The sequence below is a fragment of the Antennarius striatus genome, chromosome 5, assembly GCF_040054535.1.
Source record: "Antennarius striatus isolate MH-2024 chromosome 5, ASM4005453v1, whole genome shotgun sequence".
Taxonomy (NCBI): Eukaryota; Metazoa; Chordata; class Actinopteri; order Lophiiformes; family Antennariidae; genus Antennarius; species Antennarius striatus.
In genome coordinates this window covers 11,720,690-11,791,826 of record NC_090780.1, presented here as the reverse complement: position 1 = coordinate 11,791,826, position 71,137 = coordinate 11,720,690, and the positions used below count along the sequence as shown (strand labels likewise).

At 39.0% G+C, this 71,137-nt stretch overlaps 6 protein-coding genes across 6 annotated transcripts in view; 4 read left to right on the top strand and 2 right to left on the bottom strand.

The window, feature by feature from the left end:
• Positions 1 to 8,111, top strand: part of slc6a22.2 (solute carrier family 6 member 22, tandem duplicate 2) — an 11,758-nt gene extending 3,647 nt beyond the window's left edge. The window contains exons 4-15 of the mRNA XM_068314429.1: positions 730 to 870; positions 961 to 1,039; positions 1,131 to 1,263; positions 1,366 to 1,500; positions 1,992 to 2,095; positions 2,185 to 2,309; positions 2,400 to 2,512; positions 2,613 to 2,750; positions 2,995 to 3,097; positions 3,467 to 3,567; positions 3,940 to 4,110; positions 5,221 to 8,111. Coding sequence (XP_068170530.1) covers positions 730 to 870; positions 961 to 1,039; positions 1,131 to 1,263; positions 1,366 to 1,500; positions 1,992 to 2,095; positions 2,185 to 2,309; positions 2,400 to 2,512; positions 2,613 to 2,750; positions 2,995 to 3,097; positions 3,467 to 3,567; positions 3,940 to 4,110; positions 5,221 to 5,379 — 1,502 coding nt within the window. The 3' untranslated portion in view covers positions 5,380 to 8,111. The remainder of the gene's footprint in view (positions 1 to 729; positions 871 to 960; positions 1,040 to 1,130; positions 1,264 to 1,365; positions 1,501 to 1,991; positions 2,096 to 2,184; positions 2,310 to 2,399; positions 2,513 to 2,612; positions 2,751 to 2,994; positions 3,098 to 3,466; positions 3,568 to 3,939; positions 4,111 to 5,220) is intronic.
• A 14,544-nt stretch (positions 8,112 to 22,655) lies between these two features.
• LOC137596000 (green-sensitive opsin) lies at positions 22,656 to 25,171 on the top strand. Its single transcript, XM_068316391.1, has 5 exons — positions 22,656 to 23,019; positions 23,241 to 23,409; positions 23,879 to 24,044; positions 24,282 to 24,521; positions 25,073 to 25,171. The coding sequence occupies exons 1-5, from the start codon at positions 22,656 to 22,658 to the stop codon at positions 25,169 to 25,171; spliced, it is 1,038 nt and encodes a 345-aa protein (XP_068172492.1).
• Positions 25,172 to 27,425: 2,254 nt separating this feature from the next.
• LOC137595874 (green-sensitive opsin-like) lies at positions 27,426 to 32,784 on the top strand. The gene is made up of 5 exons (XM_068316231.1): positions 27,426 to 27,847; positions 27,998 to 28,166; positions 30,895 to 31,060; positions 31,688 to 31,927; positions 32,291 to 32,784. The coding sequence occupies exons 1-5, from the start codon at positions 27,463 to 27,465 to the stop codon at positions 32,387 to 32,389; spliced, it is 1,059 nt and encodes a 352-aa protein (XP_068172332.1). The 5' UTR covers positions 27,426 to 27,462; the 3' UTR covers positions 32,390 to 32,784.
• An 11,211-nt stretch (positions 32,785 to 43,995) lies between these two features.
• On the bottom strand, positions 43,996 to 46,101 carry LOC137595793 (green-sensitive opsin-like). Its single transcript, XM_068316105.1, has 5 exons — positions 45,675 to 46,101; positions 45,412 to 45,580; positions 45,036 to 45,201; positions 44,687 to 44,926; positions 43,996 to 44,591 (listed from the first exon to the last, which is right to left on the bottom strand). The coding sequence occupies exons 1-5, from the start codon at positions 46,057 to 46,059 to the stop codon at positions 44,493 to 44,495; spliced, it is 1,059 nt and encodes a 352-aa protein (XP_068172206.1). The 5' UTR covers positions 46,060 to 46,101; the 3' UTR covers positions 43,996 to 44,492.
• A 3,339-nt stretch (positions 46,102 to 49,440) lies between these two features.
• Positions 49,441 to 51,371, top strand: LOC137595835 (green-sensitive opsin-like). Its single transcript, XM_068316164.1, has 5 exons — positions 49,441 to 49,839; positions 49,934 to 50,102; positions 50,313 to 50,478; positions 50,588 to 50,827; positions 50,923 to 51,371. The coding sequence occupies exons 1-5, from the start codon at positions 49,455 to 49,457 to the stop codon at positions 51,019 to 51,021; spliced, it is 1,059 nt and encodes a 352-aa protein (XP_068172265.1). The 5' UTR covers positions 49,441 to 49,454; the 3' UTR covers positions 51,022 to 51,371.
• A 7,158-nt stretch (positions 51,372 to 58,529) lies between these two features.
• Positions 58,530 to 63,662, bottom strand: synprb (synaptoporin b). Its single transcript, XM_068316092.1, has 5 exons — positions 63,639 to 63,662; positions 63,061 to 63,185; positions 59,324 to 59,522; positions 58,993 to 59,184; positions 58,530 to 58,907 (listed from the first exon to the last, which is right to left on the bottom strand). The coding sequence occupies exons 1-5, from the start codon at positions 63,660 to 63,662 to the stop codon at positions 58,530 to 58,532; spliced, it is 918 nt and encodes a 305-aa protein (XP_068172193.1).
• Between the last annotated feature and the right edge of the window lie 7,475 nt (positions 63,663 to 71,137).

The following is a 71,137-nucleotide window of genomic DNA, read 5'->3' as shown; positions in this document are numbered from 1 at the left end:
ATAGAATAGAATAGCATTTATTGTCATCGTATCAAATACGATGTATTATATTACAGAGAAATTAGAGTAAATGCTCCTTTGGTGCATTTACCAAAAAATGATATTAAAAAAAAGACAGAAACTCACACACAATAGAATCTGCAAAACCAGCGGTAACAAGATTTTTTTTCAGATACATAACAGATATCAAAGCTCCCGCCTTTGCCTCATTGCGGATTTTAGTAGGAAGTCACGTGATAACGTACGCGCATTCTATTGGCTGATGGCATCAGGAAGTGCCCTCGGTTTTGTGAGTCTCGGACTTACGTGAGGCACAAAAGTGCTTTAAACATTCAATAAGAGTGTGGGAAAATGTAATACAGATAGAAGGTGGTTTAATATCAGTATGGGGAGGGTCACAAATGTTTAAATTTCCGTAAATAATATGTATCGTGGAATTCATGAATTGCATGTGGTTCCCGGAACGCATTAACAAAGAACAAAGCCGCACTGTATTGGGATGGTATTACACACGCACAAACACACACACACACACACACACACACACACACACACACACACACACACACACACACACACACACACACACACACACACACACACACACACGCACGCACACACACACACAGACAGACAGAGGGACAGGCAGGTAGATGATTGGATGGAGTGTAAATCTCTATACTGTATACATATATTTATTATATTAATGTATTACATGTTTATCTGCAGGCTTAGGTTATGGAAGCCAAGTGATTGTTTTGTACACGGGTGTGTATTACATCATAATACTGGCATGGACATTTCTCTATTTGATTTCATCATTTACGTCCGAGCTTCCATGGGCAAACTGTCACAACAGCTGGAATACAGGTGCCACGACTTAATTATGATTCAAAGAATGCACAATGTGGTCTAAATGGTAATCAATGTTCATATTCTGTCTTTTTCCTCTCTTAAAAGATGGCTGTGTTGATCACAATCACACATCTGCTCTGCTCTTGTATGGAAACAGCACATCATCAGTTGTAGAATTTTGGGAGTAAGTAGTGTAAATTAAGACCACACATTAGAGCTGGCTTTTTTGTTGCTGCACTTTTTTTTAACTGTCTCATAACAAACTTAATAAACAGGAGGAGAATCTTGGGCTTGTCTAGTGGAATTGAGGACCTTGGCAATATTCGTTGGGACCTGGCCCTTTGTCTATTTTTTGCCTGGGTGTTATGTTACTTCTGTGTTTGGAATGGAGTGAAGTCAACTGGAAAGGTTCAATCTAATCTTAAAATTAACTGGTCATTTTGTTTATGTTCTCAACTCATGAAAATCTTAGCATATTAATTAGAAATCTCCAATGTGGTTTTATCTTAGGTGGTCTACTTCACTGCCACATTTCCATATGTGATGCTGGTGGTGCTGCTTGTTCGTGGTCTTACATTACCAGGTGCCAAAGATGGAATTATTTTCTACCTCTACCCAGACGCATCCCGTCTCTTAGATCCAGAGGTATGATATTTCTCAAACTTTGAGTCAAGTGTATGTCTACATATAACCATGAACAAGATTTAATCTAATCAACAGCAAGGCTACTGGCTCGTTCAGTCTGGAATTAAGCACAGTGGAGCTAAATGCTAAAATTAGCATACTAACAATGAGAATTTTATTGTGCTGATGATTGTAAAATTCTCTCTGTTAGTTGCCACTGGAAAGAATAGTTTTGGAAGTATTTGGTTGTAAACTATATTAGCCATATTTATATCTACATCAATGGCATGTCTGAAATGTCATGCTGTGCTTCAGTGACCAAGAGAAATTTTCTGTTGATATACAATGATAATTGCATTGCAAAGGTAACAAATGAAATGATTTATTCATGATTATGCACATGTCTGTATTATCATTTTGTGACTTGGCAGTTACCTTCTTTCAGTAAGCAGATTCATTTCTATGAGCCAGACACACTACGTATTCAAAAAAGAAACCCATCTATCCCTCAGGTATGGATGGATGCTGGCAGCCAAGTTTTATTTTCCTATGGTGTTTGCACAGGCGTTCTTACATCTCTGGGGAGTTACAATAAGTATAACAACAACTGCTACAGGTTTGTCTTTTTTTCATTCTCACTTACAGAGCTCAGTTTGGTTCAAACCCATTGCTTTCAACCTAAATCTATCTATGTTTCCCCCACAGAGATTGTGTTTGCCTGTGCCTGTTGAACAGTTTAACCAGCTTTGTAGCAGGTTTTGCCATCTTTTCTGTACTGGGATTTATGGCAAAGGAGCAAGGTGTGGACATATCATTGGTGGCTGAATCAGGTAAGGAAGATAAATTATATACTCTATGTAACAGAATCCTAATTTCATATGGTTTGAGTGTTTACATTTGACCTACACTTACCTTTCCAGGTCCAGGGTTGGCATTCATTGCTTATCCTCGTGCTGTGGCTATGATGCCACTTCCACAGCTCTGGGCTATTTTCTTCTTCCTCATGATTATCTTCTTAGGATTAGACAGTGAGGTAGGACTACAAATAAAATCTGGTAAGAATATAATGAATACATTCAAATTAATGAAACAAAATGAATACTAATATAGGACAATCTCTTCTATTTCCATAGTTTGTGTATCAGGAGGCACTGGTTACAACTATCTGTGACATGTATCCAGCCTTCTTTCAAAAACGCAGTTACCGTAAACTCCTTCTTCTTGCAATTTCTGTTGTAAGTTTCTTGGTAGGTCTTCTGATGGTCACAGAGGTGAGTTTCAGTATGTTGTGTGACATTGTGCGCTTTGAAGTTTAAGTTTATTGTTTCAAAAACAACCTAGAAATTTTGCAGTTGTCAGTAAAGACTATACTACACCTCCTCCAAGACTGGAAAGAGGGGAATCTGTTAACGTATTCCATTTCTAGTAGTGTATTTATGATTTTATAGTGTTCAATTGTGAGTAAAAATGGCTTTTGCTTCAACATTCTCAATGGAAGTTTATTTGTATTTGCAGGGAGGCCTTTATATTTTCCAGCTTTTTGATTACTATGCCTGCACTGGGATGACACTCCTTCTTTTTGCTATTGTTCAGTCTGTCTGCATTGGATGGATCTATGGTAAACAAACAAACAAACAAACAAAAAGACAGACAAATAAACAAACAAACAAACATAAGTATCTTGCTCTTGTACAATGTTGTCTGACTCTGTTTAGTAATGTGCAATTTTCAAAGCACTGGCTCCCACGTTGAGAGAGCAAAAGACAGTAAGAAGAATGGGAAAGCAGAAATTATTCATGTATTATGGGAAATGGGAATCCTTGCTTCTTTTTAAGGGGTTACAGGTAAATACGACTGGGATCTCTCACATACCAGTAATGTGAGAATAAATTTCTTAGGAGTTTTATCTGAAATGATGCTACACTGGGTATATTTTAACAGATAAGTTCAACATAATGCTTACTTACCTCCTGCTTACTTCATGTAGGTGCAGACCATCATTATGATAATATACAAGACATGATTGGATATCGACCATGGCCGATTATGAAATATTGTTGGAAGTACTTCACACCAGCTGTATGTACTGTAAGTATTAGAAGTGTGAGCGAATGTCTATTGTAACTGTGTTTATGCTGTACGTGCGGGTGACAGATTCATCTGACATATGATAGAAGCCCCTGTGTTAATGATAGTCAATGTCATAACCAATTGGAGACCAGTACCGTTGATGTGGTACTGAGTCGTAAGTAAGAGTTGTTGAACACTATCTTGTCTCCAGAGTATTAACTCGTCATTGGCTATTATAATGTATTTACATGGTTACTTGGATATTTCCTTACAAACTCTATATTGTAAGGAAATACAACAGAGTTATGCAATTATGTAAAATTGCATAATTTACAGTATGTTTTATCTTTCTTTTTCTTTCTTCTTGTCACCCTGCATTCTCTTTTTTAGTGCACATTTCTTTTCTCCTTAGTCAAGTATACTCCACTCAAATTCAACAACGTCTATGAATACCCCTGGTGGGGTTATGCCATTGGAGGATTCTTTACTCTCTCGTCAACATTAATTGTTCCTCTATGGATGCTATATGCTGTGAGCAACTCTCCAGGAACACTCAGACAGGTACAATCACATGTTGTTAGTCTGTTTCTTAACACCTCAATTTGCAGAATACCCATGTGAATGAAAATACATTATCCTATAATGACAATTGTATTTCACCAGTTCAACCTGAATTTATGGTTCATCCATTCAACATGCACAAGCTATATCAGAAAAGAAATTATTGTTTTCCAACTGTCTAAAATCATTGAGTGATTGTGTATCACAGAGACAGAATACTTTGCAGTTTATACAGATCTCATTGGCCATTTTGTGCGATAGAGTTTATAAAATAAGCTAGAAATAATACATCTGACTTGTAAACGTAAGGTGTCAGATACAAGAGATGCCCATGAAGAAGAGTTCTAACTCTTGTAATAAAGTAGGTTTTCTGCATTTGAGTGATACTAGATCCATGTCCTTATTCACCTTACCTACTCCTTCTACTGCGCAGCCTTCCTTTTATTCAGTAGTCATAAATGTTTAGAGTGCCACGTATCCAAATTGCACCCAAGTTCACACTATACTCATCTCGGCCCAAAGCAACTCTTCTGCCAAGTTTAAAGTAGATCTGATCAAAGGTACTCTCTAGAGGCAATATACAGACAGATAAAGAGATAGAGACAATATAGTTGGATGTAATAATGCAATTGTAAAATGTATAAACTTGTTGCAATTCATACATGTTACATTATTCTAAAGGGTCAAAACACATCAGCAGCTAATCATCACTAAAGTTTGGTTTTGTTTGAAAGTTATTTTTATTTTTATGTTTGCAGAGTCATGTAGTCTGAATTATCAATAGTCATATATTTACAGAGCTAGATTATGAGCTTTAATAGAACAATGTATAACACATCATCTGAAAAAACAATACAATGGTTGTTAAATATATGACAAATTAGTTTGAATCTACAGTATATTTCTGAGCATTTGCCCTGAATAAATGTATGCTAGCATAAAGTATGAGGAGAGTAACTTGGGCTTTAAAAAAACAAAGCAAAACAAACGAAACAACAGAGGTTCATTGAATTTTTTTATTCACGGTTTAAGTGAATGGAAACATTACTGCAGTTTAGAAAGTTTAGTATTTTGAAACTCAAATTTCTCTCTCCCTCTCTCTCTGTACAGAGATTGAAGTTTCTTTGCTCTCCAGCCAAGGACTTTTGCACTGCATCGATGAAGAAGACAGCATTAAATGGAGATGCATTTCAAAATTTTACAGGGTTGTATACACTACGCACATTAGAAGTTCCTGAAGACAACGCCAATAGTACATTGGTTACTTAATCTTCAAGGAACAATCCAACAAAGTGCCTTAACCACAAGGATCGTGAATTTTAAGTATTTTTTTAAATGTCTCATGTTGTATTTTACATTTTTAATATCTAACATCAATTAGATTACCTGATCTGGTGAGGTTGTAAGTGTACATACATATACAGTATTTTCCGCACTATAAGGCACACTGAACTATAAGGCACACCCTCAATAATTAGTTTGTTTTATAATTTATTTCATATATAAAGCGCACCGGATTATAAGGCGCACACAATAAAAAATAAATAAAAGTGCGAACAGAGCGGATTATTTCCTGATCTGAAGTTCGAAGCAGATATTTAAGCTCCGATGTTCGTCTTTGTTTATTAATGAAATATTGTTTCGATTGATCTGTAGTCTAGTCGGAGGTGAGGTGCAGCTATTTGTTGCTGTGTGTCCTAAACAATTTTTAAACTAGTTTTTAATGTCAGACTGCTAATTTACTGGAAAATGAGACGCTGTTTTACTCCTAGAACTGACTTTAACGTCGGTGTCTCACCGCCGTGAATCTCACAGCACGTCACAAGCCTGAATGCGCCGGGGTATGGACCCAAATGCAGGACACCAAAGGCAAAACTGTCATCCATGATTTAATCAGAAACTCAAAATTTAACCAGACAGACAAGAATTAGAAAAAAACAAGACAGATTACCAGGAACCAAACATGAGCAATGAACCAGCTCTGAGCTCTCATTGAGCTAGGCTTAAAATGCCTTAGAGCAGCGGTTCCCAAACTTTTCAGTCCGCGCACCCACTTCTACCTCCCGACTTAGCTGACGCACACCCAATGCCCAAAACATGAAAAAAAAAGAAAGAAAAGGCATAGTCTTTATAGCCATATAGGTATCAAGTTTAATAATATAGGCTCCTGTTAACACAGAATAGATTGTGCAATAATGGGCCGAATGATCTCTCTCTTTAGAAACGGTGGAGAGAATAAAAGTAACAATATAAAAATGACAATAATAATATTTTAAGTCAAAATGGTCGCCGAGTGAGCCGACTACAGATGAGTGATGAACAGCAGTTATTACTATGCAGGGCTCGTAATTAACTTTTTTTCTTGGTAGCACTGGTGCTCCCAAATGTAGAAGTTAGTAGCACCAGCAAAGACTTTAGGAGCACCTACCCAAAAGCAAGGCAGTGACTGAGTGATAGAGACGCTCCGTCCTTCTCCGTTCCTCCTCTTTCCCTCACCCAGGAGAGCAGCCGCAGCTGCGCTGTCATTGTTTCCTGGCAGGAGCGCGGTCTCACAAAAAAAGGCGCACCAGATTTTTTTCCCAAGTCGTACCGGTGCTCCCAAATATATTTAATAGTCACACTGATAAAAATATGGGCGCATATGCAACCAAAGTGGCCGCAATTTCAGGCCCTGCTATGTAACAAATAGGCCTATTTAACAAACTAACATTTCTTAAATGCTAACAAATATACTACTTCACCACAAAGAATCAAAATAACATAGGCCCAAGTTCAACATCATATTTTCTCTTTCGAATACGAGTCTCATTGTGTTCTTTACCCCCTTCTCCCGATGAAGTGTCCGGGTGAGTTTTCTGTGTTCTGTGCTCCTCATTTTCAGTTTCCCCTGTCTCGTCATCATCACTCTCTTTTTCCTGCTGGATTTCTTCAGCCTGGTAGACTGCACAGCTCTCAGTTATGGCCAAAGTATCCTGTCCTCTTTCATTTCTCCCAGATTTAATACCGGACAGACTGCCCGTTTTCAACCAGTTATTCATTTCGGCATATTATTGTTGTTGCTATCACAACAAGCTAGCACGTAGCTAGGAGAAAGCCAAGTGCATTTTGGGTATTTTTTTTTTTATTTAAAATTTTCCCAAAACCTTTTTTAATTGACAATTACAAATGATTTCCGTGAATGAATTTAAATATTAAACTGTTAATCATCCATAAAAAAGTGTTTAAATTATTTATTTAATTATGTATTTCAAGGTGCTCAGTTGCCACTCCAGCACCCCCTAGCGGCAGCTCGCACACCACAGGGGTGTGTGCACCACACTTTGGGAATCCCTGCCTTAGAGTCATTAGCTCAAAACAAGTTCAGGTGAGATGATCACCACAGTGTGTGGATGGGCTTCAGGTGTGGAGCCGTGGCTCCACCCACCAGCTTGGCCTCTCCCTGCCACGCACCAGCACTGCCACGCCGAACCGTGACAGACTGAGGCATAATATACTGTTTAGGCCTACACAGACTTACAGTATGGGCCTTCAAATACTGTGAGAATCTTTTTAATGCAGATTGTGCTACATTTATGTGTACATCATATTACCTATTCAGATCTCTGGTAATTTTAATAATAGAGTTATCTAATGTGTTCTACAAACCTTATAGTATTACTAGACCCATAAGTTCTAGTAGGCAATTAAAGCTCTCAGTGTCCACAAGATCAATTTAGTGTACAAAAAGAACCTTCCAACCACAATGCTTCCAGAGTTTTAGAGGGTTAAGGTACTTACATAGTAGAGAATTGCTGCATTCTGTTTTACTTACTTGCTTTACCTTTACTTTTCCATGTTCGTAAAAAAATAAAAGAAAAAAAAGAAAACATACAGAAAGTATTAATGATAGTCTCAAGAATCAGAAAACAGCACTCAATACGTTTCGTACAAGATACATGCGCTTGGCACCAGTAGGACTAAAAGTTAGTTTTCCTGCAAAATGAATTGGAGTTGATTTGCCCAGACAAGTGTTAAAAAGGGCTGATATTTGTATGAACAGTAATTGCCATATTATTCAGGTCTATTAAGGAAGAAATTTATTTTTTATATATTAAACTTGATTTGCTGATTGTATACCAGTCTGTCTGTGTGTCAGGGCTAGAACACAACTAAATAAAACTAAATAAGTAAATAATACAGGCAGGGGTCAGGAACCAGGTAATTAGTCCAACAAACCGAACGACAGATGAACAGGCAGAGTCCAAAAAAACAGACGAGGTCATAAACAGGAAGGCAATCCAAAACCAGCCAGACAAATCCAAAGAGGGGTTGACGAAAGGCAGGGTCCGGGAAACAGGCTGGGTCAATAACAGGCTGGAGAGTCAGGACGAACACTAAACAATCTGGCAGAGAGCAGAGGGCTGAGCTGGCTTTTGAAAGGTGGCGACAGATTGGGGAATGGCTGCAGGTGTGTGGAGGAAGGCAGGTGCAGGGAATGAACTGATTGTATATCAGGCAGGATCTGGAATGATATGACATGTTAGAAAAAGAAAAAAGAAAAGGAAAGCTTAATTGTCTGGAGACATGACAGAACTCTCCACCCTCTATGGACGTCCCTTGACGTTCCTTCCAGGCTGGTCACGATGATCCAGATGGAACTCCCTGTAGAGTTCCGGGTCCACGATGCTCCGAGCCGGGACCCAAGAACGTTCCTCTGGACCGTGCCCCTCCCAGTAGACCAGGTACTGGACACCTCTGCCAAGGCGCCGAGATGTGAGGACGCGATGGACTGTGTGGGCAGGGGCACCATCGAGGAGTCGGGGGGAGTGGTGGGGGTCTGGAGGCTGGCTACAACAAACTCTAATTCACCGGCTTAATCTTGGAGACATGAAAGGTGGGATGGATCCTCATAGAACGGGGCAAATGGAGACACACGGCCACAGGGTTGATCACTTTTGAGATGGGAAACGGCCCACAAACTCAGGAGCCAACTTCCTTGATTCCACCCGGAGGGGAAGGTCCCGCGTAGATAGCCAGACCTGTTGACCCGGGACATACTGTGGGGCTGGTGTGTGCTTACGGTTGGCCGAGCGTTTGTAACGATCCGATAAATGCAGAAGGGTGTTCCGGGCCTGCATCCTTGGCCTGGACTGAGGGGACACCAACTTCTCGCTCCTGCTCAGGAAAGAGTGGTGGTTGAAAACCTTGGGCACACTGGAAGGGCGAGAGGCCGGTGGCAGAGGTGGACAAGGTGTTGTGGGCGTATTCCACCCACAGGAGTTGTTTAGACCAAGAAGATGGGTTCTGGGAAGCTAAACAACGCAGTGGTGTCTCCATCTCGATTAATCCTCTCGGCTTGGCCATTGGACTGTGGGTGGAAACCAGAAGAGACACTGACCTTTGCCCCGAGCAGACCGCAGAATTCGTGCCAGAAACAAGAAGTGAATTGCGGTCCCCGGTCGGAAACCATATCGGTGGGAATGCCGTACAGACGGAAGATATTGAAAAGTAAAATCTCTGCGGTCTCTTTGGCAGAAGGCAATTTAGAAAGTGGTACAAGGTGGGCAGACTTAGAAAACTTATCAATTATGGTGAGAATAACAGTATTACCCTCTGAGGCTGGTAGTCCTGTGACAAAGTCCAGAGAGATGTGTGACCAAGGGCGATGGGGTAGAGGCAGAGGTTGGAGAAGTCCGGGGAGTGGACGATTAGAGTTCTTGTGCTGAGCACATGTGGGTCAAGCGGCAATAAACTCCTTGGCATCCTTCTCCATGGACGCCCACCAGTATTGCTGTCACAACAAGGCCAATGTGCATCTCACCCCTGCGTGGCAAGCCAGTCATGAACAATGACCACCCTACAGAACCTGGAAGCGAAGTCTAGCAGGGACAAATAAACGATTATCAGGACAAACAATTGGTGTAGGCTGTTCCCTTAGGGAACGCTTTACCTGGTCTTCCACTTCCCAGGTAACGGCACCCACGACACAGGTCTCTGGGAGAATGTTTATAGTGGAAACTGGATAGTCACCTGACTGGAACTGCCAGGAGAAAGCGTCAGGCTTGGTCTTCTTTGATCCTGGTTGATATGAAAGGCAAAAGTTAAACCGATTGGAAAACAACGCCCACCTGGCTTGGCGAGAGTGTAACCGTTTGGAAGACTGACTGTATTCTAAGTTTTTGTGGTCTGTCCAAACTATAAAAGGCTGCTCCCCTCCCTCCAGCCAATGTCTCCACTTCTCGAGAGCCAACTTCACGGCCAAATGTTCCCGATTCCCAATGTCATAGTTTCTTTCAGCGGTCGACAACTTCTGGGAGAAGAAGGCACAGGGATGGACCTTCTGATCCTCAGCAAACCGTTGTGACAGAACTGCTCCCACTCCAGAGCCTGAAGCGTCCACTTCCACAATAAATTGCCTGACAGGGTCTGGAAAGATCAGAATTGGAGCGGAAGCAAACCTGGCCTTTACCTCCCTGAAAGCCTCCTCCGCGGCTTGAGATTACTTGAAAGAGACCTTCTGAGAGGTGAGTGTCGTGAGAGGGGCTGCAACAGAGCTATAATTGCGAATAAATCTCCTATAGAAATTTGCAAAGCCCAAGAACCGCTGTAACTCCTTTCTGGAAGAAGGCGCGGGCCAGGCTGTTACAGCTGCAATTTTGGCTGGGTCCATCGAAATCCTACAGACACTGATGATGAATCCTAGAAAAGAGACCTCAGAGACATGAAACTCACATTTTTCCACTTTAACGAAAAGCTGGTTCTCCAAGAGACTCTGCAGGACCTGACGTACATGTATCACATGTTCCTGTTTGGACTTGGAAAAAATCAGAATATCCTCGAGGTACACAAAAACACAAACATTGAGCATATCACAAAGCACATCATTAACTAAACTTTGAAACAGTGCAGGGGCATTAGTCAGTCCGAGGGGCATTACCAGGTATTCGTAACATCCACGAGGAGTATTAAAGGCAGTCTTCCACTCATCACCCTCCCTGATATGAACCAAATGGTAGGCATTCCTTAAATCTAACTTAGTAAAAATAGCAGCCTCCTACAACAACTCGTAGGCCAATGAGATGAGTGGAAGAGGATACCTGTTCCTGACTGATCTCATTGAGACCCTTATAGTCAATGCAAGGTCGTAATGTCTCGTCCTTCTCTACAAAGAAAAACCCAGCACCCGCAGGAGAAGAGGAAGGACGAGTAAGGCCGGCTGCTAATGAGTCCTGAATTTACTTTTCCATGGCCTTCATCCCTGGAACAGATAAGGAATAAAGTCTACCCCTAGGAGGTGATCTTCCCGGATGAAGGTCTATAGCAAAGTCATATGGCCTATGGGGAGGTAGAGACGTAGCCAGCGCTTTACTGAATACGTCCTTCAAATCAATATATTCCTCAGGAATCCCGGTTGTGTCTGACACTTCGGCTGGAACACAAGGACTGAGCGGTGACAGGGCAGACTTGAGGCAAACGTTATGACAATGCGATCCCGACTGGAGAATCATCCCTGATGCCCAGTCTATGTGTGGGTTGTGTTTTAGCAGCCAAGGATACCCCAAAATCACCGGTTGTTCAGGCGAGTGAATGAGGTGAAAAGAGAGTCTCTCTGTGGTTTCCTGACAAACACATGAACAGAGGACTTGTTTGGTGAGTCACCCGACAGAAGACGACCATCTAACGTGTTGGCATGGATGGGCTTGGCCAAAAGTTCCTTACCGACACCCAATTGAGTAGCCAAAGTCATGTCAAGAGTAGTGTCGGCGCCAGAGTCAATAAACACATGTACCTGGATTTCCTGACCAGTGCAGCGAAGTAAGGCATGCAGCAAAGGTCGAGAGGGCACACTAAAGTTTCTTGACCGGCTCACCAGTGCCGTCCTTTTAACTGGTGAGCCCTGCCCTTTTACTGGACATGAAGAAACGAAATGGCCAGGCTGGCCACGGTAAAGGCAAATATTTCCCCGCAGATGATGTTCTCTCTCCGCTGGGGACAGACATGCCCTACCCAATTGCATTGGTTCCACCTGTCCTCTAGAGACGTCCTCCTCCGACTGCAGCGGTGGTGGTGGAGAAGCAGATGCAGAGTGGAACATCTGGTCTGTATCGGGATGGTGAGCTCTCTCCCTCCTGCGCTCCTAGAGCTGGACATCAATTCGAGTAGCCATGGCTTCAAGAGAGTCGAGATCCACTGGAGGGTCTCGCGTCGCCAATTCATCCTTTATACAATCTGCCAACCCACTATAAAAGGCGTCGAACATGGAAGCAGGGTTCCAGTCGCTCTCCGCTGCCATGGTGCGGAAGTCTATGGAATAGTCAGCCATCGATCTTGCCCCTTGGGAGAAGTTCAACAGACCCCTGGTTGCCTCTCCCAGGACTCACCTGATCGAAGATCTTCCTCAACTCGACGGAGAAGGACTGGATGGACACACAGACAGACGACTGCCGCTCCCACTTGGCGGTCCCCCAGTCACTGGCTCTCCCTGTGAGCAGGGAGACGATGTCCACCACACAAGACCGCTCTGTTGGAAAAGCTGAGGGTTGCTCCTCGAAAATGAGGGAGCATTGGACCAGGAAGGGACGGCAGGTACCAGGGGCACCGGAACAGCGCTCAGGTGGCGGAATCTTAGCCTCGGAACCTATTGTCGATCGAGCAGGAGATTCAAGAACAGCAGTGGGAACTGGACGACCTGGTAATGCCACTGTAAATGTATCAAGCTGTTCTTGAAGAATGTCCATGCTGCGCTCCTGGCGGGCGTTCGTGGACCGAATGACCTCGACAAAAAACTGGAGGTGACAGTCATAACGCTGGGTCAAGCTGGGTTCATTTGATGAGTTCTGCTGAGCTGGACTGCTGTTGGCTGGGTTCATTTTGGCCAGATTGTTCTGTCAGGGCTAGAACACGACTGGCAAGGGGAACCCAGAAGCACAACAGAGTAGCGGGCAAGTTAAGTATTAGAACAGGTTTAATAATACAGGCAGGGGTCAGGTACCGGGTAATCAGTCCAACAAACCAAACGACAGACGAACAGGCAATCCAAAACCAGGCAGACAAATCCAAAGAGGGGTCGACGAAAGGCAGGGTCCGGGAAACAGGCTGGGTCAATAACAGGAATCAGAATAATAGGCAGGAATCAAGGCTGGAGAGTCAGGGCGAACACTAAACAATCTGGCAGAGAGCAGAAGGCTGAGCTGGCTTTTGAAGGGTGGCGACAGATTGGGGAGTGGCTGCAGGTGTGTGGAGGAAAGCAGGTGCAGGGAATGAACTGACTGTAGATGAGGTAGGATCTGGAATGATATGAGATGTTAGGAAAAGAAAACAAAGAAATGGAAAGCTTAATTGTCTGGAGACATGACACTGTGTACATATACTTATGCTAATGGTGCACTACTGTAGTATGTTTGAGGAATACTTCAGTCCACACTAAAAATGAGAATAGACATAAACTTAGATAGGCCTGATGAAAAAAAAAAATCAGTTAAATTAAGAAGAAATCTTTATTATGTCACTGACCATGCAGCACAGAGTACATACACACAAAACAACATTTTCACCCTACTACAGGCTCCCCTGAGCCTGTAGTAGCCTATCCGTATTTACATGCATACAGTAAATACGGACCCTGTAACATGCAGGGAGATTGCATACGATAAGGGCACTATCATAGCTGGAGCGCCCTGAGCATTTTGGGGGGAGGCCGTAGCCTTGTTCATGATCCCCTCTGCGATGTCCTAGAGGTAGATGAGCCCTCTCCAGCAGTCCACATTTAGTATTATTGTCAGGAATGGAAGACCCACTGAGTCATTGCTGCCCTTGAACAGAAACAAAATCAGAAACAGAATGCTCAAAAAAATTAACATAATGTTAAATACTGTTATGTCTGCATTATGCCATATTGTTTTTGTTTGACAAACACCCCTGGGTTTCATTTCCACCCATTACATTCTGGTCTATACCTCATCTATTTAATTTCAATTGCTGGCAGGAATTAGAGATTGGCCATTGGCCATAGGTCCATCCATTCCTCTATCCTTTCATTTTCTTGAAGACAAAGCTGTAATGGTCTCGTCTTCAACTGCTTTTCCACCTCAAGGGTCAAGGTTGACTACGGGTGACAGACGAGGTACAGGGTTGAGCATGTCATCAATTCAAATTTACATTTTTTCATCAATGAATAAACTCTACACCTCTGTATATATTTTGTGTAAAGTGTAAATCTGAGGATTGGGCGTGCAGCTCTTCAAGTACATTTTTGGATTTAATAATAAAAACATGTATTCCTACTTCCGGTGATGTTTATTTTGTTAACACACAAATACCAGGTACTGATAAAAGTTTTGTTTTACTTTAGAAAAGTGTATTGTTTGTTTTCCCATAAAATTTGTGCATCATTAATCTTATTATTTGAATGAATAAATGTCTCATCAGTCAATGGAAAACCGTTTCATTCTCACAAATGCCGACTCTCTCATTCACCCACCAGATGGCAGTGTTCTTTACTATTGTCTAAAACCAAGACTCGGTTCCTCACTAGGCTATTTACGTAAACCACTGTGCTCTGCAATATTTATTCACTATTTGACACAACTTCAACGTGGTAGTCTTGAGCTAATCAGCTACTGTCTCTGTACGTCACTTCCTGTTACACTTTCAACACTTAACCTCCACAGGAGTATGTTAAGTACACGCATAGCTGTATATCAGCGGGTTAATGCCAATTAACTGTGGTTTTAGGCACACGGCAGTCTTCTCTAAACTTCTCACCTGCCTCAGGCTTATGAGCGTCTCCAGGCAATTATATTAATCTCATTTAAAGCTCAGCTCTGTTGAACTAGGTTGCTCATCTTATCTATCTATCTATCTATCTATCTGTCTATCTATCTACCTATCTATCTATCTATCTATCTATCTATCTATCTATCTATCTATCTATCTATCTATCTATCTATCTATCTATCTATCTATCTATCTATCTATCTATATCTATCTATCTATCTATCTATCTATCTATCTATCTATCTATCTATCTATCTTTCTATCTATCTATCTATCTATCTATCTATCTATCTATCTATCTATCTATCTATCTATCTATCTATCTATCTATCTATCTATCTATCTATCTATCTATCTATCTATCTATCTATCTATCTATCTATCCATCATCCATCCATCCATCCATTTATCTATCCGTCTGTCTGTCCGTTCGTCCGTCCGCGCATGCGTGTGTGCCTTATGTCTTCAGAATCTGTCTCAAGTATTAAATATTTTGTTTTGTTTTCAGTTGAAAGGTTATTCCAAGGCCAATAATGTGTCCAGCTACTGCCAGGATGAACTCCATTTTATTCAGAGGTTTTGACTGAGCATGTATTGGTATATTCACCTGATTCATCATATTTATTTCGACCTTTGCATTTAATTTGTGGTCCATATCAACCTTTAGTGAAATTTTATAATGTTCATCATAAATTTGTTGCCATCAAAATGTTGTTTGGGAATGCATGATGGATTGCATTCAGTATTTCTAAGACACTGTAAACATGCTCTCAAGTTTGTGTGTGTGTGTGTGTGTGTGTGTGTGTGTGTGTGTGTGTGTGTGTGTGTGTGTGTGTGTGTGTGTGTGTGTGTGTGTGTGTGTGTGTGTGTGTGTGTCATTCAGGAAATAATATTTCACCTAATTATTTCCTGAATGACACTACATACGTCATACTAGGTAGTAGACCTAAACACTGACAAAGAAATTCCTCTGTAGGCAATACATAAGAAGTGATTGATAAGAAGAGGTCTAAGATCAATTTATTTATTTATTATTAACATAATGACATTAAACAAAAAGGTACAATACAAAATTGATATTTTGTAAGATATGTCCGTGAACATTCAATTTGATTGAATTATATTGTATTATGGATTCTACAGCCGTCATATAAATATGTAAAGTAGGGGTAGAACATTATAAAATATATTTAACCTTTGGTCTCTGCTCCCTGAATGTGACTGCTGTAATCACCTGTGAAGGATATGTAAATTAAGGTAGACAGGTGTCACCTCTACTGTGTGCCCTGACACCCAGACAAACTACTGAACTCTTCTGACTTGACGTACAAGGTGTGAATCCAATTTATGAGGATGAGGATTACATGGGGCCAAACGCCTCCGGTTTAACAGCTTGCAAGTGGCAATTTTTGGATACTAAGCAGATGAACACAAGCCTCTTGGTCTGGAAATCCCACTTGTGGGAATTGGCATACTTCTGAAAGCTGTGTGACAGATGGTTTCCTGTTCTTACAACCAGGACATTACCATACATGGTGCTAGTATCACAATACACGTCAAATCACTTTCTCATTTAAAGGCAATTTTCAATTGAACTGTGTTCACTCCAATTATATTAAACTTTTCTTAACATGTTTCTTTCATTGTCGGTATGATTAATAGGGTTTTCTTATGTGTATTTTTATCTTATTTTTCAAATGAATCATTCTACTAATATTGAGTTGTAAATTCATTAGTATCACTATATACCTGATTGCAAAGTTACCAAAATGAATGTTTAAAATGTACTAAAAACAAAATTTGATTGATTTAGTCTTTCTCGATTGCTTACACACATTTCTGAAAACATGCTTCATACTCTCAGAACTCTACACACAAATCTAAAAACACACACACAATGGTAAAAACCTCTCACTTCTGCAAAATGAAGCTTTTCTTTCAGAACAATGTTATTTCTTCTCAAAATGGTGTTTTGTTGTCAAATGACAAACACAAACCATCAAATAAGTAGACATTTATAAGAACCATTTGAACACTGATGTGCTCAATGTGAAACACTGTGATGAATGGAAAACACTTCTCCTCCTTTCATCATAAGGACTTGGGCCTTTTTTGTTCAGTGTTACACTTACTACAGACAGTACAGAAAAAAGTTTATTTTAGAATATTGTTTTTATACTCAGAACAGACAAATACACTGTAACAATTACACTTTATTTTTCCCAACAGAAACAATGTACACAGTGTACATCCAAACCAACACAAAGTTACAAATACAAAATAGAAAAATGCAGTTACAGTAAGAAAAAAAAGGAAAATAAATTATGCTGCATCCGGTCTTCAGTTTGGATTAGGCCACAACACTTCATCCACATCACAGACAATGTTTTCCCCTGGCTCCGCCTTTTTGGCACCCATTGTTCCAAAACAGACAAGCTCACCTGTTGCCCTTTTATGCTAAAGCTGTGATTGCTAATTGTAAAACTGTGTGGCAAGTGTTTGCTGATGTGGTGAGTCAGTGCACATAGTAGGGCAATTAAGTTTAGAATTTTGAATGACAGTGTGTTCCTTGTGAAAACAAGAGATTTTCTTCATGAAAATTGTGTCTAATGCAGAGAATTGTGTGTAGTGTTTTGAAAAAAAGTGTGTTTTACAACTGAAATTTGAATGTAAAATAAGTGTTGCATATCAAAAGTGATACACATTTTTATCATGTTAATCCTGTCTTATTATTTCTGACATTGTTACAACAGACTGTTTCAAAGTAATGCTGCAAAGCTCCTCTCAAATTACATGTGATGTTCTTGTATACCATAATTGCCATGTTTTAATGGTGAAAAACAATAAACTTTGAACTTTATTTAATTTTTTTCAAATTGACCTATATGCTTCTCACCTGCTCTAAAAAGGTATTCATTTAGCATGTTTCAAGGCACCAGTGGATTAAGTTCTAAAAATGTACCTATAATTTTGAGCATCCGCTGTCATGGGTCGTGGAGTGCTGAAGCCTATCCCAGCTGACTGGGTGCGTGAGGCAGGGTACACTCGGAGCACAACACACAAACGCACACACTTGACGCAAGTTCACCGTGGAGCCACACATAGACACAGAAAAAGACTCGCGCACACACTCACACCTATGGGCAATTTGGGACCAGCCAATTAATCTGAAGCGCATGTTTTTGGAGTTGGGGGGGAGGCCGGAGAACTGGGAGAGAACCCACGCAAACACAGATAGAACATGCAAACTCCGCACAGAGCGGGAGTCGAATCTGGAACCGCTTGGCGAAAGCATCTTAAAAATAAGACAAAAAATCATTGAGAAGAAATTGGTCTTTGGCAGCAATATTAATCTTGTCAATACCAGGGTTTGTGCAAAACATGCTCTGAACTTGTAAACTCTTTCACAGATTTAGGAGCTTGGCACATTCAAGAACTGCTGGTGGTAGGTCTCAGTGCTCTAACTGGAGTATGAAGGTGTAAGAGATCTGTAAACTAACCCTATTTAATACCTTGAAAACACGTGATTAAATCAGTATCCCTTCTCACTCAAAACAAAGAAGGACATTTGAGGTCAAGCAATATTTGAAGTCAACAGGTCAAGTGCATGCTTCCTCAAATGTTATTATATCTGTGGGATTGTGTTGAGTTATAAAGGGTCTATTTTATTTTTAATTTGGAAAGGCCAAGGCACACCTATGCAGTGTTGTTTGATAAGGCTCTGGGTTTGTTAGCAAGATCAAAGAGATTAATAGATTAATTATTATAGAAGATGGGCTAAATCTCATTAATATTAATATGTCAGATTTTATTCAGGCAATATAATCACTTTCCTCATTAACAACAGCATCATCCTGTAAAGATATTAAATTGTGTGCTGTCGTGGACTTTAAACTTTGGCCAAATTATAATATCAGAAGGTTATGTTGAAGTCTATCCCTGCTTGCTGCAGGTGAAAGGCTGGGAACACTCTGGATGAGTCACCAGCTCATCTATTAGTTATGCTAGTTTATGAGTGATCTCTGCCAGGTACTGCTTTGCCAACATTGGTGAGTCTTTATAGGTTTGTATTGCACATATAAAGTCAGGTTAATGTACCTAGTCAAACTGTGCAAAAACCTCCATGAACAGATAGTGATTAAATCTTTTGTCAAGACTTTGAAGGCATTATGCTGATAGTAGCACTCAAAATTGTTAAAACATCAAACTAGATTTCCTCATGATTATAAACCCCTTATTTAACCAATGCTGTTTGTCTCTATCTTGGCCCCTATAATATAAAGAGGACCAGTCCAGCATGTATCCAACTCTTTTACTGGTGCCTGTTAGGATAAAGCCCTAGCTCCACCTGGAAACCTTCAAAGTAATTACAAAAATGGATGGGTAGATTTAAACAGTAGCCATGTCCTAGGTTGATGTTGTACCAACCATGATGCTTAAGCAGCCCTCTTGTGTAAATCTGTTTAAGCAATTGTTATCTGCAAGTCTCTTCTTCTTTTCTTTTCGGTTTTTCCCTTCAGGGGTCGCCACAGCGAATCAGTTGCCTCCATCTAACCCTGTCTTCTGCATCCTCCTCTCTCTCACCAACTACCTTCATGTCCTCTTTCACTACATCCATAAACCTCTTTGGTCTTCCTCTAGGCCTCCTGCCTGGCAGTTCAAAACTCAGCATCATTCTACCAATATATTCACTATCTCTCCTCTGGACATGTCCAAACCATCTCAGTCTGGCCTCTCTGACTTTATCTCCAAAACCTTTAACATTTGCTGTCCCTCTGAAGTCCTCATTCCTGATCCTATCCATCCTGGTCACTCCCAAAAAGAACCTCAGTATCTTCATCTCTGCTGCCTCCATCTCTGTCTCCTGTCTTTTCCTCAGTGACACTGTCTCTAGACCAAACAACATCGCTGGTCTCACCACAGTTTTGTACACCTTTCCTTTCATTTTAGCTGAAACTCTTCTATCACACATCACACCTGACACTTTACTCCACCCGTACCATCATACCTGTACACGCTTCTTCACCTCTTCACCTCTTTTCCACACTCTCCATTGCTCTGGAAGTCCCATTGCTCTATCTACAAGTAAAGAAGAAAATTAAGCAGACCTTACAAACAGGATGAGTAAAATCCCAGTGAAAGGTAATGATAGTCCAAAATAAAACAGTGACTGTGATTGTTTTCCTGAGTGTGAACATAAATTTAGTAAAATATTTATATTTTTATTGAAGTAATGAAAAATTATTTCTTAATTCAAACAACATTGTTGTCAGTTGTTCACTTATTTAATTTTTCAACTTTGGCCGTAATTTAAAAGACAAAGTTTGGTGACTGTCATTACAATACGTACGCATAGATGTATAACATACAGTATGGCCATGGTTTTGGCTATAATTTGTGGATTGCCAAGTGTTTTTGATTAACTTGTTTACACATGTATTCATTTATTCTTCAGATATATTATCGGACACCTGTTATTGTCTGTAATGATATTGTGCTGGGTTTTCAGAAGGTTATGTAGCATCCAGTCAGTCTAATAACTAATGAGTCATGAATAGCACGACATTGATCACAAATAGGAATAATTCCTTGTGGTACATCAGTTGTATTTTCTACTGAACATATTTGCAAGCTGGTGGAAAAACAAGGTATCTTGTGCTTGTTGCTCCATAACTGGCTGGAGTTCTTCGAGCACATACCCACCCATGCGACCAAGCTCCCACTTTTGTCAGTGTTGTTGGACAGGATGATTCCAACCTGTCTTTCTTTCAAAGTATCTCCATGTAGAGGAAAAAGTGCCAGCTGATGCCTGCGTATGTTACACTTGTAACTCATTGCTCCTCTTCAAGGTCAGATGTGGAGCTAGGGCAGAAAAAGCCTTGTAGGTACGTGAAATTGCAAAAACTCTAACTAAATGCTGTCAATATGCTTGAACAAATACCCCCAGTTGGAGATGTTTGTTTAATGTTTTGGCCACATACAACACCACTCCACATGGATTGGTTGGAGTCCATTTAATAATTTTTGTATGATTTGGGAAAACAGTGAAAGGCAACGTAGAAAAAATCTTTGTTTCATAACCTTAACCCCAATGCAAAAAAATAATGAGGATATATCAGCGCTGAAATAAAAATATATCAATGTTGTAGGAAAACTATTTTGCTCATGTATTGCTAGCATTCTGTCACTGAATACTGTTTGATCAATGGTTTACAATGGAACAGCCTTCCTCCACATTTCCCAGAGTCTAAAGATGTTTTTGGATTACAAGACCAGCAGAACAATTTCTATCAGCCAAATGTAGACGTTGCTAATGTAAGAGCAGAACATTTCTACAGACTTCTAATGCTGTAATGTATTGTATAGTGCTATAATGTTTCATGCTTTGTGCAATATTACAGCTACTTAAATACAGATGTTTCACAAAAGTCAATACATCAAAAATTAAACATAATTAATGTTGACTAACTTTTCTTTGGAAAACTCAGCCAATAACCAGCATTCTAGGTTTAGTAAATCATGGGAAAATCTGGTGCTGTAACAGTAATAGGCTCTCAAAGTCTCAGATTAACACAAAGGCACCTGCTACTTCCTCATACTCCTACAAACAGGTAGTATTCACATGGTAAATGCAAACATTTCCATAAATTCAATTTATTCATTCTTACAACTGAAAACATATCACATTGTTTCATCAGAGCAAGCCTAGTTTGATGTTATAGTGAAATCCACCAGAACCATAATAGTGGCAAGAGACATAAACGTGTAATTTAATAAAATTACAATACAGTATGGAAATTGCAAACTGTATGGTTTGTTCTACTGGTGAGCCGCTAATTGAAACTATCATTGCTGCAATAATCTGCCTTGAAAAACACCACATTATTTTCTTCTTATTTATAATGCATTTATGGTTTTAATATTTATCATTATTATTTACTCGCAGTGCACCTTTATTTTATTACTTTTTATTCTACACAGTAACATGATATTTTCAGCCCTTTTTCAATTAAATGTGGCCTTCAAATTTGTTTGTAGCCTTCGTCAAGATGTAATAATTTAATTAAGTTTCAGAAAGTAATTAAAATAAAAAATTAAAACAAATTGACAATGACAAAACAATCAAAATCTTTGGAGCTTGAAAAACTCTCTGTGTCTATTACTTACAGTATGTCTTTACTTAACTGGGTTTAGTCAGTGTGCTGACCTGCCCTCTTAAATCCCTTTAACAATTTGTTAGTTCAAGTTAAACTAAATGGATTGTGAGGTAATCAAATTATAAGTTTCAGTCAAACGATTCTTTTAATGGTGTTTGTGTCATGAACAAATTTTGTTCAATTAAATGTGCTTAATTTAATTTGTTGAGTGTCAAGTGTGTAGGACTGTCATTGCGAAGTCTAGGAAGACAGGGAAAGAAAAAAGAAAGAAGGATTTTTACGTGCACATTTATCCTCAAAGAATGAAAGAAAGAAATAAGAAAGGAAAAAGAAAAAAGAAATAAAGAAAAAGACAGAAAGAAAGAAAGAACTGTGACATTTGTGCTTCTTGAAATTCACCGTTCCACTTATGGAAACAAGTGAGTGTGGTCTAACAGATTATTCACTGATTATTCACTGAATTCCATGCAGATCCTCTTTGCTACATCTTTATCCATTGTGAGTCAACCCCCAGGGGGCTATATAACCCTAGCTGCACCACGACATGTGACAAGTTACAGAGGAGAATCTTGGCTGCATCGTCATTGATCCAAGCTTATTCTACTCTGCCAATCCAAATTCTGACTTGCAAAAATGGAGAACGGCACAGAGGGGAAGAATTTCTACATCCCAATGAACAACAGGACAGGGCTTGTTAGAAGCCCTTTTGAATACACACAGTATTATTTAGCTGATTCCTGGTTTTTCAAGCTGCTGGCTCTCTACATGTTTTTTTTGATCTGCACTGGCTTCCCCATCAACTTTTTGACGCTCCTGGTCACAGCTCAGAACAAGAAGCTCCGACAGCCTCTCAACTTCATCCTGGTTAATCTGGCAGTTGCTGGACTAGTGATGGTCTGCTTTGGGTTCACAGTTTGCTTTTATTCTTCCTTGAATGGCTATTTTGCCCTGGGACCAATGAGTTGTACCATTGAAGGATTCATGGCTACTCTTGGAGGTAAACTTCAGAACAATGGATTTACTTCTTATTATCTCAAAAATAGATTGTACTTGTGTGAATTGGTTGTCTAGTATGATTCCCATGACTGGACACATGAGTATAATTCTGTCAGATCTGAGACTAAGACTGAGACTGAGGTCAAAGCTTGCATAACAGATGGCAGGACTTAATGTTGACTAATTACATTTAATTACAACTTCTTGGTTTTTTTTTTACAGGTCAAGTGTCACTGTGGTCTCTTGTGGTTCTGGCTGTTGAGAGATATATTGTGGTCTGCAAACCAATGGGTAGTTTCAAATTTACAGCCACTCACGCTTCAGCAGGATGTGCATTCACTTGGATCATGGCTGCCTCCTGTGCAGTCCCTCCTCTTGTTGGCTGGTCAAGGTAGTCCATAAGGAATCACATGACCCAATCTTGTCTATAGTGTTGGCAGAAGAGAGTAGCTACGCTGGCCTTTCAATTAACATATAGCCAGAGTACGGACCAACATCATCTTTGTTCGTGGGACACATCTAGCTAAATAAAGGCTAAATACCTGACTAAATAAAACACCAGTGACATTTCCTGCCACTACTCAAGCATTTTAGCATATCAGAAAAATTAATGAAATTAAAACATAATGACATATTATTGACCTAACCATTTTTATCTTCACACATCATGAAATCCTAATCATTTCCACAATTTCTTACATTTTCATGTGATGACTTTTGCAATTACAGTCCTATTTGGAATTAATGCCCATGATGTGAACAGTGCCTGTTTTCTCTCAAAGATTACACACATACAGCTGTAATGAATAGCAGCAACAATTTATAATATTAAGATCACATTTTATGTTTCATATTTCAAGGTACATTCCTGAAGGGATTCAGGTTTCCTGCGGACCAGACTACTACACTCTGGCTCCAGGCTACAACAATGAGTCATTTGTCATGTACATGTTCAGCTGCCACTTTTGTGTGCCTGTCTTCACCATTTTCTTCACTTATGGAAACCTAGTGTGCACCGTGAAGGCGGTAAGAAACTTATAAGATTGCTTTTATATGCACAAAAAACTATTTCCACAATACAGCACACATCTAAGATTGGAGTTCATCAGTTGTCTCTCTGTACAGAAGGTGTAGTAATGCTAGCATTTCACAAATACATTTAAGCTTTTACTGTTAAGCAGCAGTGGTTTTAATTTGAAATGGCAAAGAGGGTCATGTTGTGGAATATCAGATATCAATGACATGACACTCTTTTTATCTAAGGCCGCAGCCCAGCAGCAGGACTCTGTGTCAACCCAAAAGGCTGAGAAAGAAGTGACACGTATGTGCATCCTGATGGTGCTGGGGTTCTTGGTGGCATGGACTCCATATGCTAGCTTTGCTGCTTGGATCTTTTTCAACAGAGGAGCTGCATTCTCAGCTACAGCCATGGCTATCCCTGCCTTCTTCTCAAAGAGCTCAGCATTGTTCAATCCTATTATATATGTACTGATGAATAAACAGGTATGATCAGGTGTATAATATGAGATCTAATCTATTTCTCAGCAATAACCACTTCTCCTTGTATATAGTGTCCTGTAGTATTAATACACACAGTATAGCATCTGTGCAATTCTATTTATTACTATACAGAACATGTCTTTGTGCTTTACATACATTTACAGTACATATTTATTTCCTTAAACGGTTTTGAAAATGTACTCAAAACACAAGAAATCAAAATTCCTGACTCAAGGTCAGCTCAGGCTTTTCTGTTGGCCTCATTGTGACTGACTTTGGATTTTTTTCAGATTATATGGAGATTGTAGATGTGTCTGTCAATAAGTATAGGAAATATACTATTATAAAGTAATTGTAATAATTTATTAATTCAATATGATGGATACACACATATAACACTCATAGCTGTTAACAAACATACATACAGCACAACGAACAATATGCATATAATTTAAAAAACTTATGGTACAGATATGGTACACATTTTGCGTTATTCTTACATAGGGCTGCTGCTATTCTCAAATTTTTAACCGAGACATTTCTTGTGTTTTCAGTTCCGTAACTGCATGCTGAGCACTATTGGAATGGGTGGTATGGTGGAAGATGAGACTTCAGTATCAACCAGCAAGACAGAAGTTTCCTCTGTTTCCTAAACAAAATCTGATTTCAACATCTCTTAAGGATTTTTCCACCAGGACTAATGAGAAGTACGGTACATGCAGACTGTGGAATAATTTGGTTGCAATCAGTGGAGTCTCAAAAAACATACCAAATACAAAATACTACAGTTTCCATTTCACCTGACAAAATCCTTCACATACAATCCTGTAAATAAACTGTACAATCTGACACTAAGCTTGGATCATAAGCAAAGCACAAAAACTGTCTTGTTTTGTGGAAATATGTCTTTCATCAGTGTGTTCATATAATTACTGTTTGTTCTGTTATCATGAATTTTTGTGCGCCTGAATTTATTTTCAGTTGCATAGTTGTATATATTTTATAATGTTTATGATATTGTAAATGTAGAAAAATAAATGCATGCATTCAAACGTGTCTGCTTACTTATACTTTTGATGAATCATATTGGCATTATTTGCACAAGTGAAAGTGGTGACTCAATATCCAACAATAGGCATGAATGCAAGTGTAAATGGTTGTCTTTTTGATGAAATGACAACCTGTTCAGGGTGTAGCCCACCTCCCACACAAAGTTAGTCTGTACAGGTTGCAACCCTCCCATGGCTAGAATCGTCAGTCCATTTTCAGAACTCTGTAAGGTGCCACATGAATAAAAACAAAGTAAAAAACACAGGACACACAGCTATGCAAACAATAGCACAAGTAATAATACAGAAAGATATTACTCATTTTCATTCATTCGTTCATCGTCACAACTGATTCATTTGCTGTCGCAGGTCGTGCGGAGCTAAAGTCTAAAGCTAAAGGCTTTGGGCGTGAGGCGGGGGTATATTATGTCAAGTTTCTTTTTTTTTTTTTCTCTGGCTATCAACACAAGAAGCACCCAAGGATGATTGCCAGATCATTGTCTTTGTTTTTTTGTGCAGTGGTGGACATGCAGTACATTTGTATATAAGAAAATAAATCATTGTAATTCAGAGCAGAGCTCACTGTCCAGCAATGTGCAGTACATGTCAGGTGAATATGTGACTCTTAGCTGCATGTGCTGCGATTGTGAGCATGTCTCCTGTTGTCAAGAAGGATTAACAGCAGGCGGCAGCCTGATTCTCTAAACGGGATAAGTAGGCCATTGTTAATAGGAGGCACTTATATTGTGCCAATATTTATAAACTGTACCTCAAAGGTTCGGATTAAAATGAATAAAGAAGATAGCTAAAATGTAGCCAAGGCTCAATTTACTAGATTTGTGCTAAAAATAGATCATGGTCAATGTCAAAGTTTCCTTTCAATATCTAAATAAGTCACTGTTGCAAAAGTCACTTAGCTCAGACTTTAAACTAAGAATGCATTGCTGAATGCCCTATATCTTTCAAAGCTCAGGAGAGTATGTATTTCCAACAGGCCACCAAATATCCAGTCCCCATAAAATATGACTTTACAGCCAAATGATTGACACATTTATAACAAAAAGACATATGGCTTATATAAGGTAACGTTTGCTTAACCACTATTTGCGGCTCCGTATAAGTACTGTAAAGGATTGTTCTCTGCTGGTGGTGATTAAGGTGGGAATGCTAAGCAGGTGAAAGCAAGTGGGACAACTAAGTTTGTCCAGCATTTCTCTCATTGCATGTGTACTGCTGTCACCACTGTTTGCAGTGACAGTATTACACACAAACTGGTTGCAACATCTCCAGACAAGGAGATTAAAACAATACCGTATGAACAAAATTCAACAAAAGTTTAAACATAATAGATTTTAAAAGAGAGAACATGGACATGAATTAAATTGTCTAATTTAAACAGTAATATTATCTGTATAGTTCAAATGATGTGGAACATCATCCTAGTTAATAACAATAATACTTCTACTCATATTATTATTATTATTATTATTATTATTATTATTAATAATAATAATAATAATAATAATAGTGTTATAATAATAATAAATATAAACTTGTATTCTCTCTACAAATACAGTCGTAAATTGATGAATGAATAGTGACGGTGGAGGAGAAAATTACAATGCATTAAAGCAATGGAATGAAAAATAAAATCAAGTTTTACAGATTGAAGTTTTAATGAACCATGAAGTGTTGATTACTATCCGGTATTAAGATGATTTACTGAGATTACAAGACAGATTTATTTCTAATCCTCCTGATATTGTAATCCACTGTAATCCATTCTGTTGTAATCCCCCTTATAGCCAGTATAAAGGGAACGCCTGGAGCACACATTGTCTCAGGCATTCAAGTACAAACCTGAAGAAGCTCCACAAAACAACAGACCAGTGAAGATGGTTTGGGAAGGAGGCAGTGAGCCAAATGGCACGGAAGGCAAGAACTTCTACATCCCTATGTCCAACAGGACAGGGCTTGTTAGGAGTCCATATGAATATCCACAGTACTATCTGGGAGATCCAATTCAATTTAAATTGCTGGCTGCCTACATGTTCTTCCTGATCTGCACTGGTTTCCCAATCAACTTTCTGACACTCTTGGTCACAGCTCAGAACAAGAAACTTCGGCAACCTCTCAACTTCATCCTGGTCAATTTGGCAGTTGCTGGACTGATCATGGTTTGCTTTGGGTTCACCATAACCTTCATAACTGCTATTAATGGCTATTTTATTTTTGGTCCAATGGGTTGTGCCATTGAGGGATTCATGGCTACACTGGGAGGTAAGAAAAAAAAATATTCCTGACAATATGAAAATGTTTTGCTTAATGTTTCAATATTTAAAGCACAGATAAATCAACTCTAAGCATGTGTTAATGGTCAATCACTACAATATCATAACCAAATGTTTTTGTCCCCTTTTTCTCTTAAAGGTCAGATCTCCCTCTGGTCACTAGTTGTTCTGGCTGTTGAAAGGTACATTGTCGTCTGCAAACCCATGGGAAGCTTCAAGTTTACTGGAACTCATGCAGGAGCTGGAGTTGTTTTCACCTGGATCATGGCTCTCGCTTGTGCTGCCCCTCCACTGGGTGGTTGGTCCAGGTAATTCTAGTATAAAACATATGTGCCTCCACTAAATTACATACTGTATCTATTCTATATTATATTACTGCCAGTAACCCAACATCCTGTCCTTGAGCAACCTTTTGGAAACAATAGCAAAGAAAATATCCCATTATTTGTAAAAGTAATTGGAATGCTAATGTAATACTTGGATGAAATAAAATGAAGATAAGAAAGATGAGAAGGCATATATCTAAGAGAAGCTGTAGATGTTACCATGTATTAATGAGAAATGTTCAGGTGGACAGGGAGAGGAGCATAGAGCATCATGGGAAATCTTCTAGCACAGCAGACCGATTAAATAGCATGGCTACAAAAGCAAGGGGTATCCTGGGCTTGTTTAAGCAAGCCATGACTGTAATCTTTATCAGAGTGTAAACTTTAAACCCACTTTGCCTCCTGAAGATGCATCTATATTTTTTGCAACATCCACTAGATCAGAAACACAGTTATAAATTAACTTACCAGGGACAATGCCAACTTCAGCAAGGATGGATGGATGGATGGATGGATAGATGGATGGATGGATGGATGGATGGATGGAAAGGTGGTTGGGTGGGTTGGCCGATCAATCGATCAATGATTTATTTACTCATAAATTATATTCAACAGGTACAGACTGAGATTAATTGAATAAATAGGACTTTAAAACGCTTGGTGTAGTTAGTGACAATTAAATGCCCAACAGCTCTAATAGGATTACATGGATGTTGGTACTTAATACACAACTAAGAACTAACAAGACATTTACTGAGACAATTCCGTCTTATTCCATTAGGTAAACCAATAACTAGATAAAGTTTACTCAAACTATTATGTAGATGGAATAATGACAGATAGCTGCTTAATTACAGCTAAGTTAACCCATATAAACCCACACCCATTTCTCCTTAAAGGAAAATTATCTGGGTTATAACACAGGCGCAGTGGACCACAAGGAATAGGGACATTCAATGTTTATGTCACACTGGTATCACCGTGGGTTCTCTCAGGTTCTTAGAGAGACTCCAAGAATTTAGTGAAATACAGAATGTAGAGAAGAGTTAGAGACACTAAAGATAACACTTCTCTGAGCAGCCGAGCTGTGAAGTGTCTAAAATTGAGAGTTCAGAGGAAGAAGGTGTTTATTTTATTGGTGTGTTAGATGGAAGTAAACGAAGTAAAGTTTGTGGGAAATAATATCCTCTGCTAATCTGAGATATGGTATAGACTTCTTTTATGCGGTGTGAGCCTCTTTTAGTCATACAAAAACCCATGCAACTAAAACTGTAATTTATAAAAATATGGGCAGACTTTTTAATGAAAATTATATGCAGTAAGAGTAGCTGGTGAAAAAGCTATTTGGTCAATGAACAGCTTCTGAGAGCTCGAACACTCTATATGTTTTTCTGTCTTTTGATTTTATACATAGTCAAGGTCTAGGTCAATGCTAATTACAAATTCAAGAATGGTGCAAAAAGTATTAAGGCACTGTAATTAAATCAAAGTATCAAGATCACAATCCCAACCTGATCACTTGATCACTTTGCCATCTTAGAAAGAAGTCAACCCGCATATTAAAAAACCTGACATTAAAAACTGGTTAAATTCATTACGAGTGCAGTCAGTGTGAACAGAGCGGATTATTTCCTGATCTGAAGTGCGAAGCAGATATTAAAGCTCCAATGTTCGTCTTTGTGTATTAATTAAATATTGTTTCGATCGATCGGTAGTCCAGTCATAGGTGAGGTGCAGCTATTTGCTGCTGTGTGTCCTAAAAAATGTTTTAAATAGTTTTTAATGTCAGACTGCTAATTTACTGGCAAATATGACGCTGTTTTACTCCTAGAACTGACTTTAACGTCGGTGTCTCACCGCCGTGAATCTCACCGCGCGTCGCTGCAGACAGAATACACAAGTCTGAATGCGCCCCTCCGCCGCCCGCCCAGAGCCATCAACTACATTTGTAAATCAATGCAGCACACCCGTTGGCACCTTTGTCTAGCAGTGACGCTGCTCTTGAAATTTCAGAAAAGGCTGGAAGTTCAGCTTTGAGGGTCTTTCATTCACCTTTATGCCAGTTTCTCCGTGTGTTTCCACAGACTAATAGAATGGACCGTCACTAGAATCCAGATGACAGCACAATGGCATCTTTAAGACCAATTAAGTTTAAAGTGGGTTATTTCCGACGCCAAATAGTTAGGAAATACTGAGATCAGTCAGTCAGTCAAACTTTATTAATAGAATTGTTGAAAGTTCCTTCTGTTTTGCTACATAATCACCGGTGCTCCTACAGTCTGCTCTACAGTCTGAGAGCAGCTCAGTCAGAGCCGAGACTTCGGTGACTCCCCTTGACTACCGTTGTTAGGGGGCGTGGGCCCGAGTGCCCTGTGAGGGGGCTCCTCTGGTGGCGGAGTGCGGAATGACTGGCGGCCAGACTGCTGGCTTTTTTTCAGCGATCATGTTTTTAACCAATATTAATATGAATATTAATCCATATATAAAATGCACCGAATTATAAGGCGCACTACGGGTTTATGAGAAAATTCTAGGCTTTTAGGTGCGCCTTATAGTGCGGAAAATACGGTACATGTTTTCCCTGAATTTATGGGCTAAAAAAACTTGCATGTGCACCAATTAATTTCTCCTTCCTAGAGTTTATTGATTTACAGTATTGATTTACAGTATTAACTGATTAACTGGTGTTCCCCACTCTCTTTCTATACAGGTACATTCCTGAGGGCTTGCAGTGCTCTTGCGGACCTGACTACTACACTCTGGCCCCAGGCTTCAACAATGAATCATATGTCATGTATATGTTTGTTTGCCACTTTTGCGTTCCAGTCGGCACCATCTTCTTCACTTATGGAAGCCTAGTGCTGACAGTCAAAGCTGTAAGTCTTATTTAAATATTTTTATTGGATGTTGTCTGTCTTTTCAAACATCAAATTTCTGTCTTACTGTCAGGTTCAAGCAACCTAAACTATTTAAAACACAGACACAAAAAGGAGAAGACAACAGTTTATATTTTTTACTTGTGAGGAGAACGGATAGAGATGTGCTCGCTACAGATGTCTACCCACTCTCAACATTTCTCTGAAAGAACCCTCTTCTTATTCTCTTGGGGTGGTCCATGTTTACATTATTTTTCTAAGGGATGGGGGCAGAAAGCAACAGTAAAACAACACCTGTGGCATGATGCCATAAAAGATTAATAAAGTCATTCTGTTTATGGCATCCTCTCAGGGACAACCAGGGACATTCCTTATTAGCAATTCAGAGGTCATATCCTGCTCAAGTGACCTGCTATAACTCCAGTGATCCCATTGCTCCTGTTTTCTCCCTGAAAAGAAGAACTCAAAACATAGCAAGGCATTTACACACAGATATAAACATTTGTATGGTCATGGGGTGTAATACAAAGAATAAAGGAATATATAAGAGTAAATATGAGATAACTTATATACATTATTCTAACACTTACTAACTTCAATTCCTTTCTTCAATCCAATAAATTTCAGGCTGCAGCTCAGCAGCAGGAGTCAGAGTCCACCCAGAAGGCTGAGAGGGAAGTGACACGTATGTGTGTCCTGATGGTGCTGGGGTTCTTGGTGGCATGGACTCCATATGCTAGCTTTGCTGCTTGGATCTTTTTCAACAAAGGCGCTGCATTCTCAGCTACAGCCATGGCTATCCCTGCCTTCTTCTCAAAGAGCTCAGCATTGTTCAACCCTGTCATCTATGTACTGATGAATAAACAGGTCAGTTTATTAATGCACTATACACAGAGAAACCAAAGATCCTGCTTTTAATAAACTGTTCTTCATTTCAGAGATTTTATTTTGTTATTAAATGGTATTATTTTACTATGTAATTAATAGAGTTCTATAGGTTTACAGGTTTCTAAAACCTTAATCAGAAATTTAAAATGTTAAGTCATCAAATCAAGAGCATCCTTGAAAATATAATGAAAATTAAAAACAGACTAAACTAAAAAATATATGTAAATTTTCTGAATCCTTATTTAATATTTTGCTAAAAATTGTATCTAATGTGCTGGCTTTCTTCTTCAAGTTGTGAGAAATGTTCAACCTTGTGACATATAATCTCCATGCTCTTTTCAGTTCCGTAGCTGCATGCTCTCTACAGTTGGAATGGGTGGTATGGTTGAAGATGAGACCTCAGTATCAGCCAGCAAGACAGAAGTCTCTTCTGTCTCTTAAGTGTAATAAAAGCACAACTCCGAACAGCCTCCTTCCTGACATCATACTGATTTTGGAAACAAGCTTATGATTTTTTTTTCAGCAGGATATGGACAGTAATCTATGAATATATGCCTATGATAGCATTTTACTATGTAGGCATTTAAAAAAAGTGGACTCCAGCAATATATGAACCGCAGCTGAATGGGAATCAAGTTAAACATCACTGGAACACAGCCTAAAGTGTTTTCTAATATGGTGATGGTATGTTTGGATGTATGAGTGGCTGAAAATTATTTGTGTATACTTGTGACATGGAGAGGTTAGCATATTTGTTGGTCTCTGTCATAAGATTCTGTATATATTTTATAAACAAAAAAGTGTAGAACAAGTTATTAAATGCATGCATAAAAAGATTTCCTGGTTGTTGTTTTCTGTTTTTATGTTAACAGTTCAATTCATAGTTTTACTTTGAAAGTCTTCTTTTGGCTTTTCCCGTCAGGCGTCGCCTCAGTGAATCAGTTTCCTCCATCTAACCCTGTCTTCTGCATCCTCTTCCCTCACACCAACTACCTTCATGTCCACTTTCACTACATCCATAAACCTCCTCTTTGGTCTTCCTTTAGGTCTTCCTCCTGCCTGGCAATTCAAAACTCAGCATCCTTCTACCAATATATTCACTATCTCTCCTCTGGACATGTCCAAACCATCTCAGTCTGGTCTCTCTGACTTTATCTCCAAAACCTCTAACATGTGCTGTCCCTCTGACGTACTCATTCCTGATCCTATCCTTCCTGGTCACTCCCAAAGAGATCCTCAGAAGCTTCAACTCTGCTACCTCCAGCTCTGTCTCCTGTCTTTTCCTCAGTGACACTGTCTCTAGGCCAAATAACATTGCTGGTAAATCTTATAAAGACCTTATATAACTGAGCAGTGGTGTGAAATTGGCATCTAATAAAGCAGACAATGTACAGTATATGTAACAGTTGCTCCCAAGTATTTGATGCTATATGTATTCAGTTGGAATGATAGATCAGACTGAGAGAGCAGAAGAGCCTTTGAGTTAATAGGGAGACATCCACTCGTTTGTACATTACATTTGCACCCAGAAAGGCAGCAAAGTTTTGTAATAATGACTGAATATTAGGTAATTGAGAAAGAGCGTCAGTCATGTACAAAAGCAAATCATCTGCATGCAATGCAAGTCTGTGTTCAGCACCCTTATGAGTTATCCCCAAAAATGAGGGTGAATTCCTAATAGCTATAGAGAGGAGTTCTATTGCAATGGCAAAAAGTAAGGGAGAGAGTGGGAAACCCTGACGAGTACCACGAGATAAACTGAAATATTCAGACCTAATATTGTTGGTGTTGACAGAGGCGAGGGGTGAATTGTATAGGGGGCATATCCAAGATATTAATGTGTTCCCAAAACCAAACTTTTTCAAAACAGTGAAAACGTATTCCCACTTAACTCTGTCAAAAGCCTTTTCAGCATCCAAAGAGGTTAATACTTCAAGAGTTTCAGTCCTGTCTTTGGAGTAGATAATAGTCAACAGGGTTCTGGTTTGAAAAAAGAATATCTGCCTTTTATGAAACCAGTCTGCTCTTGAGATATTGCATATGGAAGAACCTTTTCGATGCAGTGTAGCTAGCAGCTTAGCTAAAATGTTAACATCGGTGTTGAGGAGACTGATGGGCCTATAAGAGCTGCAAAGATCAGGGTCTTTCCCTTCTTTTAACATAAGTGATATTGAACCTTGTCTCAGTGTGTGGGGGAGTGAACCTTGCTTCATTGATTCCTCAAATATAGAAAGAAGCAATGAAATTCCTTATAAAATTCATGGGTAAAAATGATCTGACTTTGCCTGATTGCAAGGCCAATTTTATAGGGGCCTCAAGTTGGAGAAAGTGGGTCTATATTGGGGTTATCCAAGTTATTATGAAATTGGATCATATTATCAGAGTTGGGTGGGAACTCAGAGGAATAAGCAGAAGATTTAAAAAATAGCATTTTTTTCAACAGGATCAGCTGTTAATGTGCTGGACGGTCTTTTCATCTGTGGAATAGTACACCCGGCTGTGTGACGCTTTAGTTGATAAGCCAGAAGACAACTGGCTTTATCACCATATTCATATTAAGAAGCATAAGATTTTAGCAATAACCTTTCTGTTGTTATTGCAACAGAAGGTTATTGCCTCCTGTTTACAGGAGGTCGAACTCTGTCTGAAGGTTAAGGCATTGTTTATAAAGCTCAGGCAATGGGTTCAGTGTGTACTGATGACTGATATTGAGAATGGTATTGGAAAGGTCTAGCTGTTTAGTTTTCCTAATTTTATTTTGGTATGACACATGATATAATGACTCCTCTGAAGTAAGGTTTGAGGGTGTCCCACAGTAAAGAGTATGTGTCAGGAGTTTTATATATTTTGAAGAAAGGCTCAATAGATGAACAAATTAGTTAACAGAAAGAAGGGTCAGATAAAAGTAAAGGATTTAGTCTCCATGGCGGTCTTTCTGCACGATGGGAATTCAAATTGATATCAAGGAACAAAGGTGCACGATCAGAAATAGGTACTGTAAGTAATTTGTGTTTGAAACCTTTGGGAGTAGAGAACCATCAACAAAGAAGTAATCCATGCGAGAAAATGTGTGGTGGACATGTGAAAAAGAGGAATATTCCCTTGCTTGAGGGTTGTTTCTTCTCCAAGGACCACTGTATTTGTGCTGCGACATGAATTTACAAAATGGACATAGCTGATGGAAATATGGTTCGAGAGCTAATCGATCAAGCAAAGGGTTGACAACACAGTTGGCCTCTACCGATATATTAATAAATGAGTGTTCAAGTTTGGAATCTGTATTAGAAGACTTTGCAAATTCCACATTATCATCATTAAGGGCATATATATTCACCAAATTAACAGGCGCATGGTTAACAGAGCACACCACAATTTCCTATCTGCCTTTCTTGTCAGCTATAACCTTAGTGTGAGGAAAGTATACATTTTTGTGGATTAAGATGACAATTCCTCTGGCCCTGGAATCAAAATTAGAATGAAAATAAAGGTGAGCCCAAGGTGGTTTTACTCTAAATTGGTCTAACACACAGGTAAGTCTCTTGAAGAAAAACTACATCTATTTTCTGTTGTTTTAAGTGAGAGAACACTCTAGATCGCTTCCCAGGGCTATTCATTCCTTTCACATTCCTGCTCAAGAATCTCAAGGATAAATCATCTTTAACAAGATCACCAATACCACACATCAAAATAAAGAAGATTCATTGTAAGGTTAAATAAAAATACAGCGCATCCTCGTTACTCGCGGTTAATGCGTTCCAGTGACCACATGCGAATACTGTAATGAATTCCGTGATATAGTGACGAACTACAGGCAAACCTCGGTTTCTGATCACAATTTGTTCCGGAAGGCTGTTCGAATACCGATTTGTTTGAATTCCAAATACATTTTCCCATTACAAATAATGTAAATGGTCTTAATCTGTTCCAAGACACTAGAAAACTACCTTTTTTCAACATAATATCCATCCATTTTCTGCCGCTGTATACGCTGTATACTGTTGTTATTTCATAATGTCATTTATATATCAAATTGTATAGTTTTGAAACATATCAAAGAAATGTAAAAGAAAGAAGCAAACACGAGAAAGAAAGAAAGAAAGAAAGAAAGAAAGAAAGAAAGAAAGAAAGAATTTTTTTTTTGATTTTTGCAAAAACACTTTAATCTCATTCAAACATTTTGCAGTTTTACATTAGATGAAAGCATTTAAGTGCCTCAGAAGATCTTTTCCAAACAAACTTCAATCACATTTAACATTTAGAACATTTAGAACATTTAGAACATTTAGAACATTTTACAATTTTTCATTAGATGAAATTTCAAAAACACTAAACACTCAAAAATATTAAACACCAAGAAACAAAGGGAAATACAATATAAAAATTAGTGCATTATAACAGGAAGTTTGCAAAAGTGAGGTGGTCATCAACTAAAGTGCATAAGACATTTTTGTAACACCAGATGTTCCTAAAGTTATTCAGGTCTTTTGTCAATTTATAGAAACCAAATTCTAGTTTTAAGCGACATCTGATGTTACAGCAAAAAACAGTAGCTGCTTCTTGAACGGTATTGTTTTCAATTCTCCTCTTCCTGGTCACATAAATTGCAAGTTTTGCCTCCCCAGAAATAAAATTTAAAAGCTGCCACTTTCTCTGATTCGATCTATTGTACCCAGCACCGTAGATGAATTTCCTGATACTAAAGTTTTCATTGAACAAGTTAAAAACATTCGTTAGAAGAGTGAAGAGCACTGCAAGTCTCCCACACTCACTGAAAGCATGAAAGACTGTCTCACAAAGGGGACAGAAGGGACACTGGCTGGACACCGCAGGGGCAAAAACAGAGACAAAAAGCATTGGAACCGACGGCACCATGCAAAATCCTCCACTGGAGGTCGGCTGTTTTTTTCTTGAGGGGAGGTTTGTACAGAAGTCTCCACTGCGGGTCAGGTCCATTTCCCGTCATCCTGTCGGCCCAGGTAGTGGGTGCTCTGTTACACAGGTTTTTCTTGTTGATCACTTTTACACATTGTTTGTACAGTATTTTTTTGTTGGCCGTGTGCAGGCTGATCTGTCGTTCATCTCCGAGGAGAGGACCCTCTAGTTCTCCAAACAGGGGACTGATGTGGACCTCTGGGAAAGGATCTTTGCTGTCTGGTAAGGGGTCTGGTCCCTGTGCTATAGTCCAGGAGGAGGCCTCTCTCCTTCCCGGAAAGTCTTTGCCTCCACAGTTGTAGCACCCTCTGAGCCACCCTGGTGGACTGGATGTTCAGCAGGGAGCTCACAGCATGGGCATCCGCCAACGCAGGCCCGGCGTTGTCTACCAGTTGCTGGAGGGTCCTGGTCCTGGTTCTGCAAAGCGCTGCAGACAGACCAGGTGTGGCTCCACTGCAGACGTCCAGCCTGGCCCCATGCACTAGTGGTTCCCTCAGTAACCAGAACAAAGAGTCAGAGCTTTTTCCTGGGCTGCTTTTAAAAAGGGCCCATGACTTAAAAACACCATGATAAAACGGAGGCAAACCGTTTAACTTTAGAAGCTTAGAGTCCATTAAAAACAGTGCAGCATCCAGGTCCAAGTGGCTCACTCGTCTGAATATGCAGCCGGCCACCTCTCTCAGCACCGAGTTCATTGCTAAGATCAAGGTGTTGTACAGTGACGTTGAGAGTATTCTGAAGTTTAACGGCAGTTTGTGTGCCCCCTTCGGGGTGCATCGGGGCATCCGGCAGGGTTGTGCCCTGTCTGGGATGCTCTATGCACTCTCTCTGGAGCCCCTCCTCTGTAAAATTCGCAAAAGCATCGATGGTTTGATTTTACCTGGTGTTAGAGAGAACATTCTTTTATCTGCCTATGCTGATGATGTTGTTGTTCTTATCAAAAACCAAAGGGATGTTGATGTTTTGGTGGGTTTGACAAACTCATTCAATGTTTTAACTGCTGCAAAAGTAAACTGGAACAAAAGTGAAGCCCTTGCTGTTGGCGAGTGGCATGGCAACCTCCCGGTTCTTCCTCAAAACTTGTGTTGGAAGACTGATGATCTCAAATATCTCGGTGTGTACCTGGGAAATGAGACAACAACCAGGAAGAACTGGGAGGGCGTCATTGACAAAATAGAAGGGAAACTTAAAAAATGGAACTGGTTGCTCCCCAGAATGTCATACAGAGGTCGAGTTTTAGTGATAAACAATCTGGTAGCCTCGCAGCTGTGGCACCGCTTGGCCTGTATGGACCCCCCATCAGGGTTTCTTGCCCAAATCCAGACCAAACTTGTTAACTTTTTCTGGGATGGGCTGCATTGGGTGCCTCAAGGAGTGTTGTTTTTATCAAGAGAAGAAAGAAAGATTTGATTTTTGATTTTTGCAAAAACACTCATTCAAACATTTTGCAGTTTTACATTAGATGAAAGCATTTAAGTGCCTCAGAAGATCTTTTCCAAAAAAAAAAAAGAAAAAAAAAAAAAAGAAAAACATCGATGTAATCAGGTTAGCCTAAGGTACGAGTTACTGTCTTCTTTTGGACAGAAGGTTACGGTACCATAACTCGTACCATAGGCAATGGAACGCAAATTAATTGAAAAATTATTGAACACAGTAAAGTAAAATAAAAAGCACATTTCAGTTAAAGCATAATAGAGATAGGAATTTTTACCTTTGTGGTGGTGAGCAGTTGGCATACGTGAATGTTGGAGAGGGAGAGGAGGAAGCGGATGGTTGTTACTGCGTTTGTTTCGCGTTCGACTTCCGAATTTTGTTCGACTTCTAAGACAAAAAAAATTCCTAATTTTTTGGTCGAATTCCGATTTGTTCGATGTCTAAAGCATTCGAAAACTAAGGTTTGCTTGTATTTATCTTATATTTATGGTCATTTAAACATTTATGAACCCTCCCCATACTGATATTAAACCACCTTCTATCTGTATTACCTTTTCCCACACTTTTATTGACTGTTTGAAGTGTCTCACAGAAGTCTGAGACTCATGGAACGTCGTGCACTTCCGGATGCCATCAGCCAAAACAATGCATGTACAGTATTACGTGACTGCCTACCAAAACCCGCAATGTCCCAAAAGACAATATCATCTGCAAAACACAGCGATGCAATCCTCAGCCCACTAAACTGTAAACCCTCCCCACCACGACTATGCCTCGATATCCTGTGTATGTGTGTGTCTGTCTGTGTGTCTGTGTCTGTGTGTGCGCACACGCGTTTGTGGTTTCCGATCAGGCTACAGTACCAGTGTGTGGTAATGACCTGGATCAGAGCTACTCACTGAAAGTTCCTCATAAGCTGTTGAATTCAGCTAGCATTTGGCTAACTAGTTAGCAGTCGGGGTGTGTGTGTGTGTGTGTGTGTCTGTGTGTGTCCGCCTTAGGCTATCCCCAGCATCACAGCGAACAAATAACCAGTTACACATTAATTAGTAATTCAGAACAATTGCCTGCTTTTTGGTGAATGAAAGCAGCTATAGCTAGGTGACTGGAGATCTGCGTGTATCCACACACACACACACACACACACGCACGCACGCACGCACACACACACACACACACACACACACACACACACACACACACACACACACACACACATGTGCGTGAAAACACAAGAGAAAAACTTGGTCTTTACCGGTAAAATCCCATGTTTCACTAGTTTGCATTAGCTTAGCTCCCTTGTTATTCACGAGCTCTTATTGTCCATAACGATTTTCAGAAAACAAATAATCCCACCAGCTGGTCCGATCATGTTTAAACAATGGGCCTGTTTCACAACGCTGGTTTAGTTGAAAACCTGGGTAAATGAACTCTGAAATCAGGGAAAACCAGGGTTTCCGGTTTCAGAAAGGGAGGTAACTTAATTCAGAGTCAGAGGAGTAAACCTAACCTGTGTCACGAGGTGAGGTAAAGTGAATCTCTAGGTTTGTTACCACAGTAACAGACTCTGAAGCTCGCCTGGTCGGGAGGAGGGGCCATGTCACGAAGCAGGTTCACTGGAAACTCTGGGCAAGTTAACCCTGAAATCAGGGAAAACCAGGGCTTTCAGTTTCACAAAGGGAGGTAACTTAACCCAGAGTTAGAGCTGTAACCCTGGCCTGTTTCACGTAACGAGGTAAACTGAACCTCTGGGTTTGTTACCACAGTAACAGACTCTCTAAACATAACCTGGTCGGTAGCAGGTTTTATTCCACAAACCCAGGGTTTCTTCTGACTCTGCCTCCTTTCACTGCCGTTCGCGCGGCTTCATTTCCTGGTTCTGTTGGACGGAGAGTTTGACCGAAGTAAGGTTTTATAAATAACGCCGTATGTTAGAGGTATTTTAGAGGCGAACATGGCATGTCCGTTTGACGTGGAGCCCCTTGATGAAGTTTCCGCATTAATTCCGGTTTTTTTTTTCGTATCACGTTCAAATGTCCAGTCATATCCAGACAGTTCTCTTTATGATCGATACCGATTCATGTCCCGATCCATCACACACACCCACGACTTGATCCATCCTCACATCTGCAGCAGTGCTGTGTGTAGTGCTCCGGTCAGTTTTTATTTTTTATTTGCAAAGGGTAGTTTGTCTATACAATGTGAGAGATGCTTAGTGCACCGCGCGTTGAGATTTTTACCCCGGTTTTTCGATTTCCCTGGAGATAAACCCATCAGAATCATCAAGGAGGAGTTACACAGGATTGCAGGTGAATGATGTAGAAATCTGGTAAATTAATTTAAAATGATATTTTCTTAATGATATTATGCTACAATGTCATTAAGAATTGGATTATTAACTTTAATTTCTTTTAGGATTTCCCAATGTAATTGGCTGCACAGATGGTACCCACATTCCCATCAAGGTATATGTAGACTGAACACTATTTCAACATGTTAAAGACTGCATCATGGACAAACAAACATCTGTCCAGATCATGTGATGCTGCAGACTACATTTCTGATGTGGAGGTCTGGGTCTGTTCCTGACTCTTGGTTATTTGGTCTTCCCGAGCAGCAGACTGTAATGTGGTCAGTAACCTAAAGATTTGCACAATTATTCACTTGTCTTCATTGTGTAATCCAGTCTAACGAATCCACTATACATTACAGGAGAGAGCTTATGACACCTCAGGATGATTCCTGCTGTCCAGGATGGCAGAGCAGTGACAGACACCATCTGCCAGAATCATTTCAGAGTCACCATCACCACCATCACAGCAGGCAATAAAAACATACAATACACATTTCCTGTGGTCATCTTTATTTCTGACAAATACAAAGTTAGTTTTTGTATTGTTACAATACTTAACATTCTAATAGTTAACATGATTCACCTGTGACCATCACCCACCTCCAACTTGTGCTCCAGTATCTCTATGTCCAGATCTGTCCTCCTAATCTGGAGGTCCTAGTAAACCATTTTGATTTTCTGTACTTTTTTAGAAATTAAATTCCATAAACTTCTTCAACAGATATATGGGAATACATGAGGAAGACGTTAAAACATAGTTGCAAATGAATTCCACAGAATGAACCGCTGGTGGTCACTGAGTGTCTATTTCACTGTAATAGTCTGTGCAGTTGGGACCTTTCTGTTACTGTCCATCCATGCTCTGTTAAAAAAGGATGACAATTTGTTAATACTTCAGTAGAGGATAAATGTAACACTGTATTCCACCAGAATGTGAAGGAATTGGGAGAGAACAACCAGTAACATAAAATATTAGACCACCTTTATTTTCTTCAATTTCTTGTTAATTTCTTTTTCTTTTTATCAATTAATAACTCCTGTGTGTATCATGTGACTAAAACACAGAAAATAAAACTTGGAATACCTTAAAGCGGTTATAAGCAGTACAATGTCACAGCCACTGATGTAAGAACTAAAGCACTTTTGACTATGACTGTATCAAACGAGCTACATGTCAGCTCTTGATTTCAGTTCTTAGATAATATAGGTGTACGCAATGGTATGAATATCCTTATCAACTGTTTTTGTAATGTGAATATGTCGATTTACTGTTTTATTTACACAACAATAAAACGTTTAAATATATTTCGTTATTGAACAGAACCTGATACAGAGGAGAGCGCATTGATGTGCGTGAAAAGAGCGTTATGTTGGTGATAAAACAACTGAACAGTCAAACGTCCACTTAATATTTTCTGCACAATATCAAACACAATGAGGATGAGGAGGATCCCTAACGAGATGATGCAGAAGTCTGACCTGTGTGAACGATGTTTTTATACTTTGTGAAACCGAAAGCCCTGGTTTTCCCTGATTTCAGGGTTAACTTACCCAGGTTTTCCACTAAACCAGCTTTGTGAAACGGGCCCACTGAGTAAGTACGTCCACACTTAGCGGCAAAAAATCAACCGTTATGAAAAACAAGAGTGCAAAACACGAGAAGAATTACAGCAAAATGTGTAGCGATGAAGTTACTGAAAGTCAAAAAAGTTGCAGACAATGTCGATCGATCCATCTGTAATGCAGGCGCATTCAAGTGGCCTAGTAAACAAACGCACGTAAACGCACAGGCAAGGGCAGCGTTGATTGGGAAGCTCAGAAGGAGGACGGAGATAGGGAAGGCTCAGATGAGAGAGGGAGGAGGAGGAAGGGAAGTGAGAGCTACGCCCCATTAACACAGCCCTTCACAGAGCGGAAGAAAATTTATAAATATTCAATGAAAGATATTGAGGACCACGGATCACTTTGAGGCAAGACATTTCAAATACAGTGTAGTTGGACATCTGGCAGCTGAATGACATGAATTAAAAAGCATAATATGGGAACTTTAAGGTTTTCTGACCAAAGAGATGATGCCAGACACCTGAAATTGTTTTCTTCTTCTATTTGTCATAATAATGACCAACATATACTGTATGTCACTGAAAAATTAGTTTACTGTCCCTTTAAGTTATTACTCATCATCATCAACATGGATGCTATTTATGCTTTTTTTTGTTTAGTTGTTTTCTAGTAGTTGCTTGTTTGTTAGTTTGTTCATTTGTTTGTTTAGTGTATTGAATGATAAAGTTTCTGTTTCTCAGTCATCCAGGCTGAGGTGAATCAAGAAAAGCAAAAAAAAAGAAAAATAAGGAGTCAACTAGACTTAAGGTTGGTTAAAGATGTCTCACCTCTTCTCCAAAAAGCTTCTTTAGTTCTGACTAACTGGAAGAGTCCAGATACCTATACTCCTGTTGGAGCAGAAAACAACAAACAACCATAAAAACCCACAAAAAAAGTCTCATGGTAACACCCCCCCCCCCAATTTGAGCTGTTATGGCGTTATGGTGCACTGCACCCAGGAACGGTTGATGTGATTTCTGGGGATGGAAGTCAGTATTCGGTTGTACGTAGTTGATAGATGGTGTTGTAATCCTCCTTCTCTGTTCAGAGATGATTTCTCCAGTTTAACAAAACTGGCTTTTTAAAGTCCTCTGATAAACCAGAGGACTTAAAAAAAAGCCTCTTCAAGTCCTCTGATTTGACAGGTTTTGACTTGCCAAAACCTGGACAGGACTGTCCTCCAAGGAGGTTTGCATTTTTCTTCTTGTTCATTGTTGTTTCTGTTTTTGGTTTTGTTCATCTTCACAAAAACCCAGTTCAAATTGCCACACGTTGTAGGTGCATTCCAGATGTGTTTGACTCTGGTTTTGCTATTCTTTATTCACTGCCAACAATTGTTGGTCACTTGCGTATTTCTAAACTGGATTAACTTGATCTTCAGTGGATTGGCATTTGCTCTTTTTTTTCCGTGAGCACCCTAATGATCCGTTAACTCTAAGGACATGATCCTAAATGACATGACCCTGGTGAACTCTTAACTCCCTATTCAGAGACACGTGATACTTGGAATTAGATAGGGAGCATATTGTTAGTGAGTATAACTATGAAGAACACAAACAGCAGAAATGTAAGTTTTTCTATGTTGCATTAAAACTGTTTAGATCCCAATGAATAAATTGATTTTACGGTCATATGCATACACATTTTGAGGTTGCAAATATATTTGTAAAATTTGACAAATCAGTGTGAAATTAACTCAATGTGAACACATTTTTATGCATGCATTTATTTATGTATTCTATCTCTCATATATACAAAGTTTACAATACATGATGATCAAACTTAGCAAGTCAAGAAAAAATAGTTTTCACTTTGTATATTGCTGCTCATTTTGAAAATACAGTAAAAAATGTGTTACTACTGATGTGACAGAAAAAAAGAATACTGTTGTGGAAAGACTGTGATGGAAGTAAATTCGAAACACCTAATTTTCAGAAACATCAAAAATTTCAGAGGTTGTGTCTCTGACAGCAGGTGAGTCAAAGTGAGCAGCCACATACATGTTCATAGATCTCAGATTCATTTGGAAGGGCTCTGAATGAACATAACAAATGTTGCTCATTATTCTTTAAATATACATTGTAAGATGGAGTTCATATCATTGTTCCTGGATCTTGTTATCACTGGATAAGACAGTTCAGATTCCCCAATCTCAGTGTATGGTGGAGTAATCCAAATCAGAGAGAGTTGAAAGGAAAGCGTCCGTGTCAGAGGGCTCTATAATTAAGACACAGAAGACACTTCTGTCTTGCTGGCAGACACTGATGTCTCATCCTCCACAATGCCACCCATTCCAATGGTGCCCAGCATGCAGTTACGAAACTGAGAAAGAGAGGAAAGACAGCACATTAAAAAAGGAATGCATAATTCACGGCTCAAAAAAGGAGACAAATAAAGTTGGAAACATGCAAACCGACCTGTTTGTTCATGAGCACATAAATAACGGGATTGTACAGAGCAGAGCTCTTTGCAAAGAAGGCAGGGATAGCTGCTGTCAGGGCAGTGAAGGAAGCTCCCTTGTTCAAGAAGATCCAAGCAGCAAAACTGGCATATGGTACCCAAGCTACCAGGAAGCCAAACACCATCAGGACACACATTCGTGTTACTTCTCTCTCAGCCTTCTGGGTGGACTCTGATTCCTGCTGCTGAGCTGCAGCCTGAAGGGTTTGATCGAATAAATGATACTCAACCTCATGTAAATTCATTCAACAAGTTGATGTTAAAGGTAAACAAATAAAACAAGACTTGAATAAAAACTTCACTTACGGCTTTAACAGTCAACACAAGGCTTCCATAAGTGAAGAAAATGAGGAAGACGGGGATGAAGAAGTGGACAGTAAACATGTACATGACGTAAGATTCATTGTTGAAGCCTGGAGCTAGAGTGTAGTAGTCTGGTCCACAGGAGCACTGCATTCCCTCTGGAAGGTACCTGTGTCAGGTTTAAATACACATCACCAGTACAATTACTATTACTAAAGGAAATACTAAGGTTTACTGTCTTTCTCTTTCTCTCGTACACTGGTTTCACTCAATGTCTGTGAAAATCAAATATTTTCTTTGACACCATTTCCACATTGTTGCTCATGGTGGGAAATTAATTGCTCAATTTCTGTTAGGCAAAGCTGTTCTATAGAATTACCTGGACCAACCGGCCAGTGGAGGGGCAGCACAAGCCAGAGCCATGATCCAGGTGAAAAGAACTCCAGCTCCTGCATGAGTTCCAGTAAACTTGAAGCTTCCCATGGGTTTGCAGACAACAATGTACCTTTCAACAGCTAAGACAACCAGTGACCAGAGGGCAACTTCGCCTGTTGGAGAAAGATGAGAGAAATTTTTATGGTGTCTTGTTCTTTTTAAGATACAGACGATACAATTTAGATGAAATGTCTTTGTTTTTCTAACCTCCAAGTGTGGCCATGAATCCCTCAACAGCGCAGGCAGTGGCTCCAAGAATGAAATAACCATTAATAGCAGATGTGATGGTGATGGTGAATCCAAAAGAGCACATGATCAGTCCAGCCACAGCCAAGTTGACCAGGATGTAGTTGAGAGGTTGCCGCAGCTTCTTGTTCTGAGCCGTTACAATCAATGTCAGAGCATTGATGGGAGTTCCAGTGCAGATAAGGAAGAACATGTAGAAAGCCAGAAGCTTGAACATGATGGGATCTGCCAAATAGTACTGTGGGTATTCAAAAGGACTCCGAACAACCCCAGTCCTGTTAGACATGGGAATGTAGAAGTTCTTTCCCTCCGTGCCATTGGGCTCAATTCCTCCTTCCCAAACCATGTTAAACACTTCAAAGAGGTTAAATTAGTGTGTGGCAGCAGACTAATTCACCAGCTCCGCAAACTTCAATCTGGGGCCTGTTTTATACATTCCTGACTTTTATCTTATACTGCCATAATTAGATTAAGGGGATATTGTAAGGGCATCTCAGGTTAAATTGATAATTGAATTAGAGAAAACATTGGTCAGTAATGTCTGCTTTGTGTCATATGTTAAAGTGAGGTGAGGATAAAATGTTAAGAGTGCAGCTAATACCACCTTCTTAACCTTTTTTTAAAATTGATGAGTGTGTGTGTGTGTGTGTGTGTGTGTGTGTGTGTGTGTGTGTGTGTGTGTGTGTGTGTGTGTGTGTGTGTGTGTGTGTGTGTGTGTGTGTGTGTGTGTGTGTGTGTGTGTGTGTGTGTGTGTGTGTGTGTGTGTGTGTGTCTGTACCATAAGAGTCTCACTCTTCACTCAGTTGACTTTGGCAGAGGACATCTCATTAAAAAGTTGTATAGTGTGTTCCAAAAAGCCTACACCATGCCGTTCCGTGATTGCAACAAAAATATCATCAGCATATACAGACATCTTAAAATCACAAAAAAGAAGAAGAAAAAGAGGAATCACCTTTATTAATCCCTGTAGGAAAATTATTTTTTTATTATTCCATTAGATTACATACAAGTACATTTATTGAGGATCTGATGGTAGTTATATTTACACAGGGCAGTCAGCATATACAGGTCGTCCTCAACTCATGGGCATTCAGAGATACGAACAAACGCGCACCACCAGATCTGACAATTGTGCTGCAGTTTGCACATCTCAAACATTTGTCTCCTCTTCTTGTTGCTTGTGTTTGTCTCTGTGAGCATCTCAGCGTGTCAGGCGTTGTACCTTTGATACTTTACTGTTTATCATGGATAATAAAGCAAAGGCTTTTGAAGATAGTGGTAGTGGTAATGATCTTTCTGATGATAACGCTGCGTCTCACCAACAATTAACTCCCCCTCCTCCTTCATGATAAAGGTAATCTACATGCTGCTTGCTACAGTACCTTACACTGGATCATCAACACCAACAGCTGACTCTGGCTGTTGTTGTTGTTGGATGCACTTAAAATCTGGTCAAAATTTCAAGGTTGTTCTTCTTGTTATTATTACTTCTTACTATTACTGTTCCCATCAAAGATTAAATTATAAGGAGCAAAAGTTTACCATAAATAAATATGAATTCAAAGTAATTGCGAGAATCACGGGTGAACCTTAAACTGTAGAAAGTGGAACTTTAAGTACAGATTTTAATATGATATTATATGTTTTTATTCTTATTTATTGTACAGTAACCTGATATTAGTACTGGTTTTTGTTTTGATTGTAAGAGTCCAATATTTGTGGCGGACAGACCTTAAGTCGAATGAAATGAAGTAACCTTGATTATTTTCTGCATATTTATTTTTGAAACAGATTTATAATAGGGAACAACTTCACTTGAAAAGACCTGTACTTGTATTTTATTTTATTATGTTTTGGCTTTTTTTCTTCTGGTATTGTTTCAGGTAAGTCTTAGGGAACTTCATATTTTGAGTTGTAATGGTATTTAAATGAACTCAAATAGCAATTAAAGACTAAAATTTAGTAAATAACTTCTGAACAATTCAACTTGCTAACAACATCTTGTATTTCTATGTTGATGACTACCTGTACCGTATATAGTGTATATTGTGTATGATAGTGTGTGTGTCTGTGTGTGTGTGTCTGTGTGTCTGTGCGTGCGTGCATGCATGCTTGTCTGTGTCTGTGTGCGACTCCACGGCGCACTGGAGTCGTCCCCGGAGTGTCCCCCGCCTCACGCCCAAGCCAGCTGGGATATACTCCAAAAGCGGTAGAAAATGGATGGATGGTTACACCAAAGTTGTTATTACATTGGCAGTTTACCATTAATATTGTGAACTCTCCCAAATGATTACAGCATTATTGTCTTACATCTACAGCATCTTGCTTGTTTTCCATTGACTTTCAAGAACACGTCATTTTCAACGACAAACTTTGTGTCCGTGTTGTCCAGGCTTAAGGAGGAGTAAGACGTTCACCTAACAGCAGATGTTATATTTTCAAGCTGTTATAGTAAGCTTTTGGTACATCTCAGTGGGTTCATTCTGTGACACAGTTAATCCAATTAGAATAATGAGTTCCTCCAAGTGTAGTCTCTGAAAATGCAAGCTTACTGGTCACGGCTGAGCAAAATACACACGTATTCATTTAATACAGAATATTTAACAAACCCCTGGAAATTTTTTTTGTTATCTGTCCCGTCCATTCTGAATAAAGAAAATCAACTTAGTTTTGCTAATCTCGCTGCATGGAATCAGTTACAAAATCTTGAATGTCACTAGATACATTTAAAGAAACTGTACCTTATCTTGAGTTGCAACAACTGTACGGAACACTGATGGGACAAAGGAGTTTGTTCAGAAATAGAAAAAGGCTTCCTAAACACACTACTGCACACCATAGGAAATCTTTCCTGCCTGTAGCCGTCAAGCTGTACATTGCCTCACCTTGACATGTAGTGATGAGGAGGAATAAAGCAGCAGTATATGTGTATTTCTGTACATATGTTTGTTTATTATTCTTTATTATCAATTTATTATCTTAGTCATCTATAAATCATATTATAATTTACTCTCTTAATTATCTATGATCTCCTTTACTTTTTTTTCAGAGTAATAACAGAACAAATGTAACAAAAAGCTATTTCCTCCTAAGGGAAAAGATTTTGATTCTGATTCTGATTAATGGCTACTATTGTGTTTTTTATAATTGAGATCAAACTGACAATTATAAATTGTCCCTCTGTTTTTGGTGGCCTGTCTTGGCCAGTATCCCCTTATTTAAAATACATTTTAAATAATGTTATTTTATATTTATAAGTACATTTTAAATGAGTTTTAAATTTTAAAGTAAAATTTAAAATAAAAATTAAAAATAAATGTTAATTACAATGAAACTCTTCCTTGAAAGTCATATTTGCTCAATGATATAGCATTTCATGTAAGGCAGTATACATTGATCAACAAATATATACTATAAAATCAAATACAGAAAATGGTATATAAACAATTTTCATTATCTTGATTTTCTTGATTAGTACATTTACTAGAGATAACATCCGAAACCTGCCTACTGACCCTAATTACTATTATGTGATAAGGATTAAGAGAATTCCAAATTGCAACTAACTGCATCAAGTGCTAACCGTTCTTGTTAGTATTAAGCCGCATTTGAATTCTGCAGTTGTGTAATCCAATTTTGGCTGTTTAAATTAAGGTTAACAGTGGGTATAAAACCACATTGGTCATAGATTCTTGCACACATAATCACTGTTGGATTCAACGGAAGAACAGAGTAAGGAACATGGTTTGGGAAGGAGGAATTGAGCCCAATGGCACGGAGGGAAAGAACTTCTACATTCCCATGTCTAACAGGACTGGGGTTGTTCGGAGTCCTTTTGAATACCCACAGTACTATTTGGCAGATCCCATCATGTTCAAGCTTCTGGCTTTCTACATGTTCTTCCTTATCTGCACTGGAACTCCCATCAATGCTCTGACATTGATTGTAACGGCTCAGAACAAGAAGCTGCGGCAACCTCTCAACTACATCCTGGTCAACTTGGCTGTGGCTGGACTGATCATGTGCTCTTTTGGATTCACCATCACCATCACATCTGCTATTAATGGTTATTTCATTCTTGGAGCCACTGCCTGCGCTGTTGAGGGATTCATGGCCACACTTGGAGGTTAGAAAAACAAAGACATTTCATCTAAATTGCATCGTCCGTATCTTAAAAAGAACAAGACACCATAAAAATTTCTCTCATCTTTCTCCAACAGGCGAAGTTGCCCTCTGGTCACTGGTTGTCTTAGCTGTTGAAAGGTACATTGTTGTCTGCAAACCCATGGGAAGCTTCAAGTTTACTGGAACTCATGCAGGAGCTGGAGTTCTTTTCACCTGGATCATGGCTCTGGCTTGTGCTGCCCCTCCACTGGCCGGTTGGTCCAGGTAATTCTATAGAACAGCTTTGCCTAACAGAAATTGAGCAATTAATTTCCCACCATGAGCAACAATGTGGAAATGGTGTCAAAGAAAATATTTGATTTTCACAGACATTGAGTGAAACCAGTGTACGAGAGAAAGAGAAAGACAGTAAACCTTAGTATTTCCTTTAGTAATAGTAATTGTACTGGTGATGTGTATTTAAACCTGACACAGGTACCTTCCAGAGGGAATGCAGTGCTCCTGTGGACCAGACTACTACACTCTAGCTCCAGGCTTCAACAATGAATCTTACGTCATGTACATGTTTACTGTCCACTTCTTCATCCCCGTCTTCCTCATTTTCTTCACTTATGGAAGCCTTGTGTTGACTGTTAAAGCCGTAAGTGAAGTTTTTATTCAAGTCTTGTTTTATTTGTTTACCTTTAACATCAACTTGTTGAATGAATTTACATGAGGTTGAGTATCATTTATTCGATCAAACCCTTCAGGCTGCAGCTCAGCAGCAGGAATCAGAGTCCACCCAGAAGGCTGAGAGGGAAGTAACACGAATGTGTGTCCTGATGGTGTTTGGCTTCCTGGTAGCTTGGGTACCATATGCCAGTTTTGCTGCTTGGATCTTCTTGAACAAGGGAGCTTCCTTCACTGCCCTGACAGCAGCTATCCCTGCCTTCTTTGCAAAGAGCTCTGCTCTGTACAATCCCGTTATTTATGTGCTCATGAACAAACAGGTCGGTTTGCATGTTTCTAACTTTATTTGTCTCCTTTTTTGAGCCGTGAATTGTGCATTCCTTTTTGAATGTGCTGTCTTTCCTCTCTTTCTCAGTTCCGTAACTGCATGCTGGGCACCATTGGAATGGGTGGCATTGTGGAGGATGAGACATCAGTGTCTGCCAGCAAGACAGAAGTGTCTTCAGTGTCATAATTTTAATGACATCTTTGAAGTTGTGGAACTTTTGCCAAATGGATGTTTGGACTTGAGTTATAGAATCTGGACCAAAAAAAAAGATAAATTCTGTTTCACTTGTTAATATGTACATGTAAACTTTCATCTGTTGTGGAGAAAATGTGTAAAATTTCTGTGTCTGGGTGCATATGTGTCCGTGTGTGAATGAATTGTGACTCACTGTACAGTATATTGTGATGATTTTAACACCTCAACTCTCTCGTCCAAGTCAACTTGCTATGATGTTTGATCATACACAACAGACTTTAATATGTAGCATTATTATTCATTTTCATGTACTCAATGGAAAACAAAAAAATGAAGTAGATAATAAATGCATGCATGAAATTCAGTGTGTTCTTCAGTTCTTCATATTAATCTTCTCTTCTACCTTTTTTAACTAAAATATACACCAAGAGATTTGAGATACATGATGTTGAAAGGATCACATTTTCATGTTAAGATAAAAGTAATTTTGTTTTATTGATATTTTATGTCATTCTTTGATCAATCTTCCCAATCAGGTCAGTCTTACTTTTAAGTTTGCCATTTTTTAATGGCAAACACATTATAACATCCATTGTCCTCTGATCTGTGAGTTGGTAAGAAATAGTAAAAATAACACCACTTTCTGCAGGAAAAGCATGAAATTGCTGTTAACGGTGCAACAGGAGTTAAAATGTCTCCTCTGCTGACCTCATCGCCTTTGAGACGATCGACTTGAGACTATGACAGAGTCTAGGGGGTCTGTTACTCACATCATGTCCTCTATATCACTTTGCCATTTGAGAACGATTCTTAGTACTAATCCCCATCATGATCCCTGTTTGGTCTCCTTAAAGAATCCCGTAAGAACTAAGGATATTCTACCAATCAGCTGTTATAGATTTAGTCAGTGATCTTTCTTGGAATTGTAGCTCAGCGTTGGTATCTAAGATTATGAGCTCATTAAATGTCCTAGTTTACCTTTACAAGAACCTTAAGTAATTCATATCCTTTGAACATAGTATTTAGAGGATGTCTGTGTATCCTGCATGCAGATTGACAGAATCTTTCAAAGACTTACAGAAATGTAATGAACAAGGAAAATAGACTGAAAAAGTCTTCACTTACCGGTAGTCCTGTAAGTGTAGAAATGTATCACAATGTTATATTAACATAAATCAGAGTTGACATTGAGGACACTAACGGTGAAAATATACATTTTAACATGTAAACAGTTAAATCTATGTACTTACTTGGTAATAATAGATGCCTCTACAGGCCATATGAGTGGAATAGTTTGGATAAATAAAATGTGAAATAGATATATTTATAAATATAGCTGACACTCAAGTTCAAAACACATTTGTGATATGTTATTTCATAATTCAAAGTTACATGAAAACAGGAAAATGTGTGAACAGGAAAACGTGGAAAACTTTTTCAAATTTATTCACCTGGTGTGACAACACTGAGCTGACAGATTCATGTGAGGTGCTGCATATAAGTGATAATGTCCTACTGTCCCCACTAGGGCACACAATAAATGTGCAATGATTTCTACAGTTTTGGTTGTGTGAACATGCACTATTGGAGTTTAAGGTACACCAAATGTCTGCTCTGGCTAGTGAATATAAATAAAAATGACATCTGTGAGATTTAAGCATACTTTTTTACATAGCACACTTTTTTCAGAGGCATTCACAATATAAAGCAAGCAGACGATGCCCCCTGCAGGTGTTTTTAAAGAAGTCTTTGAACCACTGCAGCGAACACGATGACTAGATCCAGCTCAATAATAAAGAGCACGGATGCCTCATGATCTCTCGGTGGGAAATACAGACGAATACCTCTTGATGTTGAACACAAGTAACAAGCGGCAGTTCACAGGAAATTAATTGCACATAAATATACCCTTCTTTCCTGCTAATAGGTCATCTGTCTCGTGATGCAGGCCTTTATTTCCTGCTGATAGCCAAGCCCTAATTATCATTCTGTGACTACACATACTATAATTTCCTTCAAAGAGCATGAACACCTGCATGTGCTTAGTGTCTCTGTTGGGGTTAGTCAATAGTGTTGCATTGCTTTTCTCTAATTGATGGGTGTAGTACTCAAGGAGGTCTTAATAACAAACTTGAAGCTGCACTGAATATATTTCCAGGCTTCTGTTCACTACAGTGAGAAAAAGAAGCAGCATTCGTTAGCTAGCTGAGGCAATCAGAGCATAGACTAATAAGCGGAATTTGTGAGATAATGTTGAGGTTCTGGGATACCCATGTGATGCAGGATACCTGCAATTGTATTTACAATATGGATCTGAGGCTTTAAATCACTGGTCACAAATCATTCTTAATCTTATTTATTTTAGATGGAGATAGATAGATGGATGGATGGATGGATGGACGGACGGACGGACGGACGGACGGACGGACGGACGGACGGACGGACGGACGGACAGACAGACAGATAGATAAATAGATAAATAGATTGATTGATTTTCTTATTTTATGGAATGCATTTAAACAAAAACATATTTTTTACACCTCCACAAAGTTTTTTCCTCCACAAGGTCATGACAATCTCTGGTGGACTGAATGTCTTCATCTCAGCCAACCTCTACACAGATGTTCCAATAAGATGCTCAAATTTAGTCATCCCTGCACCAACGAAACTTCTCCTCATGGTAAATGAAAAGAATATAGTATAAAATAATGGTCTCTCATATGGCCACAGTTCAAGCTTGACCTCAGTAGGACAAAAGTTCAATGTCCTCTAGGTTTCAAACACAGAGCCTAAAATGGTAAAAGATTTGGGAGGTCACACTCAGCTGTTTGACAAGACCAAGTCTGCCAGCCTTTCAGAAAAGCAGCTTATCCATAGTCATCCAGACAGGAATGATGTACTGCAGTTTCTGAAGCATCTAAAGTCTGAAGGCCACAGTGTCCATGAGGCGCTGTCCCAGAGGTCTTAGGCATTTAGCAGCTCGACATCAGCATCTCCATCACAGTCCTCAGCTGAGAACGGGTGCATCTAGAAGGCAGAGGTCAGCTTCCAATTAGCAGTTAAAAACAGACTGTTTGTGAAACAGATCAGTTTCTTCTGGGCCTCAGACCTCTTCAGGGGGAAAAAATTAAAAGGTGGGAGCATCCATGTCCCTCAGCATGGAAAAGACCAGAGCTCCCTTAAATTGTTCAAGGATCTTTTTTTTCTTTTTTTCGTCTGTCTGAGATTAACTCCCCAATATCTCCCTCCAGCCTATCAACTGCTGTTGATTAGGAAGATTACTGGCAGAAGACCCTGATGTGACTATTCCCAACCTTCCACCACAGACTAAGGGAAGAAAAAGAATCGTCATCTTTATTTTCATTTTGCCCAAAATAGTTAAAATATTTCCAAAAGCAGAATACTGAGTGTAGAGCACTGTCTAGTGAAATCTAAGATGTCCACGAGATAGCAGTCCCCTCCCCTCATTGCATTCTCTAAGACCAGCAGATTCAACAGCAACTCTTAAGCTTTAATAAGAAGAAAGATGTTCTGTCACCATCCTTCACAGTTCTAGCTGGCACTAGTTTAAGGCCCATGTCTCCACACTCAAAACACTTCATACTCACTGAGTTTGTATAAACCAGTGGTTCTTAACCTGGGTTCGATCGAACCCTAGGGGTTCAGTGAGTCGGTCTCAGGGGTTCAGCAGAGACGGAGGTCAAGATACACGAACATACACGAATCACTGTGTACGTTTGACACATCGTGTCAATTGGTGATGACAAGCCCCCTTTGGCCATCACTGGCTGCAGGTGATCACGTGACGCTACATTGATTAGCCTACCTATGCTACATGGGATTTTGCGCACTCAGTAGTCGATTTATGCCTGTCATGATGGTACGTCATCTGATTGCTTTCTTAATATTTTATTTCATAGTAACTATGTTGAGCAAAAAATGAAAGTGCTCAGACGAATATGTACAATGGGCGGCCGTGGCTCAGTGGAAGAGTGGGTCATCCAATAATTCAGGATCGATTCCCGCTCCCGCCGAGTCATTTGCCGTTGTGTCCTTGGGCAAGACACTTTCCTTCCCTTGCCTCCAGGGGGGTAGTCGCTGGTGTGTGAATGTGTGTGATTGTTCCGCTGGTGGTCGGAGGGGCCATAAGCGCAGATTGGCAGCCATGTCTCCCCCAGTCTGCCCCAAGGCAGCTGTGGCTACATAGGTAGCTTACCATCACCAAGTATGAATGAGGAGTGAATGAATAACGGATCCAATGTAAAGCATCTTTGAGTGTCCAGAAAAGCGCTATATAAATCTAATCCATTATTATTATTATTATTAACGTGAATTCACATGTACTGTATAACGGACCATTATGTGAGTCAGCGTTCTGCATGATTTGCAATGTCAAGTTGAGCAACTCTAGTCTCGCACTGGCAAAAATAAAGGACCACTTCCTTAAGCTGCATGGAAAACAAAAACAGACTTTGCTGAGAAAATGATATATGAGTAGCACTTGCCAAGGTGAAGCCACGCATATCTGAACTGGTCTCTCAATAACAACAGCAGAAGTCACACTGATTTGCAGGTAGTTAATTTCATGTGAGTTCATGCACTGTCCTGGTTTTGTTCTTTGAAAAAGGTGACATTAATGCACAATTAATTAAATACACCAGTAAAACATAGACTGTACTTATGTCTTCAATTTCACAAAAAAATATGTTTTATTTTTTTTACTAAAGGGTTCGGTGAGTGAGCATATGAAACCGGCAGGGTTCGGTACCTCCAACAAGGTTAAGAACCACTGGCATAAACCATCTTCAATCTTTAGCTCTATAATTTATAGACTGTAGATGAAGATCCAGGTTACTGTAGTACGATTGGGAAACCTCTGTCTACAAGAGGAAACAGTCTTAAACTAGAACAACTAAAAGCATGTCTTGATGTGCATAAGTACAGTTTTTCAAACATGATTGTGTAGATAAGGAACTCACAACCCGAGGAAGTAGTTAGTGCCAATTCAGTCAACAGCTTTAAGAAACATCTAGAGTTCCCATGTTGCCGGATGCAGAACTCCAGCTGCATCCGACAAGGGGTGGCTAATGAGTGATGGATGGAACCTATTTACATGGAGCTGTGCATCGAGGCATGACAGGCCATTCAATGCCTGCGTTCAGATCATACTTATGGACTTGGTATTAGAGGTATTTATAAAAACAAAACAGTATGTGATTCAATCAAACTTGAGTTGAGTAATTTATAATTATTTTATATTCCTTTTCAAGACATTTATTAGCAACAATAACATGTAATGTATTGTCTTTTTAATGTTAAATATTTTCAATATTTATCTGTAAAGTTTGTAATGTAATTTTTATATTAATTATACATAGAATTTATCCATATCGGGAATTTCAACTATTATCAGCCTTCATCATTAATAGTTCAATACACATGTATAGTGTCCTGTGCTTCAAAAAACCTCCGTTACATTCTGGACATACACAGCTAGTACTCTCATGATATCACATTAACAGCACATTGCCATATCAAAGAACTTAATATACTATTCTGCTCAGTGTAGCCACAAGAGGACACAAGCCAGTGTCTTATTGTGCTGGTCCCAAGCCCGGATAAATTCAGAGGGTGGCGTTAAGAAGGGCATCTGGCGTAAAACTTTTGCCAAATCAAACATGCGAATCAAACCTATGACTTCCTTACCGGAGTTGTAGTAACAAATCTGTGAGGTAAAGCTGAGGTACTAGAAACCCATTTTACCCCATGGTACCACCAGGTGGTACTACCATGAGCCAATCACCTGCAACTACAGTGGACTTAGTAGAAGATAGTACTTATTTAGTGTTCTGATTGGCTTGCAGAAGTCTTATTCAGCTTATGTGAGAAATGTAAGTTAAGAGTATTTTCTAGATCTGGCTGAAATGCCAGCTTCTTTCTGAAGCGCTACTTTGATGTTGGTATAATAACTGAATGAAAAAATGAAAATACTGACAATACAGTTTCAACAATTATATCATACAGTAATTGATACAACACAACTGTCGATATTTATTTTTCCATTCATAATAACCCTTTATTAAAAAAGAAAGTGACAAAAATGACATTGAGACGCCACACTATGATTATATCATGGAATCCATCAGTAAGAATGAAGATAATAAATATTACACTCAGTCATTAAATATTCATAAAGTTAACACAACCACATTGGTTATATATGTATTTCTGATACTGCACATGATTTCAATCAAACAAAAAGCATGGGGTAAGATGTGTACTGTAGGGTGTGGAATATACCTCGTATATTCCACACCCTAACATCATGCTCAATAAATATAGTACTCATCATTTATTCCTTGAAATTTTAATGGATACTGGTGATACTGGATACTGGTGATATAAATTTAAAAAATACTAGCGGGAACCCGTGGAAATTCCACGATAAAACAATTATATCAGACTTCATACCAAACATATGAAAACAAATGTATTGATATTATAAAGCAAGCGCACCAATCACAGAGTTCTCCCACCAGCAGGCAGTGCATCCTGGTCTGACCCAGAACTGGCGTCGGCATTTGTGGCGAGGAACTTGAATGAATGAATGAATAAATAAATAAATAAGTAAGTAAATAAATAAAATTTATGACTCATAAAGAAAGAAACAGACAAACAAATATCCAACTGTCAAGCATGTTTATCAACGCGTCTTTGACCTGGAGCTTTTTTACATCAGAAAATAGCAGGTTTCAACACCATCCATTCTGTGTGTAAATGTAGACATGGGTCACACGCACTAACGTCACAGCGGTTTTCATCGCAGGGAGACGCCCCCTACTTAGAAAGTTTCGGTTACAGTTTCCACATGACAACGCAAACCTGGCATTTTCAAAAAACTTCACTTTGGCCAGCGTTTTCGTCCCTGATATCTGAGTTGTCGTGTGGATGTAAGGAGTAACCGCAACAGAGAGCCTCGCAGCCTGATGCCTTACGCCTTATTGTTCATGTGATTCCTTCTGGCAGATGTGCCATGATTGGTTGGGGGTCGTGATTGGGTGGGCGCTTGATCGACAGGTAGTGGGTGGAGTTAAAACGTGACACCGTGAGGTTTTCAAGTGAGCTTATTCAAATATATAGGTGGGGAGATTGTCTAAAGCAATTAATTTAAAGGAATTAAGAAAAAGTCATGGGGAAATACCACATCCTTTAGTGAGTGGAGCATGTATGAGAATAGTACTTCTGAACTCTTTAAACCAGCAATATACACTTGTAAATACTACATACTTTCACGATACTAATCATAAATTTAATCTCTAAATCTATATGGAAAATGTAAATACAGTAGTTTTGAGCAGTCACTAAAGTTTGTGGCTGCAACTTTGTTCAAAGAGCACTTCTGACCACCTTTATCTAATTTGTTTTGATGCTACAACTGCAAGTGTTTTATTGATTATTAATCAGTTATTAACCACAGTTTAAAAATGTTCAGGACAATATTACATCTCATCAACAAATATCTTTGGCCCTTGAGAAGCTGCTTTATTCTCCATGTCATGAAAGACAGGTTTGCCAAGATATGCGTGTGGTAAGGTCAAGTTTGACTGGAACTCATTGAAGCTAACTTGTTTGTGGATGTGCTGACCAAACTCTTTCTTTGACTGGTTGAAACTGTTTTGTCTGGAAGGGTGAGGACTAAAACTCTCTTCTGGTTGATCAAAGCTGCTTTCACTGTGGAGCCGTTGCCGCATTTCACTGGCCCGTTTCCCAAAAGCACTCCGGGTTGGATATCTCTGACCTGTCTTATACCAGCCTGTCTCTTTGAAGACAAACCAGATATTTCCAAACCAGAGGATAATGTTTACAAATCCAAAAAGCTGTGGATAAGAGAAGGAGCAAAAGTAAAACATTTGTTTCATCCAGAGATGGGTTTCAGTACTTCATGGGCAAACGACTACCTACCACAGATGTATTCAGACGTGACCAGAGAGGCTCCTGGGTAGCTGTACATTTGTTCTCTTGAGCTCTGCAGGCGGTGATGAGCAAAAGAACCTGTGTCGGATTTGTTGCTTTCTTGATATCAGAAAGACTTTTGGCCCAACAGCAACTGCTGATCAGCCACACGAAGGAGAAGATGACTGTAACAAGGAAATCCTGCTCAGGACAAGACAGCAGAGAGGAAACATGAAGGACAGGAAGTCACACAAGAATTGAATATTGGCTTTTATGTGTCTCAGGTTGCCTGAACAAAATTAACAGGTGTTTTAAGAGTGTTATTTCAAAAATTACTGACCACAAGTGGGCCTCTGTTGTTCTTCAGGTACTTGTTCTGGTAGAACACATAGACAACAGTTGCCAAGAGAGAGTACAGGAAAGCAAGAACACCCACGGTCAGGAAAAAACGAGAAGCTGAAGAAAAGTCACCATCCAGGAAAAGAATCTCGTGACTATTTGTATCACATAAGGGGGCCTTGAAATGCACATCTTGTAATCTACAAGACAGATAGAGGATGGGGAAAAATTATGAGAACACTTACTTCAACTGTAAAAAAATGGAAAACTTCATGTCCAAGTTTGTGCCTTGTCCTTCTCATGAGACTTCTGTGAATCTGTCAATGCACGCAGAAACTCCTTTTATACAGGTTCTTCTAGACAGAATTGTACTGTGGTTGTTGTTGTAAATGTATAATCAGTGTTCACTGTTGTACTGCGTGTGAGGCGGCAGAGGAGGCAGTAACAGTGTCAAATCAATGTTTGTAAAAATGGAATGAAGCAGTAGAACAGGAAGGGGTTGTGATCTTTGGCAACATGTTATTTGGGCAACCAAAAAAGAGAACATTCAAAAAACATTTAACAGCAGTAAACATCTAGTTTATAGAATAATACAAATAGCTGGAAATGGGGAGATATTGGGACCCTCAGAAGAGATGCAGAGGATGAGAATGTAAAAGAGAGGGAAATCCAGTGACATTTGGTACTTCAAGAGTCATCACAGATTACACCTGCTTATTTTGAAATTGTACAATATTGATGACAATATAGATGACAATATTTGAAAAGTTTTTGTTCATAATAACAAAACAGACAAAGGCATGCAGTGGCTTCATTCTGCATACGAAATGTATGTTTATTACACTGAAGAGTTATTTAGCAGCTCCACAGGTCCTGAGTTTATTTGTTAGATGAGAAACGGCTCTTTCTTTTGCTTCTTTGTCACCAAATTAATATTTATACCTTTATTAGACACCTTCACCAAACACATACGTATATAAATAAAATCATTACTTTTATATCAACAAATTGGGGTGGCAGTGGCTCAGTGGTAGAGTGGGTGTCCCATGATCCAGGATCGGTAGTTCGATTCCTGCTCCCGCCTAGCCAGTAGAGGCACCCTTGAGCAAGGTGCCGTCCACCTTGCAAGCTGCTCGGTTGGGGCTTTACCATGAAGTCACTGCCCATCACTCTGCCTCCCCCTGTACTAATTGCATGCCTACAGGCCCCTAGTGTGTTGTGTGTTTGTCTCAGGGGCCTGTACACAATATATATATATGTGTGTGTGTGTGTGTGTGTGTGTGTGTGTGTGTGTGTGTGTGTGTGTGTGTGTGTGTATGCGCATGTCTAACATCTATGTATACGGTGTGAGTTTAAAGATAATTTCCCATTTGGGGATTAATAAAGTAAGTTTAAGTTTAAGAAGATTAACTGTTTGCTATTAACGTCTATGTCTGTTGTAATCGCATTAAGAGAGAAGATTAGAAAAGGATGCATAGTTCAAATTCACACTTTTGTCTCTATGTGGACTATCATTGTTGGTCATTAAGGATAAATGATAAAATATAAGATCTGCAGCTTGTAATGGGTCATTAGTTATATATTCTGTTTAGCCTCTTATTCAAGAGTAGATATTTCCTTCTGCAGAGGTACAGAAATATATATATTAACCGTTCATTACAAAATTCATAACGACCCTGATGATTTGTTGAATAGATATTACTATTGAGTAATACTATAATAAGCACAACAGGTGAAAGGTCATCATCTGGTAGAGAAGAGGAGAGGAGAGGAGAGGAGAGGAGAGGAGAGGAGAGGAGAGAAGAGAAGAGAAGAGAAGAGAAGAGAAGAGAAGAGAAGAGAAGAGAAGAGAAGAGAAGAGAAGAGAAGAGAAGAGAAGAGAAGAGAAGTCTCTGTAGCGAAAATCATGACAGAAACTCACATAAGAAGAAAAACTAATGGAAAAGGGAGTAATGGGCTAAGATACAAAACCTCAGTAATATTGATTTCATTTTCAGCAGTTTCTTCAGCAGCAATCTTTCTTTGCAAATTCACCAGAAATAGAAAGTGTCAGATTAGCGAATTATGAAGAAAACTTAATCATACTTTATGTGATTTCAGACTATGATTTCACAAAAAATTCCAGCACATACAGCACACTGCAGTAGGGAATGCAAATGCTGCCAGGAGCACCTATTATGCTCACTTACACCAATCACCAATAGGTGAAATTGTTTGTACTAAAATAAATATTAGCATAAAAGAAAATATACATATTTTTAACAGGGCACCATAATTCAAGGTTTGTCATTATTTTTCCTTATATTTGTTACATATATTTCATGGTGCTTATTTTCTATTATTTCATATTATACTAGTGTGAACCTCTAGAATTTCCATGATAAAACAATAATACCAGACTTTGTTTTCTTTTTTTTTCTTCGCCGTCACGAAAAACAAACTGCTGTGTCCGACGAAGCCATAACGGCTCCATGTGTGTGGGACGGACAAACGCGCAGACGAGGCCGCTTTGGCATTACAGTCCGGCCATCCGGGTAGACGCCGGCTTCGTGAGTTTTGTCCTGGTGAATAAAGCATCGGGGTTCCCCACACGACAACATGAGGTCTGTCACAATTAAAGAATATAAAACGCTATGTTTGACGAAGCCAAAACGGCTCCGTAAGTGAGAGACATGCACAAATGTGAAGACCGGAGCTAACTCAGATAGCGGCCCGAACTTGGGTAGAGGCCGGAAGGGGACAGCATGAGGTTTTCAAGTGAGCTTATTCAAATATATAGGTAGGGATGATATTTATATATATTTGCATCCCACTGCAGTCCCTGGACTCTTCAAGACTGCATATACAGTATTGTATTCTGTATTCTTTTTAATGTGTTTTGGAACTTTTCTTTTTTGTATATTCAGAATTTTTATTTTGCGTACAGTACCATGTTATTTTTATTAAATGTTCTCTGGTGTGCTCCAGACCAGTGCTCAGACCACACCAAAAGTGCGACCAATCAGCCACATTAGGAAATTATTTTGTTTACAATAGCTGGAGAATTAAGAGAAAACCAAAATAGAATTCACTCTACCTTCAGCAAGACAATCAAACTTGTTGAACATCGTACTGGTTTGTTCCCAGAAGGCTAAAAAGTATCAGATGATAGCAAGAACACTCATATCTGTAGGAGTCAGCATGACAGAGGAACAAGAAATGCACCCCTTTTTTTCATTCGTGTACAGGCTCCAAAGACAGAGACCACCTGAGGAAACATCTGGAAAGACTTGGCTCCAGTTTCATCAAACAACTTAAAAGCACATTTAAAAGATTTTGGGAAAGATTTTGGGATGGAACTGTTTCCTGCTCTGCATTGCACTTTCTCCCTGTGAGCAGGGAGAAGATGTTCTTATCTGGACAAGGTGAAGTTGAGCTGTGAAGCTTTCAAATCTTTATTTTTTCCAACTATTTTTTACAGTGGAATGCAGAGATAATGGCTTTTCAAATACACATTCTTATTTATATGTTCTATATTTTAGAATGAAGTCATATATTAAAAAATGTTTAAAAAATTAAATAAATATCTGTGAAAAATCTCAAACATAGAATTAGATATTATAAATGACACTGTATTGCAGTTAACATTTGACATCAGATTCAAAGATAAATAGGATATCACCATGTATCATGGGTGTTTACAGTCGTACATATCACATGTTTGAGCATTTTGTAAGAAAGAACAAACGCCTGCTTTACCTGAATGGATAGCCAAAATCAATGCCGATGCTGAAGTTACTCTGTCTTCTAGCTGCGCAGTCCACTTCAACCTGGAGATGACCATAGTATCCTCCGCATGTTGCAAAAGCACAGACGGCAAAAATCTATTGATGGAAGCGATAAATATTCATAAAAGGATCACAATACTGAATAATGTATTAACATCAATAAGTAACCAGATTGATTATCAGGATTTATAATCAGCATGAATAATTCAAATGTCGGAAGACAGCTGACAGTGATGCTCACTGTGCACAGCGGTACACTGAGCTCAAATTTGAAGACGCATCACACACTTCTGAAGGCACTTATTCATTGTAACTTTATATCCTCCATGTGAATTCGTACAAAGCTATGGAAATGTACTACATTGAATAGATTTTCCTGTTTCAAATACAATTTTCAGTCTTCAATAAAGGTAATCATTTCAGAATGTAATTGTTCAATCAACAAACTATCACACAAGATATTTACTTTACACAATAGAGAACACAACTTATTAAAACCAAAAATTCTAGGAAAACTAGGAAATACAGGACAAGATCAATGGGACTCACCGGAGCAAAGATGACCATACACATTTAAAAATCATAGATCTAATCAAACACAGCGTTGAGAGCTTTTGCTGGATTGAAATGGTGTTGGAGACAGAGGCGAGAGAGTGACTCTTTCCAGAAAAGGGGAGGACCTGCAGGAGATTTCTTCTCCAGGGAGGAGTCTGATATTTTTTATACCTCTTAATTCGTTCAAAAGCGCTATGATCCATAAATACTGTAATGTATTTAAGTTTACTGTCAAACTTGTAGAAATAGCTGGAGCAATGATAACCCAAAATTGTTTTCAACTTATCTTGATAAACTGAAATATGCCTTTGTCATTTGGCTGGACTAATACATTTCTATAATTTCTATTAAAACTAAAACCAATGGGTTATCTGACAAATTATCAAAAATGTGGAATCAGGGATTTTTTTTTCTTTTCTTTTTTCTGTAACACATTTCAGGCCTTCACAATGTATTTCAGGATATGAATAGTTTCCTGAACTGAACTTCTAAAAACAAAAACCACTGAATGTAGGCTAGATTTAGGCTAGATTAGATACCTTTAAAAACTGATGAGCTTTGTGATTTTAAAGATGAATTGTTTTGAAATCACAGTATTTTATACAAAGAAAAATAATTTACCTTTATTTTTACTTCAACTTTCCAAAGTCTTTGGCTTACTTAGAAGAAGAAGAAGAAGAATAAAATAAAAGATGGAAGTTAATCATTCTTTTTGTTCATGTGTAATTTATTTGGTAATTTGGGTTTTTTTTTAAATATACAGTATATGTCATCAACTTATTTTGCCACTAAACCGAAGACTTTTACACCCCTACACAAGAAGGTAGACTCCACTCAGCAGTGTATCAATCAATCTGTTGAAAACCAATCAAAATATTTGATAATCCTTGTTATTATGTGCATAATCAAGAATACTGGCATTAGGTAAAATATTCAATCATTCATTCATTTTTGATGCCCACTTCATCCACTGTCACGGGTCACTGATGAGATACATAATTTAAGGATAAAATATTATGTCACGTAATCAAGCTGAAATTGGTCAAAGGATGTTTCCTCTTTAAAACATGAAAGATTGTGTTAGAAATAGTTATTGATAAATGTTGAAGGTTTCACAGTGCACTGGCGTCTTGCTCGGAGTATTCCCTGGCTCTCACCCATAAGTCAGCTGTGATAGACTGCAGCAACCCCCATGACCCGTGTCAGGGGAAAAACCAATCAGGAAGATGAATGAATGATTGAATAAATACATATTCAGTGTGTACAACAGTGACATTTCATCTTTGTTTATGAAAAACAGCCTTCTGAGGTTCTCTGTAATCAAGTAACTTTCACTTCTGTGTGTTTTTTGTTGGCTTTGTCTCACATTAACTTGCTTCAAATGTTTTGCCAGCATGGCATTCAGAATAAGCTATATTTATATTAAATAACAAACTTCAACCTAAATTGATGGAATAGTAGAGAAATGACCATATCTCCCTGTTTTAGATGTCGTTGTCTTTGATGTCGTTGTCACAACATATTTAATTTCTGGTTTATCACAAACTGTTTTGAAATTCAAGTTGTAAATGTTTTATTTCCCGAAGGACGATGAAGCTTCTCATACTATAAAAGACACTCTGCTGACCTCCTCTGGTGGAAAATTTGTATTACTACTTAATTAATTGTTTTTTATTTACAGTTTTTTTGAGTTGCTTACAAGAGTTTGTCCAAACAGTAGTCACATTTTCAGAACTCTAAATACAATTAGCACAGAATTGGTCTTTTGTGGCCATGCCATTCACACATTTAATGTTGCTTTAACACAATATGCAGTCAGTGAACATATTTCCACAATGCTTTCATTTTCTTAACAGACAAGCTACACCTCCCAACAAAATTAGAGATTGTTTTTTTTATTTTTTACGATTTATTTATTTATTTATTTATTCATTCATTCAGTTCATTTCTCTTCTTTCCAGACATGGAAAGAAGAGAACACTGACATTTCATCAGTGTTGAAACATTATCAACAACATCCGAAAAAAAAAAAAAAAAGGGTTACCAGGTAGAAGCCATTTGCTTGTAAGATTTCCATCCCCTAAATTATCAACAAAACATTTCTCTCATGACAATATGTAATCAACAAAGTCAGACATGAAAAGTTTCCAACCAGCTCATACATTGAATTTTGACAGACGTTCATTCCCTTATCCACTTCCAGACATTAGCCTTTTACCCTACAGTATAACCATGTTTACATTCTTCCTAGGAACACAAGGTTTGTTAACATCATGGATAGTCAAAACTAGACGTTGACCTTGCCAGTCTTCTCCACAAGAATATAATGATCACCTTCACCTCTTTCAGCAAACAGTTTTTATACAAGAATTAACCAGTTTGTTGCAGACACTTTAACAGTTTCACATGGTATTATATTGTCAAAAGATATCAACATGCTCTTTAAAGTCTCAAAGTTAATGTTATCCCATGCTATTACAAATACATGTTGTTGTTGTTGTTGTTGTTGTTGTTGTTTTGAGGGGTTGTTCGTTAGTCCATGTTTCTGACATCAATGATGTTGATTTTTTCGACTGTTCCATGAAATACTTGACGTGTTTAAAATCGTAGAGCTCCTAATATTGAAGTGACTCTGTTGTGCTGATCTTTGTTGTAGTAACAATTCTTGTCCATCTTTATTGCTCATATTTCACCAACTCCTCTGCACTCCTGATCACCATTGTTTTCATCTGGTCCGAAGAAAGCCCCTTTGTTTTGATGAAGATCCTGCAGTTGTTGGTCCAGGTGTTGTGGATCAGCCCATTCTTCTTCAGTTGTCGAGCTATTTTAGCGATATCAGCATTCTTTTTGGTGAGATTCTCATTAATGTAGACATTTTCCTTTCAGTTTGAAGCCTTGTTTCAGAAGAGCTATCTTGTGTTTACGATTGTTGAATTTTATCAGCACTGCAGGTGGTCTCCTACCTCCAGATGGTAATGGGTAACATGTCTCAATCTGGTCCAGATCTATAGTTATCTCCAGGTCCCTCAGTTGAGAACTCACTTGTTGCTCCAGAGATTCGATGTCAGTGCTAGCCATAGCATTTCTGTAATTCCTCTGCTTGATTTTGATTCCAGTGATGATCACATCATTTATACGAATTCTTTATTCCAAATCATCCATTCTTTGTTGTCCCTGTTCCAAGACAACAATTTTTCGGTCTTTTTCATCTATGTCTTTCTGCATTTTCTTCATTTTGTCCTTCATCTCTTCCAAGGCGTCTAGCACCGGTTTTAGCTTTTATTCGAACTTTTTATCAAAGTCACTCACTAAGTTATCAAAGTTGCTCTTTAACTCACTCTTTAATTCTTTCAGAGACCATCTGGCCTTTAGTATCCTCTGATTTTCCTTTTGGTTTCATCATTTTGCAGAGAATAAGTGAGAGTCAGTCTGGGTATGTGTTAGAGAGATAGCAACAACAGGAGACACACACAACATCCCACACTAGCAAAAACAATATTCCAAACCTTAGGTACTGTACCTCTGTTTCTGCAATGATATCAGTTCAAAAACAATATTGCAGCTGATAAACAAACAATTGATTTTTAATTTTTTTTTTACATTTTACATACTCAATTAATCCCTAACAGGAAATTAGTGGCACACTCTGGTGTTAGTAATTCACATGTGTATATATTACTGTGTACAGGCCCTGTAATAAACTGTAAAGGAAAAAAATTGTTTGCACTTTACTAGTATACTTTTGAATGTGAACATTACATGTGGACATACAGTCCCAACCAATAAATTTTGTGTATATTTTGCATGCAAATAACAGTAAAACTGAAACATAAAAGTCTATGTAATTTTTCAAATGTCAACAATACCCAGTATTTTGAAACATGGTGTACTTTGATTGACTGCATCACAGACTATCACAGATCCTCCACCAGTTTCACAGTGGGTGTAAGAAACTGTGGTTTTCAGGCCTCTCCAGGTCTCTGTCTAAACATTAGATAACATTAGATAGATGAAAACTGTACTCATCAGAGACAATGATCTTATTCCATTCTTCTACATTCCAATCATTTTGGTCTTTTTTCAGACATCGGCCTGACATTTCCTTGCTTCTCATGAATGAAGGGCTTTTTTCCCAGCTTGGCACAACTTCAACCTGGCTTACGATGGCACTTCACCCCAGCTGCCACATTCCATTCTTTTTGTAGGTCTCCTGATGTTATCCTATGGTCGTCAGCAACTGTAGGATAACATCACGTATGCAGTTTAGTTGTCCCCGCATGTCAATGCGTGTCTGCTGGTTGATTGTTCTTATGAGCTACCTTCTTTGAAATTTTAAGGATGGAAGAAACACTCACTATGACAGATGCTCACTGTATCCCTCTGCCAGCTAAACCAGAATTTTTTTCTCTTCAAATCTTTTCAACTTCAGTAAGTAGTAAGGTCATTAATTATTTATCTTTATCATTTCAATTACGGTTGTATTTGTGGTGCTATTAGAATTGTGTTTCTCCATCTGGCTGGTTGTTTTGCAAGATGTTAGTGATGATCCCAGCAGTGTGTTTTATACTTTTCCTCATTATTGTAAATACGATTTGGTTCAGATTATCACTTGTCAGAACCTCATTAAGTGGAATGAGGTGTACTGACTGCTGTAGATGTGGAGATGCTGATTTAAAAAAAAAAATTGTGATCTGTAGTGAGAGCAGGGAACAGGTGGAGGAGAAGCTAGAGAGGTGGAGGTTTGTCCTGGAAAGGAGAGGAATGAAGGTTAGCTGCAGTAAAACAGAGTACATGTGTGTGAATGACATGGACCCAAGTGGGTGAAGTTACAGGGGAAGAGTTCAAAAATGTGGAGGATTTTAGGTACTTAGGGTCAACAGTCCAGAGCAATGGAGAGTGTGGAAAAGAGGAGTAGAAGAGTGTACTGGCAGGATGGAATGGATGGAGAAAAGTGTCAGGTGTGATGTGTGATAGAAGAGCTAAAATGAAAGTAAAGGTTTACAAAACTGTGGTGAGACCAGCGATGTTTTTTGGTCTAGAGACAGTGTCACTGAGGAAAAGACAGGAGACAGAGCTGGAGGTAGCAGAGATGAAGATGCTGATGTTCTCTCTGGGAGTGACCAGGAAGAATAGGATCAGGAATGAGTATATTATTTTCCGCACTGTGTGGCGCACTGGACTATAAGGCGCACCCTCAATAATTTGTTTGTTTCATAATTTATTTCATATATAAGGCACACACAATAAAAAATAAATAAAATTTATTTGATAAACTGCAGCGGCTGTAGTTGCGCAATCCGTCCACTAGACAGAGCCGCGCTGCTCAGGCAGTAATGCTTGCATTCATGACTTCCTGACTACCTTTGAATCGCCCCTATTGTTATGTCAATAAGCCATACTGAGCCTCACCAAGGAATCCTGATCACTTGATCACTTGATCACAGAAAGAAGTCAACACGCATATAAAACCTGACATTAAAAACGGGTTAAATTCATTATGAGTGCAGTCAGTGTGAACAGAGTGAATTACTTCCTGATCTGAAGTGCGAAGCAGATATTTAAGCTTCGACGTTCGTCTTCGTTTATTAATTAAATATTGTTTCGATCGATCAGTAGTCCAGTCGGAGGTGAGGTGCAGCTATTTGCTGCTGTGTGTCCTAAACAATTTTTTAACTAGTTTTTATTGTCAGGCTACTAATTTACTGGCAAATATGACGCTGTTTTACTCCTAGAACTGACTTTAACCTCGGTGTCTCACCGCCGTGAATCTCACAGCACGTCGCTGCAGACAGAATACACAAGCCTGAATGCGCCCCTCCGCCGCCCGCCCAGAGCTATCAACTACATTTGTAAATCAATGCAGCACACCCGTTGGCACCTTTGTCTAGCAGTGACTCTGCTCTTGAAATTTCAGAAAAGGCTGGAAGTTCAGCTTTGAGGGTCTTTCATTCACATTTATGCCAGTTTCTCCGTGTTTCCACAGACTAATAGAATGGACCGTCACTAGATTCCAGATGAGAGCACAATGGCATTTTTAAGACCAATTAAGTTTAAAGGGGGTTATTTCCGACGCCAAATAGTTAGGAAATACTGAGATCAGTCAGTCAGTCAAACTTTATTAACAGAATTGTTGAAAGTTCCTTATGTTTTGCTACATAATCACCGGTGCTCCTACAGTCTGCTCTACCGTCTGAGAGCAGCTCAGTAAGAGCCGGGACTTCGGTGACGCCCCTTGACTACCGTGGGCGTGGGCCCGAGTGCCTGGTGAGGGGGCTACTCTGGTGGCGGAGTGCGGCATGACTGGCGGCCAGACTGCCGGCTTTTTTTCAGCGATCATGGTTTTAACCAATATTAATATGAATATTAATTCGTATATAAGACGCACCGGATTATAAGGTGCACTACAGGTTTATGAGCAAATTTTAGGCTTTTAGGTGCGCCTTATAGTGTGGAAAATACGGTACATCAGAGGGACAGCACGTTAGAGGTTTTGGAGATAAATTAGAGAGGCCAGACTGAGATGGTTTGGACATGTCCAGAGAAGAGTTGGTGAATATATTGGTAGACAGATGCTGAGTTTTGAACTGCCAGGCAGGGGGCCGAGTGGAAGACCAAAGAGGAGGTTTATGGATATAGTGAAAGAGGACATGAAGGTAGTCGGTGTGAGAGAAGAGGATGCAGAAGACAGGGTTAGATGGTGGCAACTGATTCACTGTGGCGACCCCTGAAGGGAAAAGCCCAAAGGAAAAGAAGGAGAGGTTTCTGAATTTTTGTCCAAAGCTGCATATCATTCCATGAGATTTAAGACTGATTTTATGTCTCTTGTCTTTACTTTTGCAGTCCTTCATATATCTCAAATCTACTTACGGATGAGTTTGACATCATTTGATAATTTTCTTCATGATGGTTGCCAATACTGTACTTGTCAGGCAAGGAAACTGAGCATTATGTCAAAGTTCTTCACTTTCTTGGTTTGAGACCTCGATAAGTAAAACTCAGTATTTTTAATCCCATCTCAAAACATGGTTTATGGGCCATTTCTTGAGTATATGGTATTTTTTATAGTATAGTATGTTAATGTTTGTATTGCATGAAGTTCTTTATTTTTGATAGATGCTGAATTATTTATCAATTTATTTGTTAATAGTATGAAAGATTTTAAATGAAGCCTCCTGTAACCTCTTTCTCTGCCATGCTTCTGACATTAGAATGTTCATGCTTTAGTCTAATATAAGGACTTGTTAGGATTTTTTTTTGACATAATTAAATTAGAAAAATAAAGCTTTGTTGTGTAATCATTAAATTGTACTTTTGGTCATTTAAAATTTTGGAAACTGATCAGAACTATACAACTCAATCTTGCAGTTTATTCTCAACTCCTCCCAAAACAATGTAACATGTTTACATTGTTTGCTGTCTTGGTTGTTTCAGCAGAAAATAAATAAGGTCAACTGCTCCTTCATTAATGAGCCAACAGAGAGCAGTATTTCATT

Coding starts and splice junctions, on each gene's coding strand:
- LOC137596000 (XM_068316391.1), top strand. CDS start 22,656: ATGGAGAACGGCACAGAGGGGAAGAATTTCTACATCCCAATGAACAAC. Junction 23,020..23,240: donor ATTCATGGCTACTCTTGGAG/GTAAACTTCAGA, acceptor TTTTTTTTACAG/GTCAAGTGTCACTGTGGTCT. Junction 24,045..24,281: donor TAGTGTGCACCGTGAAGGCG/GTAAGAAACTTA, acceptor TTTTTATCTAAG/GCCGCAGCCCAGCAGCAGGA.
- LOC137595874 (XM_068316231.1), top strand. CDS start 27,463: ATGGTTTGGGAAGGAGGCAGTGAGCCAAATGGCACGGAAGGCAAGAAC. Junction 28,167..30,894: donor CCACTGGGTGGTTGGTCCAG/GTAATTCTAGTA, acceptor CTTTCTATACAG/GTACATTCCTGAGGGCTTGC. Junction 31,928..32,290: donor ATGTACTGATGAATAAACAG/GTCAGTTTATTA, acceptor TGCTCTTTTCAG/TTCCGTAGCTGCATGCTCTC.
- LOC137595793 (XM_068316105.1), bottom strand. CDS start 46,059: ATGGTTTGGGAAGGAGGAATTGAGCCCAATGGCACGGAGGGAAAGAAC. Junction 45,581..45,674: donor ATTCATGGCCACACTTGGAG/GTTAGAAAAACA, acceptor TTTCTCCAACAG/GCGAAGTTGCCCTCTGGTCA. Junction 44,927..45,035: donor TTGTGTTGACTGTTAAAGCC/GTAAGTGAAGTT, acceptor CAAACCCTTCAG/GCTGCAGCTCAGCAGCAGGA.
- LOC137595835 (XM_068316164.1), top strand. CDS start 49,455: ATGGTTTGGGAAGGAGGAATTGAGCCCAATGGCACGGAGGGAAAGAAC. Junction 49,840..49,933: donor ATTCATGGCCACACTTGGAG/GTTAGAAAAACA, acceptor TTTCTCCAACAG/GCGAAGTTGCCCTCTGGTCA. Junction 50,828..50,922: donor ATGTGCTCATGAACAAACAG/GTCGGTTTGCAT, acceptor TCTCTTTCTCAG/TTCCGTAACTGCATGCTGGG.
- synprb (XM_068316092.1), bottom strand. CDS start 63,662: ATGTGTATGGTCATCTTTGCTCCG. Junction 63,186..63,638: donor GTATGGTCATCTTTGCTCCG/GTGAGTCCCATT, acceptor TTCCATCAATAG/ATTTTTGCCGTCTGTGCTTT. Junction 58,908..58,992: donor CACGTCTGAATACATCTGTG/GTAGGTAGTCGT, acceptor TCTTATCCACAG/CTTTTTGGATTTGTAAACAT.